The 72089-nt window shown below is 44.8% G+C and overlaps 1 protein-coding gene across 1 annotated transcript; it reads right to left on the bottom strand.

Moving 5' to 3' along the window:
• Positions 1–21834: 21834 nt before the first annotated feature.
• On the bottom strand, positions 21835–65439 carry Efnb2 (ephrin B2). The gene is made up of 5 exons (XM_047553481.1): positions 64896–65439; positions 43209–43492; positions 27655–27747; positions 26827–26940; positions 21835–25377 (listed from the first exon to the last, which is right to left on the bottom strand). Exons 1-5 carry the CDS (start codon positions 65015–65017, stop codon positions 24992–24994), a joined length of 999 nt encoding a protein of 332 aa, XP_047409437.1. The 5' UTR covers positions 65018–65439; the 3' UTR covers positions 21835–24991.
• Between the last annotated feature and the right edge of the window lie 6650 nt (positions 65440–72089).

The following is a 72089-nucleotide window of genomic DNA, read 5'->3' as shown; positions in this document are numbered from 1 at the left end:
AGAGACATCTCAGAATTCTTTAATCTCTCTATGTCACTGTTGTGTCCAATATTTTAATAAAATATAGGACAGAATTTTATAACTTAGCATTTCATTTGTTATCACTTAAGAAAGGAGCAAAACACCTGAGGTACTTCTTAAACACATGGGTCCCCAGTCTTGAGTCAATATCCCTCTAGGTATTAATTCTAGAAACTCCAAATATATGTGTTTTGATGTGTGGACAGGTCCCCTGAAGGTTGGTGTCTGTAGGTATAATATCTTCAATTGCATGCTTTTGAAAAAAAATTCTTTTCCTAACACTATGTCATTCTTATTTCTAATTTTTAGTTTTAAAATATCTTTCATTTATAAAATAACAGAAATAGCAAATACTGTTAGTAGTAACAGTAAAGGTGTTTTTAGTTACTTCCTTTAGTGCTGTACTTGGCAAAATAAAGAACTGGGACTCCTTTAAAAATAAAATAAATAGATAAATAAAAAGGATCAGGAGGTACATCTTGGAGTTATTTAAGAAAATAACCTAATTAGAACATGAGAAATTGGAAACGGGGAAAAATTACATAGACCATTTGTTCAGAATTATGAGTCTGGTACTGTAAGTGGGAGAAGATAAACTACAAAGAATATGCGAATGAATAGCTCAGCACTCTGGAAATTTAATCAGGTATCCATTAAGCAATAAATACTTGGGAAGCCTTCATAATTACTGGTTATGGTGCTGTAGGAAAGGGAGACTCAAAAAAACACACAACCCACGGCACCTGTCTTCCCAAACCTTAAAACACATGTGTGGAAACCGGATACAGGCGTGTGGAAAGCACTAGTGTTCCAGGTAGGAACCAAGAGAGGGCAGGTCAGCACAAGTGGACCGAGGGACATGGTCAGGGCCACTGGGGCTCCTATTGCCCTGCCCAAGATCCGCCCAGCAGTAAGTGGCAGAGAACAGACTGGGAACTTGAGTTCTTTCCACTCCAAATCATCCCTGTAATTGAGAAATTGCAAATGTGCGGCTCAGAGCCCATAGGTAGTCCACAGACGTGTTTTCTTGCTGCTGTTCTTTTTTTATGTTTTTGGTCTGCACCTTTTCGTAGATCGGAGGCAACACGTAGGAAGTTGGAACAGTCCCATGAAAAGTCTCGCTTCGGGCAGCTCTGAGCATCCCCTCCCCCGGGCACAGGGGGCTGGAGCTAACCGCGGTCCCAGTGGGTGGGGAAGACGCAGCTCCTCCGCCAGGTCCTATCCCGTGGGCGTGGCCGCTCCTGCCCCTCGTCCACCCCGGGTCCGGTCTGCACCAGGGCCGGTCCTCTGATGAGTCCTCAGGAGGACTCTAGAAGGTGTGAGCTGCTTTGGTTTGACTCCTTTAAAGAGCTGCGCCCCCATCACCGACTGCCAGACACAAACTGGTCCACATAACGCAGGCTCCGCGGACGGCCCGGCGTGGGTGACAGCCCCGCTACGCCCTCCCGCTCTCACCTGAGTTTACCTCTCCCGGGCCTGGCAGTCCGACGCGCCGGCCACCCTCTCTCAGCCAGCGGCCTCAGCTCCCCGGCCTCTGGCTCTGGTCGTTCTTCTCCAGCTCTTTGATAAACAACCGTCCCGTCCGCACCTGTCCTTGTCCTTGGCCCTGGGACCTGCCCTTGTGGAGACAGCCGCACAGCAAGGGCATCGCAGGCAAGACCTGACTCGCTCACCCTGACGCCCAAGTGCCTTTCCAGCAGTGGATTCCCGTTTAGTTACCGTATTTATTGGCTTCGTTTGCCTATTTCCAATGATGTTCTGAAACAAATCTTCAGAAGAAATGCAGTAATGATAAAGTGATTGAAACAAAAAGAATCAACTACCGTAGGAAACAGGAATGATTGTACAAAAAAAAAAAAAAAAAGTAAGTTGGGGCCCAGTCATTTCAACAGGGCTTCTGAGAGTTCTGCCCTTTAGCAACGATGGCAAAGAAATCCACAGGAAGAGGGTGGCCTTACCGCCAAGCTATATGACCTGGCTCTTAAATAAAAGAAGCACACTTCCATTTGGAGAGGAAAAAAAGAAAACTTCTAACACTAACAAAAAGATTGATGAGGAAAATTTGTTATTGCAATGAGCTATTTCTCTAAGTATTAAAGACAAGTGAACCAGACCTTCTCCCAATGGGGAATTTTGATGAAATAAGGAATGCACCCCTCTCAGCCTGAACGTGTTCCTGCTGTGAACCCGCCGGGTTGCAATGCTCCCTCGTGGGAATGAGCGCTGATCCTGACCCTTTCTGTTGTCTTTGACACCATCTAATTTCATGAATGCTACTGTAACTCCCTCACCTTAATTACCACTTAGCACCTGAAAATTGATACCTTGGAGGCCACTAAGGAGAGCTTTCCAAGGTCCCTCTACAGCAGCGACACTATTTTACTTGACAGGCCCGTTGTGTGAGACACACTCATCATTGCATGACTCCGGGCCATCAAATTGTTGGGAGCGCGGCTCATTCCCCTCTCTTCCCCTCTCAGCGTGTCCAGGCCTGGCAGCTCCTCCATGGTGCTTTGAAATTCCATTATCTGCAGTCCGCCTCTGACCTGCCCTTTGCTGGGCTGGCATCTCCCCTCGGTGGGGGAGGCTGCAGTCTAAACCCTGGCCTTTTAGGGGCCCCTGAAAGTTGCTCTTTCAGAAGCCAAAGAGGAGCTGAAGCTGACCGATCGTGCAGGGGAACTTCTTTGAACTTTCCCCTGGGTTATCTCACAGACAAACTCTCAGCCCCAGTGCACGGTCCAGCGGAGGAGGCAGGACAACCGAGTGCTCTCCTTGACCCTGGACGCTCTCGGAGTTGGATTGTTCGTGAAAATGCCAGGTTTTCAGTAGCCTCGGGCACATGCCAACCTGCTGGCACTGCCACAAATTTCAGGCCTCCCTTGCCAAAGCGAAGACGGGAGTGTGCAAGTCCCCGGTTTGCCAATCTGGGCCTCCAGCCTTGGCTGATAACATTGTCAGAAGCACCAACCGTTCCGAGGAGGCAGCGGAGGGCCGAGGGTGGCGGGGCGCCTTTCAATTACCACGTTGCTCTGCCCAGCTGGCCAGCCTGCCAGTTGGCCCGGGAGCCGCCATCAGCTGTCTCAGACCGGGGGACACAGCCACATATGTGAGAGAGAGACAGCAGTTAACACGGGCGAGGAACAGAACGAATCAAAGAAGCGGCTGGGAGACAGGTGCAGGGCGCAGAGCTGGGCCAGCGTCCCTGCAGCTCCTGCCTCGGGGGACAGGTGGAATGTGGAAGGAACGTCCCAGGAGAGGTGCAGACCTGACTTCCACAGAAGCTGGAGGCTCGTCCTGCTGTGTTGCAGTCACAGCCACGGCTGCCTGCACCTTCCCGGTTTGTGTCTGAAACCGTCGCCTTGACACCTTCACTGTTGGAGATGGACTTTTGACTAAAAGTCAAAAGTCGAATTATTTAAAAAGAGGTTATCATAACAGCGCTCACCTGCTTCTTCTAGATTTCCCTTTTCTTCATTGCCTGGAGACACCACCTGAGACTTCCCAGAAGCCCCACAGCCAAGCAGGAGGCCCCTTGCCACTTCCCATCAGCCTGTGGTGGAGAATGCAGGTCCTTAAGGTTTCATCAGAGGGCGGGATTCACAGGTGCCTGGGGAAACCTAATCCTGCACAGAGCTCTCCTTGCCAGCGCAGGATGTTGACTCCTTCCCTGGGGTGAGGCCCGGGCAGGCCAGCGGTCGGGGGCCGAGCAGACCAGAGCGCGGATTCTCCCTCTGCCCAGAAGTCCCTCGATGATGGATTCTGATCTTCACTGCAGAAGTGCACCGTCCCGGGGGAAAGTTGCAGACACGTCTTCCTCGGTGGCATGAATAGAGCTCTCAAAACCCTCCATCATCTCTCCTGACTGCTCCCCCAGGGACACATCATGCCAATGGCAGGGGGAGGCCCCAGGTGGTACCTGGATTTGCACCTGGGAGTAATAAGGAGCTGGTTCTAGCTAGGGGAGGAGTTGACCTGAGGGACTCTGATGTCGATCACAGTCGTGGCCTGACTGCTCAGCTCCTCGTTTTGCCAACAGACTGAAGAATTCAAAGTTGAAAGACAACAACTCTAAGAAGGATATCCTGTTTTAAGGCTTAAGTGAGCTATCAAGCTTACTTCCCTCAGTGAAGATGAGAGTCCCAGATTCTATGCACAAATACAGATTTCCTTTCGCTTTTGAAACTCTGAACTCATAGAAGATAAATTTCTGGTTGGATGTGGTGGTGCGCACCTATAATCCTAGCAGCTGGGGAGCCTGAGGCAGGAGGATCACAAGGTTGAGGCCAGACTCAGCAACTGACCCTAAGCAACTTAGTGAGACCCTGTTTCAAAATAAAAACTTTTTAAAAAGCAGGGGCAGGGGGCTGGGGATGTGGCTTCGTGGTTGAGTGCCCTTGGGTTCAATCCCTGATAACGACAACGACAACAAAAGTCTCCATTTGCTAAATGGGTTGATAGACTTTGTTTTTACTCCTACAAAGGGGAAAATGACAGGGTCACACCCAGTTCTTGGGAAAAACAGGGAGGAATGTTCTGGAAGAGAAAGGTAAGTTCTAATTTGGAAAGTGTGTTTTAAGTCCTACCTTCAGAGTTACCCCAATTCATGTCCAAATAGAGTCTTCTCCATCACCAGAATTAAAATAGGAACAATCACATGCCCCAGGCTGACCCCGAGTGGGCGCCGCCGATGTTTCTAGATGCTTCAGAGCCTGGAAAGGAAAGCTGTGACAGGCCAGGCCGGGCCTGTCAGCCTGTCCCCAGGGTTCATCCACACCACTTCTGGTGGGAGTCATGCCGAAGGAACTTGAGCGCTCTCTGCTCTGGGTTTGCTGGTGAGGAAGGAAAGAAGTGGCCGTCCTGAGGCTGGAAGCAGCCGTCTCCTGCTTCCCAGGAAAGCACTTTCACCGGAAAGTCAGTTTCTCAGGCTTCCAGGAGCCGAAATGCCGGAGCCCTTCTTCTCTGCTTGGCTCTCCTGCGCTGTGACCCAGCAAGACAGCACTCTCCCCGGACTCGTGTCCCCACGTTTCCTGGAGGTCCTCCCGCCCTCCCTGTTCCTTCTCTTGACGTGTCCGTCCCGCCATTCCTGTCCTCGTGTATGTCCCTGCGGAGACAGGGTCTCGTCCACTAGGGCGTAAGGCCACTGGAGAGTTGAGAAGCAGACCATCACCTCCTTACCCTGTGCCTTGGAGTGTGGCCTTGTGTGCTCCAAGGCTGCCGTCACAGAAGAGGAAGGTGAGGCTGGCGGAGGGGAGGACTTAGCTCTGGTCACGCAGGGAGGGGACGGTGTTCAAGCCATTCTTTCCGTTTCTGATTAGTTGTGCACGACAGTGGAATGCACTTTGACCTCTCATACATAATGGAGTTTGGCTTCTCATTCTTCCGGTTGTGCATGACGTGGGGTCACACCGTGGGGTCACACTGGTCACGTAGTCAAATGTGCACGTAGGGTGATAACACCTGACTCGCTCTACTATCCTTCCTACCCCGTATCCCCTTCCCTCCCTTCACCCTCCTCTGCCTAATCCAAAGTAACTGTATTCTTCCCTGGTCCCCCCTATTGTGAGTTAGCTCCGCACTGGAGAAAACATTTGGTCTTTGGGTTTTGGGGATCAGCTTATTTTGCTTAGCATGATATTCTCCAGCTCCACCCATTTACCTATGGATTCAAATTAAAAAGTTTCTTCTCAGCAAAGGAAACAATCAATAATTGGTAGAGAGAACCTACAGATTGGGAGAAAATCTTTCTCAGATAAAGCATTAGTCTCCAGGATATATAAAGAACTCAAAAAACTTAACACCAAAAAAACAAATAACCCAATCAATAAATGGGTTAAGGAACTGAAGAGATACTTCAGAGAAGAAGAAATACGTCAATCAACAGATGTATGAAAAAGTGTTCAATATCTCTAGCAATTGGAGAAATGCAAATCAAAACTACCCTAAGACTTCACCTCACTCCAGTCTGAATGGCAATTATCAAGCATACAAGAATAAAATTATGGCATTTGCAGGTAAATGGATGGAGTTGAAGAACATCATACTAAGTGAAATACACCAATCCCCAAAAATCAAAGAACAAATTATTTCTCTGATAAGTGGATAACGATACATAAGAGGGGAGAAGGGGGAAGGGAAGAATGGAGGAAGAATGGATTGGGTAGAGGTTAATGAGGGGTGGGGAGGGGACAGAGGAAGGAAAGATAATAGAATGAGTCAAACATTATCACCCTATGTACATTTATGATTACACAAATGTGTGACTCTACTTTGTGTACAACCAGAGAAATGATAGTTGTACCCCATTTGTGCACAATGAATCAAAAAATTTAAAAAAAGAATACAAGCAACAATAAATGTTGGCTAGGATGTGGGGAAAAAGGTACACACATACATACATTGCTGATGGGGTTGCAAATTGGTGTAACCATAATGGAAAGCAGTGTGGAGATTGTTCAGAAAACTTGGAATGGAACCACCATTTGACCCAGCTATCCCACTCCATGGTTTATACCCAAAGAACTTAAAAGCAGCATACTACAGTGACACAGCCACATCAATGTTTATAGAAGTTCAGTTCACATTATCTAAACTATGGAACTAACCTAGGTGTCCTTCAACAGATGAATGGATAAAGAAACTGTGGTGTATATACACCATGGAATATTACTCAGCCTTAAAGAAGAATGAAATCAAGCCATTCTTAATATTGCTACACAGTATCATTCCTCATCTATGTTTTCAATCTGAGCAATAAAATGTTTCACCCTAGAAAGTGCATTAGCAACATCCATGATTCTTTTTAGATATTGCCCTGTAAGTCCCATACTATTCCTTGAGATGTGTACCGATCTATCTCTTAAAGGACTTGTAATGTCAGCCACATCAATGTTCATAGCTGCTCAATTCACAATAGCCAGATTGTGGAACCAACATAGATGCCCTTCAATTGATGAATGGATAAAGAAACTGGTATATATATACAATGGAATATTACTCAGCCCTAAAGAATGATAAAATTATGGCATTTGCAGGCAAATGGATGAAATTGGAGAATATCATGCTAAGTGAGATAAGCCAATCTCAAAAAACGAAAGGATGAATGATCTCGCTGATAAGTGGATGATGACACATAATGGGGGATGGAAAGGGTTAGTGTTAGGGTTAGAGTTAGGGTTAGGGAAGGGAGCAAGAATGGAGAAAGAAGGACTGTATAGAGGGAAAAGAGGGGTGGGAGGGGTGGGGGGGAAGGGAAAAAAATAACAGAATGACTCAAACAACATTACCCTATGTAAATTTATGATTACACAAATGATACGCCTTTACTCCATGTACAGAGAAACAACACGTATCTCATTTGTTTACAATAAAAAAAAAAAAAGACTTGTAATGTGAGCTAAATAAACATGAGCTGGGGATGTGACTCAGTGGTGAACTACTTGTGTAGTATGCAAGAAGCCCTGGGTTCAATCCCCAGCACAGAAAAAGAGAGAGGAAAAAATATATATGTATATATGTATAACATGTCACTTAGTCACCAACAGCAAATGCAGATGTTTTGACAACACACTGCAGTCTGGGCACCACCTTAAAGAATCATTGTGTAGCTCAATGGTAGAGCACGTGCTTACCAAGAACCAAAAAAAAACCCAGCCACGGCACTCAGGACTACTAAAATAATGAAAACCTATCCACTCCTCTCTGAGTGAGCAAGCAGGCACACGGCTCTATCACAAAGACTTCAGTAGCAACGGCATCTCGAGATGCTTGGTTTCCTTTGATACCTACTTCAATCCAGTTGGTCTCATGGTGTCCCGTGTATCTTATGCTGTGGATTTTAAAACACTAATCTTGGAAGGGCCACAGGGGTCCTTGGTGCCCACGCTGGCTAGGAGCTCCTCTTGACTCCCAGCTGCATACCGAAGTCCTTCCTCCTCCACTAGGAAGCAATCCTCTTAAAAAGGAGCAACTGACTAATTCCTCAGAGTAGTTTTCCAGGAGATGAGATGCACCTTGGGGCCAGGAGGTGGGCCTCGCGGGACCTGGCTGAGGCTGCCTCTCTCCTGGAGGACAGCCCTCCCATGCTGAGTCAGCTGCGCCCCAGGCGGGCGTCAGGAGTCTAGGAGGGCAGGAACGCAGACTCCCTTCTACAAATCCCAGGCTCCATTTCTGCTTAGCTAGTGCTGACTGCTGGGTCCCGGCCTCTGTCTGACTCGCTCACTCCTGCCTCGACTTGGCCTCCCGGCCTCTCTCTGACCCCAGGCTCCTGCCGTCCTGCTTCTGGACCAGGCTGAGCTCTCCAGAAACAACCTTCCCAACCAGGCCCTCCGGTCTGCCCTTCCAGTGTCCTGGTGTGGCCGAAGGGGTGGGACACAAAGTCATCCCTACCAAGGAAAATGAGAGGTGGGCTCACGACGGAGCAGCTGGACACGAACATGCTTCTATCCAAAGGAAGTTGCTCCATCTCAGAGGTCGGTGAAAACCAAGGTACAGTTTTTGTTTTTGCTTTTGTTTTGTTTTTCCTGCCTGCGTTTATAGATCCCAGAAAAATAATCACAAAACCATCTGTGTGTCCCAGGTAACGAATCCTAGCAGCAGAGGAGGGTAAAGCCAAGTCCTATTAACTGGATCATCTCCTCAATGTAAAGTGGGCTCCGGGTTACGCAGGACTCGGTCTGTCTCCAGCAGATCACCTTCCTCTCAAGCCCACAGGAGCTCCCCAGGAGGGCCCTGCGTACCCTCCAAACCCCTCTTGACCAGAAGGCGGGAATCCCTAGTTCCTCCTCTGCCAAAGGAGCTAATGTCCATCACGTTCCCACCCAAGACACTCGCCAACGGCCACTGAGGCTGCAGCTGAGCACGGCACGGGGCGTTGCCAATACTCTGCGTTTGCAGATTGTACAGATGAAAAGTTATTTGGAAAGGTTGTCTCTGAAACGTGGTAAAGATTACTGAGGGGCTGCCATCTCAGCTTTTAATGGCTTCCTTGAAAGGGAAAGTGAGAGGAAGTAACTCTGTCCATCTGCACTTATGGTTTTAAAAATCAAATCTCACCAAAAAACTGCACATTTATCTATTCACTAAATCTGCATGTAAAGGCGACAATAATGTAGCCACGCAAGCTCACGGCCTCACTTCAGACAGTCCGGTGCTGTATTAACCCACCTAACACCACGACAGTCGCGAGGCGAGATGTTAAGAAAGGTAAGCAGGAGGCTGCAGGAACGCTTGCTCACTGCTGGGCCTTCGGTGGCGTCGGCCACGCCCAGTGTGCCCCTGATCTGGTCTGAGAATTGCAGCTCCTCATCCAGCGTTTCAAGGGGTGGGTTTTGGCCCCTAGGAAGTTGGGGACACTGTAAAGAAATGTAATGAGTCTGACTGCTTCTTATATAACTTGAAGAGAACAAAACAGCACATAAAATATCAGATTGCAGTTCGTGACGACGGTAAATGTCTCGCAGATTTTCTTCCAGTCGCACAGGGTGTGTGTGTGCTTCTGCCACTGGCTCACTCGCTCACAGTACAAGAAAAAAAAAATTCTGCAAACACTGTCCCCAGCCTGCGCTTGGTCCAGGGGCGACACTGGGCCTGTTTGGACTCCTGCTGTGTTAACTGGACCCTGCCTGCAAATTTGTACCTGGCCCTTATCCTTATCTGAGCAAAGATATCCTATCATGTCACCTCTGGAGCACAATGACAGCTCTCGGCCTGTCCTTTCAGTGAGAGCGATGAAAGCCTATTATCCTCATGGCAAGAGTTAAACACAGACCCCAAGAAATGGAGCCCCACCGGCGGCAGGATGTGCTTGGGACATGATGGTCAAGGAGCCTTGGCAACTAGGCGTCCTGCCTGGGAGGCGAGGGCACTTCTCCGGGACTGGCCACTCTCCCTCCCAGCTGCCCGGAGGAAGGCGGCTGGCTGCAGTCCCCTCGGGTTACCGTTAGAGCGACCTGCCCACGCTCTCCCAGAAGCACAAGCCTCTGGGTGCCTGAGGAAGCCATTACCTCCCCTGCGTGTTTCCATGCGCCTGGCTCCGTGGCAGACGTGGCCCTAGATGGCTTAGCAGCTGCTCCGGCCCAGGCCCTTTCCTTCTGTGCGTGCAGACAGTTCCAAATGCAGGTTAGTTAAAGCCTTATTTTGACTTTTAACTGGTCCATTAAAAGTTGTGCATATTTATGGATACGGCGCGATGTTCAGATACAGCGTACACTGTGTGACATTAGCCCTCAATGGCCAGGTGTGGGGCACACGCCTTTCACCCCAGTCACTCAGGGGGCTGAGGCAGGAAGATCAGGGGCTTCAGACCAGCCTCCGCCATTTTCGTCTCAAAAAAAAAAAAGATAAACATCAAACACACAGATTTTGAAACATAATTCAAACACGAAGGTAAAAACTAAAATTATTTAGTAATTTCTTCAAAGAAATATGTAACATGTGTCAAGGTTTGAACAGGAAGTGACCCCCAAAGGCTCATGTGTGAAGGCTTGGTCCCCAAGGTTTGGTCCAGACATGGGGCTCTTGGGACGCGATTGGATGGTGGGGGCTCTGACCCCGTCAGAGGATCAATCCGAGTTGAGGGTCTTCTGGGAGGAGATGGAACTGTAGGCGGGGACCTGGGGGAGGAGGTGGGCCACTGGGGGCCCCAGCCCCTTCCTTCCTGCCCACAGCCCCCGCCAGGCCCCTGCTTCCCGCCTGGCTCCCATGAGCTTCGGCTTTCCTCAACACACCAGGCCTCCGTGAGGTTCCTGCCTCGGGACCAGATAAACGTGGTCGGAAAGCTCTGAACCGTGAGCCACAACACAGCCTTCCTCCTTTCAGGGTTCACGTCAGGTGCCCATCACAGCCCCGAGAGGCTGAGTAACACAGGCCTGAGGACTTGCACGGTGGCGGTCAGCAAGACCCACGTTGAGAATGGAAGGCAGTGCGCCAGAGGACAGGACGGCGGGTCTCTTACCTTTTTTGTTTCAGCCTAAAGTTGCCGTCTGACCCTGATAGCTCTTCTGGAGGCAGGAACCTCGCAGGCTGTGCTGGACTCAGCAGGTGCAGCTGGTCTCCAACGCCAGCACTCGGGGCAAACAGCTCTACCGCTGTGCACTTTAGCTACCCATTTATCACGAAATTTGGAAGTATGACTCATTGGCAGAAAACGTCCAGGGAAATCGCCCGCTCTTGTCAGGCTGGGAGATGTGAAAGAGTCACGCTCAGCCGCGGCACCACCCACTGCCACGCTCTCTGAAAGCGCTGGGCTGCCACCCACACAGAATCCAGGCCGGGCAGCGTTTTTCCCTTTGCTCTACCACACACCCTCTCCGAGTCGTCGCTCTTGCCTTCACAACAAAAACGCCTTGCATCCATGGCCGGCATGTTGTGTGTGCCCTTAGGATGGGCCCCCAGTGACTCATCTTGACGTCCGTGGTCTTCTTTGACTGGACACACCTCGAGAGGAGACACGGCAACCATCCCCAGTTTACACGGAAAAAGTTTAGGACTGCCAGATTTAGGGGGTACGGCCAAGGTCGCACACAGTGCAAAAGCAAGAGCTGTTTTGTGACTGGAAATGAGGGTCCCGACCCTTGAGATCTGGAAGCAATACATAGTCCCAAGCTTCCCTCTGAACCTCTGTGCTACTCTCACTGCCGAAGTTGTAGGAGACCCAACAACGGAGTGCAGATACCGCCTGCCACACCGAGAGCTGACTGTTCCCTGTCTCACACCCTCATGGTTTTGTAGGACGATAGAGCTAATGTTTCACCGTTTGTGGACACCTCTCCTCCTCCGCTACCTGTGTTCAGGAAAGTCCTGTTATCTGACTGCAGCTAGCAAATGCAGAATACTAATACAGGTACAGCATTCTGTGATGACACATTCAGTGTGTACTTTTATATTGTGATAGATTCAGTGTGTACTTTTATATTATGATAGCTACTGCACTTTTAGTTTATTGCAGAAACCAGGAAAAAAACAAGATCTTACTTGAGTTCGAGTCAATTGCTCTTTGGTATGAAGTATGCGTTGGCGCTAATATGGGTAGAGCAGAGGGGTGCAAAGATTGTTCTTTCCTTACCCCTTTATTTAGAGATGTCATCCTGAGATGCTAGTAGAAAATGTAATGCTGTTAACATTAATGTTTGCAACTCCATGAGAAGAGACTCAGATATATAAAAAATAAATCAGCAACATGGTTATTTGTGATCAAGAGTAAGATCTTTCATCGAGTCAGGGCTTGAGTTCGGCTACTTGGAATATGGACACGCGGGTCAAAGATGATTACTGAGAGTCTATTATCGCCCAGAACCCTTTATGCATGTGGTTCCTACTAGTCTTCACAACAGCTCTTCGAGGTGGGTGTTAACAGGCCTCGGTTCCTTGGTGGAGAAACTGAGGTTCCAAGAGGTTAAACAGCTTTCTCAAGAACTTGCAGCTAGCGAGTGGCAGCACAGGGCGCCCACAGAGTCCACTTTCAGTGGAGGACTGCGAGCACCCTTCACAAAGGCTGTGCTAGGATCACACTGCGTTCTTTTTTTTAATAATTTTTTTAGTTGCCAATGGACCTTCTTTTTTTTAATTTATGTTCGGTGCTGAGGATGGAGCCCAGTGCCTCATGCAGGCTAGGCGAGCGCTCTGCCCCTGAGCCACGACCCCAGCCTGACCCTGCATTCTTGACAATAGCCCCTTCCCATATCCAGTACAGGACTGGGATGGAACGGAAGGTCACTGCTGCGGACATAGCTGCACACCACTGAATTCCAAACGCAGGGGGACACCGCTGGCTGGCCAAGACTGCTCTTCCTTGCAGCGGGATCTCCACCTAATGTGTTTTCCTAATGCTCTGCGGAGGCCTCCTGCCGCTCGATCCGCAGAGCACAGGCCCATGAGCTATTTCCCTGTGTGTGGAAATTGGCAAGAAAGAAAGGGAGAGAGCCTAAAAACAACAACAACAAAAATCCCGGCTCCATTGTCTCCCCTCTTGGTTGTCACCACTGGCTATTGACGGCATGTATTTGCTGACAATGAAAAGCCTCACCCAGTTTCTCGATTTTTATAAGAAAAAATTGAGACTGTTCGTGGTGTGAAAAAAGAGGATGAAGCAAACAAAGCAAATTGTGCTTATTTCCTGTTCTTGGGACGTGCAGGCGAAGCCGGTCTGTCATCCGGAGGGGGCATTCGGTCTGTGGATGCTACAGAGGCGCTTTCGTTGCCAAAAAATATTTCTGTATTGACTTTCTATGAGCTGATATTTTATTTGGAAAAACAAGAGAAACAGGGACACCGTCTTCAAAAGGCCCTAGTTAAATAAACCTTGTGTTTCCTGACCAGGCCTTCTGAGCTTTAGAAACTCTTCATCAGATAGGACACTTAAAATGCGGGCGAAAACCCGCATTAAAAACTGAGACACTAAACAGGGACTTCAGGGGGTGTGTGTGGTTCATGGCAAAGTAGACCTGGCAGCATGGTGGGATGCAGTGTCCAGCTAGGAGGGAGGCTGACCCCAAAGCTCAGACCCTAAAACAACCAACTGGAGGCTCAGAGAAAGGAGGTAGAGGAATTGAATCATCTTGCCGTTTTTCTAAGACCCAACCCTTGGCCAGCCTCCGTTTCAAGGGTCTGAGCTGCTGGCTTGGAGTTTATTTTCAGGCCACCTGTGCTGTGCGTGGACCAGTGAGCATGAGAGGGGCAGGGAAGAGGCCAGGCAGAGCGGGTGTTTGTCTCTAAGGGAGTCCTAGAGGGTTAGTCAGGTTTAACCACAGGCGTCGTAGGAGCTAAGGACTTTGAGATCTGAGTTTCAGTCCTATGCCTGAATTACCGTAAAAGAAGAAACGGCATTACAAGCAATGCGTTCTTATCCCCATTCTTCCATCATGTCTGGTAACTGGAATTATGTTAGAGAGCTTAGATTCTTAATTGAAGAGATCGTGAGCCCTCTCCGAAAAAGAAAACATTCCCATGAGAGGAAACACGACGTGCTACCAAGGGGTATTTACGTGCTGGCAGTTTTGTGTGACTGCTGGGGGAAAAGATGCTTGGGTCACACCAGTCCTACTGGGTCTGAGCCTCTGGCTTCAGGCACAGGGACCTCTCCTTTCAAATGGGGTATGGAAGTTTACAGAACTACTTTAGTAGACCTCCATAATCCTCGAAACAATGATTGATTCCTTAAAATTTTATTTTTCTTAGTAGGAATTTTTTTTTTTCCCCTAAAAAGAGTGTTCTTCTTAGGACACTAATGTTACCATAGTGCACTGTGATTGCTGCTTCCCGGCAGCTCTGTCGTTGGTGCTTTCTGCAGCTCCTGCCAAGCTTCCCGCATCCTCTTAGGCACATGGAGAGGTGTGGGCGAGCGTCAGCGAACGCGTGGTGAATGAATGAAGTGCACATCTCCTACTTTCCACAAGACCATCAGCTCGTCCTCCCACAGGCCCCTGGGCCCAGTCCATGTGCCTGGAGCCCACACAAAGAAGTCGTGGAGTGTGTGAAACCCCCAGAGTTTAGGGAAATTTAGTTTTGTTTTCATTAGCAAGATTACCAATGGCAACTGTGACGTGTGCTTAGGCATCTTCTCCATTAGAAGGAAAACATACAACTCTGCACTAGGATCTCGGACCCACAGCTCAGGATCACAGGCTCTGAACTCACCAGCAGATATCAATTCCTGTGTTAGCAGCAAACACACAGTGACTGAGCTGTCATGCATCCAGAGCTACAAAACAGAGGGCAAAACCGTGACAAGCTGGGGTCAAGACTTTTGATGTTTTTAAGTATGTGACTTATTTCTGATTCTGAGGACTGGCACCAAAGCAGTGTCTAGTGTCCCGGCTATTGTTGCTTCAACAGAGGTGGTACTTCAGTACAGCAGCAAAAGCAAAAGCTCCTCTAAGTGTTGATCCTATTCATGCTGTTTGCTGCTTGTAGGTTTCCAAGCACATCACAGAGGAAAAGAGATGTCAATGAATTGGAGAAGGGAAGCAATGAAGTAGAAGAGAAAGTGCATATTCAAACCTGAAAAGAAGAGGAAGGAAATTGGAAGGCAATCCAGCGCAGTCCATGAAAAGTTCTAAAAGGCATCCCCTGTCACACAGCAACCCTAGGAACTCACGAGGAGTCCCTCGGGAAAGCACCTGGAGATGTGCCGCGTGCACAGGGTGGGTAGGCCTGAGCTGTGGAATAGACCCCCACGACTTCAGGTGTGGCTCATTCATTTTATTTCTCATGCAAAGAGAAATGGGCAGGTGGCTCTGTTCCACTCAGTGACTCAGGGACCCAGGCTGACCAAGCCTCCACCACCCTTCAGCGGCACCATCTGGAACTTGTGACAGCCTCGTTCACCATGGCCACATTTGCTCTCCGAAGCTTCCCAAATCTTTCCAGTTAGAAGGCCTTGCTCTAATCTCACTGTCAGTGAGTGAAAAGTGGGGACTGCTACCTGGTGAGGGCACCTCCTCCACTACAAACCACAAGGTGTGTGAGATCTGGGGTGTGGGAGCTTGAAAACCAAATTTTGCCAGTAGGTGACGATGTGAAGAAACCATGGCATATTATGTGAGTTTATAAAAGTAGATCTCCAAATGTATCATTTACAAAGAAAAGGTGTAAAACAGTGTGCATAACAGGATCTCTGCAGCATCCATTGTTTTAAAGCTCCATGTGTTTTCAGCAAGTGTGTGCATACTATCCTTTTCTGAATGGGTAGATGAGGCAGCTGATGATGGCGACTTGGAGGGATGGAGGATGGGATGGGAAAGGAAACTTTTTTATTTTTTGCCAGATACATTACTATTTTTATCCAAAAAAAATTAAACTAAAAGGATATATTTAATAGGCTAGATAAATGCTCATCAGTGCTGTCAAGATTGACAGTGATCGTGCTGGTAGGAGAGCATGATTTCTTTCTCTTGGGTACTGAGATGTGAGAGGGACGCATCATGAACCCTGCAAAGGCTGAGAGGCATGAAATATGCATCCGTCCCCATACATACACAGACACCTGCTCACGTCCACAGAAACACAGAAAGCGTGCACACATGCACAGCCCCGCTGTGGAGGGGAGATGTTTTAGGGGTCACTGGTCTTTCAACGATTTCATTTATCTGAAAGTGCTCCAAGTAAAATGCTAAGAAAATAAAATGCAGCAACAGGAAAAGCAGCACAGAGCCCAGAACAGTGAGCTTCTCAGATCCCCAGGCCCTGCATCTTGGTGTTGATGGAGAGTTTAGAACCAGCCATGTTCTAATGGCAGAACTCAGACCTTGACCGCCGTAATCAAGAAACACCACAGCGACAGGTCTGTGGAGAAAGAGTCCAGCAGGAGCCCTGCTGGGCCCTGTCCTGACAGGGGGGCGACCTCACGAAGCACAGCAGACTCCTGACATGTCATCCCTGTCGCCATCCCTACCTGTTTGGCTGGCAGTACTGCTATAAAAATTCTGTTGCCGTATTTCAAAGGTCTTTCTGGAATCTGTTCTGAAAGTTGGCATGAATGAGGCTCTGACATAAAACACTGCACGTGGGGATGAAAAGCCACATGGCTTCCTCCGTCTCTCTCGTGTCCTTGAGGTGGTGACTGCTGGCCCTTCTCAGAGGCGAGGTGGGCGTGTCCAGCGGACTGCTGCCACCAGCAGTGTGGTCAGTGACCACAGCACACCAGGCTGGTGAGGCCCGCTGCTGTGCCGTGCACAGGCCTGTGGTGCCCCCACTGCATCAGCAGTTCCCTGCAGCCAAAGCCCTGTCTCCGCAGCGTGGCCGGGAGCTTCAGCCAGCGCGCCGTCAAGGTAGACTTCTTGTTGTTCAGCAAAGTGGCCCGCAGCTGCCCCTTTGGATGTGGCAAACAGTGCTTCTGCCACGTCCAACAGATGTTTTCAGACCCAAGTGTGCCTGCTACGCACTCCACCAGCTCCTGACCCAAGTGCTCCTGGAAAATGGTGTGGCCTTGTCTTTCCCTGACGCTCAGTCAGCCATGTGGAGGATAAGCCCAGGGAAAGTGACATGTGATTAACGTGGTCATTACTTTCATCTGAAATATTTAAGGAGCTGGTAGGAGAAGCTTATCTTTTCCTCCTTCCACGAGGAGGGCAGCTGGTGGCAGGGCCTGGGCTTCTGCGGGAGGAGCCCCATGTCTGCCAGGCTGGAACGCTGGTGCTGCGCGGAGCTGGGAGGTCACTTTGGCAAACGTCCCAGATGCTCAGACTTCATTTTTTCCCCTGCTGTTTTCGAGCTCAGTGCTAACTACTGTTAGCAGACATAAAGCTCTCTGCAGTTCTTTCCTCAGCACTAGCTACAAGAAAACTACCAATTATAGCCAAGAAACAGTCTTTCAAGTACACACACACATTGTAATGTGGGCTGGAAACCAATTGGAAACCTTTTGATTCGCCCTTTAAGGCCAGAGGCAGGCACGTAAGGCAAACTCCTAAGATGTTTTGAAGAACGGAGCAGTTATACTAAATTTAGCATCTCTCCAGCCAGTTGGCATATATGCAATGAAAGATTTAAAAGGAAAGAAATTCAACCATAAAAACAGAAGACATAGATGGATGAAAAGAAAGTTACTAATAGACAAAGACATTTTTTAAAGAGACGCTCAAGGAATACAACATGGAGTGTTATCAGCCTTGTCACTTCCTTTCACACAACATCTGAGATGCCCAATTGCTATCATGAAAGTTTGGAGTTGCTGACTGAACTGTGAATCCCCCATTAAGAGGAATCCTGTCCTTGCTGTAATTGCCAATATAGTGCCCACTGCCTGGCACACAATAAAGGCTAAAGGGATGCATGTCATATAACTGAACAAATTGGTATGTGTATGTGTGTGTGTTCACTGCACAGAAGCTTCTAGACTTTTCCATGAGCAAGAAGCTGATTGAGTGGGCTCACTTCTGTGTCTTGGGCCAGTCTAGTAAAAGGTCAGCAGAGGGAGGTTGACACAGTGCTGTTTCTGCCCCTCTGTCATTTCTCTCTACTAACCTGGGAGTGCTCTCCACTGGTAACCCAGAAATGATGCTTTAGATTTGTTGTATCTTATAAACTACACTCCAAAATTAGCTGCATGGAATTGAGTTAAACCTTAGGAAGTTCCAGAGAGCACCCACAAGGATCCACATTAAAAAGGTGAGCTGGGCATAGTGGCACACACCTGTCATTCCAGGAGGATCTCAAGTTCAAGGCCAGTCCAGGCAACTGAGCTAGATCCTGCTCAAAAGAAACAATAAAAACGGGAGATGCACCTCAGTGGCAAAGAGTTCTTGAGTTCCATCCCCAGTACCCTCAAAATAAATAAATAAGTTAATAAAAACAGACGATTCATGTAGACTGAGGAGTGTTGGTTGACTTGGGGTCACATAAGGAGCCAGTGTCTGCAGACAGGTGAGGCAAACGGTGGGTCTGTGCATCCCCTCAGAGTCCACTCAGACTTCCTGGAAGGAATCTCAGCTACACTGAGATTCATGCAAAAATTTTGGAGTGAGGCTCCTGGAAACCCCTCTCACACCTTTGCCAGCATCTTGAATCTATGCAGAATTCTTTGCTGATGAAGAATGAAGGGACCCGGATGCAGGAGGATCAAGCTGGGAATTCTTCCTTCCATGCTTTTCTCTTTCCCCACTTGATAAGTCCTACAGTCACACATTCATTTCTACATTTTTTTTCTTTAATGCTGCATCAATGGAATCTCCGCACAAAAAGGTTATACCTGAAGAATTCTGTAGAATTTAGTTGAAGATTCCAGTTGATTTTAAGACATATTCTTTGATGTATTTATCTCCCCGACAGTTCTTGGACTTAATGCATTCCTATGCCTTTAACAACACACACACACACACACACACACACACACACACACACACTCACACGCTACTCTTTATTAAGCATGAATAGCACTTAGTTAGAAAATAATGGCTCTCTTATCAACTCAAAGATGTTTATCAGTTAGAGAGTTTTCCATGGCACACTACAGAATCAGAGGTATAAATAATATAGGAGGCATAAGGACCCGTTCCAGATGTGAGTGAGACAAGAGTTACACACTAAGCACATTCCTCTCCAGGCTATAAGGAAGAGGAAGTAAAGTAGGTCAAGCTGGCTGGTGGACCAGGACCCATTGCCACTGGCCACTCTGCCTGACCCACAGGGGCCCTAACGAGGTTATGTGAGTACAAGAATGTGTTGGAAACGCTTTGCAGGAATCTGAGAATGGTTTTAAGTAAAGAAAAAAGATTCTCTCTGACAATTGGGGCTGAAGGGCAGGAAGTACCGACTTTGGCTTCCCATTTGGACTGCATCCTTGTTAGCTCTTTTTGGATTCTGATTCTGGGAAAGGTAGAAAGCAGCAGAACCTGAGCCCCAGATGAAGGAGGCAAATGGATGGTCAGGAGCAGCAGAGTACGTGGGGGGCCGACTGGGAGCCACCCTGGTGGTCCGCAGTCACCTGGACACACAGATGCTTATATCAGATACTTTCGAAGAGAGGAAATTGCTGGGGGCTTTGCCTCAAATCCTTAGAAAACTAAAGGCAAACTTCAGTATCTTTGATTCCATCCTCTCACTTTGCAGGTGGGATGACTGGTTCAGTCGAGGCCCAGAACAGAGACGGCTGTGCTGAGCGGCCTCAGCGTGACCCGGAAGTCAGCTCTCCTGTTTTTATTAAATATATCGATTTAACTGTGTAAAATGGATGGTAAAATGGATGGGTGTTTTTAATAGTACTTCTCTTATGCCTTATATTTACATACCTGGGGATTTCTTTTATGAGAGGGGTGGTTGCTTTCTTAAAATTGATTTCATGTAAAGAATTGTTAAAGAGATTCCATCAATCAATTTATCAAAGTATAAAAATCTTATGCTTAATGTATCTTTACCACTGGAGCACAGGTTAATCACTAAAAAATTGATTCATTTACCTAGCTTGCTACATTTAATTACAAATATAGTATTTTAATACCCACCCCCAATGAATGCTTGTCCAGCTAGAACAGAATAGTAAGAAATGTTCTTTTTTATTACAACACTAAAAATTTGCCTTTGAGTCTACAGTGTACATATCACAAACATAATTCCAAATCCACTAGAAACAAACCAAAGCAGCAAACCATCCAGCTGAATGTCTTTGGTAGTACAGTAGCAACTGTGTCCCTGAAATTATGCTCCAAGACCTATTTGCTATCCAGTAGGAAAATTGTCCTTTTTTTTTTTTACTTTTTCTTCTCTTTTTTTTTTACATAAATAAATTAGAAAAGTAACTTTTGCTACTCTGGATTTTAAGGTTTTTTTTATGTGTCAGCTCTTCTCTGGGCTGGGTCCAGAGACTGACAGCAAGCAAGAGAGCAATTACTGAGTGAGGGTTAGTCTGCTGACAATTTTCCTCCTTTTCATTGAGAGCCTTCACTGGCGCGTGATTGGCAACTCGGTGAGCTGCATTGCTGGCCTGTGGTGATGTTCCCACAGAGGCTGCACCTTTCAGAGAACGAAGAGCAGCTGGCCACACCACCCCTGCAAGAAGCTTCAGGAGGCGCTGTTCCTTCTCCCAGCTGAAAAGGTAATACCCAGACAGCTCTTTTCTCTCTTCGCTGAGGTCAGCTGATGGTATATGCCTCAAACGCAAGGCAGGAGCATGACATGATGATCTGAAACTTACTGGGTTTGTAATGCAGGCCACAGAGTGGGAGAGGTGCAGTCCTTCCCTGTTTTTCTTTTCTTCTCCTCAGATTAAACATTAGGCATCACGGTACATAGCACTGAGCATCCAGCTTAGTGACTTGGCTGTAAATCATGCCCCTAACTTGGATCTGCCATGATAGACCAGTAGGTGTAGCGAAATAAATGCTGCCAGATGAAACGACCATTCTAGTGTCAACCAAGGCAGTGGGCCTCCAGGAATTTATTTATTTTTAAAGGAGAGCATTTACTCAAATAACATTTCTTTAATACAAGTACTGTGCTAGGCTGATGCTGCATAGAGCCTGGTTCTCAAAGTAGCCTTCATGGGTGTCTCCTACGGAAATACCTTCTACATACAGCACGGCTGCTTCTACTTCCCAGGCTGGGATCTTGGGCAAGGTCATTGGGCTGGCTTTCTGACTTCAGGGTCTTTGTGATCCTTCCTACCTGAAATACCTCACTCCTTCTGGGAACGATTAACTGAGACAATGTGCAGAGATTTTAACTCAGGTCCCAGGCAGGGAGGCTGTCCCTGGGGGAGGACTCTCTGCTCAAAGCTCCTCAGGGAGTTGATGATGTAAGACCACAAGAGGCCTGGAAAGTACTACCAGCCCTCAAGGTGCGGTTGCCTTCCTAGAGAGGAGATCACTGGAAATGTGGTCAGACTCACTGTGGGCCTCTGGTTTGTCATGATCCATGAGCACAAAATGCGTTTTCATCAATGTCACACTTTACAAAGGACACTTGACTTTTTTTCTTTCCCCTGGGATTACTCTGTGAAGAAAATGAAGCCATCCATCATGAACTGCTTTGCTTAAATGGGAACAAAATAAATCTGCAAGAGAGTGGAAAGTAGGAGTACGTTCCTTTCTTTCCCCATGGCTACCTGTGCAGATGCCCGTTCCCATAGTGCAGTGCAGGTGTAGCAAGAGACATGTCCTGTTCAGGACAATCAGGACGTCATAAGTCTTTATTCAAATCATGCATGAGTCTCGATTTGAGGAGAGAGAGCCCAAAGATATTCACGGGCACAGGGTCTAGATAATTGTAATTTTGGAGTAACAGAGTTGAAGGAGGCAAATCAAAATAAGCAACAAAAAGAAAGAAAAAAATGAAAAGAAAAAAATAAGGAAGAAAAGGAAAATACTTGGAAGGCACTTTTTTCCATAGGAAAAAAATATTTTATTTTTTTAAGAACAAATTCAGTTTGAAACAGACGTGGAATGTGACTTCACGGGTCTCATTTTTTGGGGGTAACTGCAATGTGGAACTAAAGCAGATTTAAAACCTATGACAGGCTATTAAAATAAAACAAAGAAGAAAAAATATTTATAACTCAAGCATAATACTGTGTTACTTACAAATTGGACAACGAAATTTTAAATAAATATTCATGGTACATAATTACGGCACAAATATGCAGCAATTTGGCAACCTTTTATACCATTGTTTTCCTCATTACAGCACAAAGGGGGAATGACACTGCTGTTAAACAAGCTGTAGCTAAATACATTGCAAAATTCAGATTTTATACAAAACATCTTGCTTAGACTTTATAAAAAACCAACATTGCTCTATGTACACAATCTGGGTAAGAAAAACCATTTCTGTCTTGTTTTCACATGTATTTTTATTAAAAAGGTGAATAAGGCTACTGTAACACCCCGAATCCATAGACAGTAAAATCTGAACCTATTTACAGCATCTTCACTTAAACATGATGGTGCAAATTCCGAAGTCAGGCGACTAGGGATGATAATACAAGCAAGGCATTTACAGTAACTTTCCAAAGCTGAACCAACTCCAAATAAGGGGACAGTTGGTAGATTGTCATCTTCTGCACCAGACACAAAACAGACTCGCAGAACACTTTTCAATTGGTTGCAGGTAACTCTTCAGCAACTCATCTGATTTTTCACAGTTTAGCACATAACCAAAACGTAGCCAACTGATGATACATACATTTGATTTCATTAAAATCAGACTGTTTCCCATTTTTCCCCTCCTCGACCCTCTCCCCCATCCTACAAGTCACTTCTGATGGCTTACAAGAAAATCTTGTATGAATGCACAGAAAGGAGAGGTTGGGGTGATGGAAAGAATTACATATGTACTGTGACTGGTCACCATGGCAACCCTCCACAGAAATATGATATAGATATATATAATATATATTGGAGATATATATTATACATATATGTACACATGTATACCACACACCCACTCATACACACACGCACGCACTTTGGACCAACATCATTTTCAGGTTCAGGAAAAAGGGAATAATAATTTCTGTGACAACTCATTTTTGCAGGTACTCACTGGAGGTTTGAGAACCTTCAAATGCTGTCGCTACATTTTTTTTCCCTCCCAATTCAGAAAGCAAAGTGTTACCATAGTAACAGGACTCTGCTAAAGATGTCTATTTTGCATAGCACATAAAAAGTAGGTTTCCTGTTTACTCTTCTTGTTTCTGGAAGGGCGGGGCGGGGGGAAGGAGAGGAGGAGGGAGCCCCAGGCAGACTTTCAACCGAAACTCCCTCAGTGTGACTGCTGGATTCTAGAGAACACTTCAGCCCATAAGGCAAGGGAAAACCCAACACAGAAAATAAATGCCGGAACGTCTTGTCATTGTTAAATAGATGACGCAGTCACATCGATTTCCTGGTGTTTGGGGCTTGTATTTCCTAGTCTACGGTTCCGAGCGAGATGCCTTCAGAGGACTCTGGTATTTTTGTATTTGCTCTCATTATTGTTATTTTTGGAGTGGTGTTGTTTTTCCCAGAAGTCGCTGTCCAATTGTTAAATTTTATTTCTTAAAGCACTGAGCGTCGGGATCACTTAATTGCCACGAGTGAATTTCACATCTTCTGGCGTGTACTGTGTGCAATCTTAAAATATATATTAGTAAAAATCTTTCATTTTATATCCCTTGTGTTCTATACACCTATTATAAATACGTCCTATCTTCCTTCTCCCCCTGACATCATAATTCACTTCCGTCTTAAGGACTCTAAGAGGTTTGCCTTGTGTGCTTCACTTTGACACCGGGCACCGGGCGCTGGGCTCGGCAGTACCTCCCTGCGGCCTCGCAGCCCGGACAGCACCGCCATAAACCAAAGTGTCGTAAGGCTCACTTGGGGCGGGGGTGGGGACGGGGGCATTTAGGGGGGCTGGGGAATCTGACCTACCTTTTACATATGAGAATTCTTCAATAACGTCAATGGTGATGGAATTACAGCCTGTTCGACCTTTGGCTTTTCAACTTTTAGGTCAGATTTGGCTCTCTGCTATTCTCCTAAATGCTTTCCCTGTGTTTAATAAAATGTGATAAGTATAGCAGCTGAGTCTGCTTAAAACATCACCCAAAGCAGACCGACTCCTACAGCTCCAGCGCTGTACGTTATTGCCAGTACCACGACAGTCCTGCCCGAGCGCAAGGCCGGCGGCCGCTGCCACAGTGCCCCGCTCTGCTCCGTGAAGGAAGAGGGCCCCGGTTTCCCTGCACATTGCTGTTTGGTGACAGTGATGGCCTCCCACGACCGCCAGCCCCTGCGTGAGTGGTGTCTACTTGCTCGTCAGTCTCAGCAAAGCCGCAGCGCGCCGACCTAACCGCTCTGCTCTCCGTCCCCACTTTCCGCTTGAGGGCAGCAGCATGGACCTGCAGTTGCAGCAGCCCTTTCCCCGTGGCCCTTCCACCAACTCCCAGTCCTCCCGGCCGGCAGCCTGGCGCCTGGGGGATCGCCCACGTGACCCCAGCTGAGGTTGCAAAGGGCCGGAGTGGGGCTCCAGTCGCGAGTGTCCCGTTAGTGATGCAGAATGTGGAGGTGAGGGGCTCAGGTGAGGTGCTGCAGAGCCCCGGACGACAGGAGTGAGACAGTGAGGACTACACGCTAGGGACCGCTGAAAACCTTACTTAGCCGAGGTCCCAGGGACAAGTCCAGTGTGCACCGCGGGGCGACCCGCCGGGCGGGACTCGGGCCGCAGCGCCCTCTCGTCCGCACCTCGTGCCCTCCCTGGGCTTCGGCAGAGGCCTGAGTGACTGCCGCACATGGCTTCGAGGACGCGGGGCGCGCAGCAGTGCGAACGACACGCTCGGGCGTCTCCGCCACAGTCTTCCAGCGCGCAGGGAGGGTTTGTGGTCACCAAGGCCGAAATGCTACAGACTAGAAAGCTGTCCAGCTCAGGGCTCTTCCCGGAGGCGTGATCCCGCTCCCGCGGCTGGGCTCAGTCAGTGGCCGGTGCTGACCGGGCGGCGACAAGGCGGCGGCCGCCCTCAGCGGGAGGGGCGCTGAGGTCCCTCTGGGGCGAAGGAAGCCGGAGCTCAGACCTTGTAGTAAATGTTGGCGGGGCTCTGCGGGGGCATCTCCTGGAATATGTACACGGGTGCCCGTAATCCCCCGCTCACCTTCTCGTAGTGCGGGCAGAAGACGCTGTCCGCAGTCCTTAGCGGGATGATAATGTCACTGGGCTCCGAGCCGTTGTTGTTGCTGCGCTTGGGCGTGGCCAGCGTGCTCAGCGACAGCGTGTTGGTGTGCTGCGGCGAGTGCTTGCGGTGCCTCCTGCGGTACTTGAGCAGGAGGACCACGAGCGTGATGATGATGACGATGAAGATGATGCATCCTGAAGCAATCCCTGCGAATAAGGCCACTTCGGAACCGAGGATATTGTTCCCCGAATGTCCGGCGCTGTTGCCGTCTGTGCTGGAACCTAGGGACACCGAGCGAGGAGAGAAGGACAGACACAGTTATGCTTTCGCCAGGGCTGATCAGCTGGCTGCCTCTGGGAACCATTAAAAATACGAAAAAGCAAGCAAGACCGGTGACTTAAAGGGCAGCAGGACTTCCACGAGCCAGTTACCTCGTTTAGCAGCTAAATGCTAACGGCAGACGTCAGCAATCAGTCGCAAAGGAGACGGATCCCCAGGTCGGACTTCCAAGCCATCCCCCGCCACACGGCTTCCTTTTCATGTGCCCTCATCCCTCAAGAGCGCGAACTGGCGTGACAGCTAGCCCTTGATCTCTCTGCCTCTTTAACCCGACCGCGGCCTGGGGCAACCGCAGGGAGGAAGAAAGAGCGGCCGCCACTGCGGGCAGTGTTTAGCCCTTCCTGTGGCCGGCTCGTCCCTTCCCTTCAGAAACCCGTTTCATGTGGATCTTCAAACAGCTTTCTTCCGTGGCACAGCCCTGCCTACGGCAGAACAGCGCCAGAGCCTGAGCCGAGTGACGGGGCCCGGGAAAAGGTTCAACTCGAAACTCGTTTGTATTATTTGATTTACACTTAAAATATATTTGGAAGGCAGCAGACACTCTCGCACTGAACAGACTGCCAACCCAAATGTTAAGCACTAAAAAATTGCCTGGCATCATTATATTATCCATTTATCAGTTTGTCACAAGAATTTGACACATCTTGTCATTGAAAAATCAGAAATAACAACTTCCCTCCTTGACTCTTGGAAAGAGACAGAATATTGCTGCAGATACTAAATTTGCACAACTACCAACCAAGCACACAGATCTCTAATACAAAACGCTGACGTCTGCTCACCAGCTATGGATGAAACCTTCGTTAGCATAGTAACCAATACACAGTTCCAAAACTATTAAGAAAATCAAGTTCAAGGGTAGACAATTTTATCTGGTATTCCGAACCTTAGTCAGGAATCCATTTAATATTTTATTTTAGTTAGAAGATGTGAAAAAATTAACAATGACCACTGGAAAAGCAAGGCATTATGCAGCATTAAAAATGTTACCATCTAAAATTCAGAGGAGGATCAGTGAGACTCTGTGGATTAGATATAATTAGATGGAGGATTAGAACATTAATTACATATACATTAACATCAGCTGTAAGCTGGTGTTGACAATGAGCTTGATAAAGTGTCAGCCAATGAAAACTGTGATTTGAAGGAGTAGTACTAATAACTGACACTTACATCTGATGAATTCTACTCTTCTGAACGTAAGACTTTCATGGCAATGAATTATTTTGTTTTATTGAGTTTAACAACAACACACTGAGAGCAAAGATTACTGACGCCTGTAACTACTAGTTAATCCAACTGGCACAGAAGCACTTTGACTCTCTTCTATCCCTTAGAATACTAAGATCGTGGCACACACAAATCCACAAACACAGACCACGCTGCTGTACCTGGGTTTGGTTTTACAAAGGGGCTTGTTGTCGAACTTCTTCCATTTGTACCAGCTTCCAGTTCTGGACGTCTTGTTGGATCATTATTCCTGGTTGATCCAGCAGAACTTGCATCTACATGAAAAACAAATGATTAATTACAGCACCAACATCTGATAGCATCTAGCTTTAAGAGATGCACATACATCTCAAGAGGCATGAATAGCAATGAACATAAGATTCTTTATGCAAAGCACTGTGAAATACAAGAATATAATTTTCCTTTTAAAACACAACGGTTATACTAGTTATTTCAGAGGTTTAAGATTGTGAGGCCATCTGTGGAAACTATAGGGATTCTTGCATTTGGCAGGCAAAGCACTGCAGATGACATTTCAATTTAACTGAGCAAGTTGATTGACTACTATACCAATTTCTAATTAGAAGAATAATTCTTTCTTTCTGCACAATAGGTTATCTCTATGTGAAAAGGCACAACGAACACAAATCTTCAGTAGTCAACATTCGGAAACGAGCAAAACTGCAGAAACATAGTTTACATTCTGGAGATTTTGATTTTGAATCAAAGAGGTGTCTTGCTTTTTAAAGAGAATAAACGTATATGGCAATAGACATTCTGCCTGGCTGACCTTAACTTTTAGAGAGATCTCTAATAAGAGAAGCTTATTACATTGGCTTGAGGGAATGTGCCAGTGGTTGGAGGTGCAGAGAAGCGTCTGCTTTGCAAACTAAGCAGAAGAGGGATGAAGGCGAGTGTCAACGCTGGCGCCACGCTAGCGGGGCCTAACCAGGTCACAGTGGCTTCGGGAAGTAGCAGGTGGTCTTTACCTTGTCCAACTTTCATGAGGATCTTCATGGCTCTTGTCTGGCACACCCCTCCCTCCTGGTTATCCAGGCCCTCCAAAGACCCATTTGATGTAGCTGATTAAAAATAAAATGGACAAAACAAAAAAATAAAGAAAAATCAGGAAATCAATAAGCCAAGTTTACATGAACATGAAATGTCTGAAAACAATTTGAAAAATAAGAATTTACTCTTAGTCACAAGTTTTCTAAAAGTATGGGATGCTGAAAGCCGAAAAGAAAAAGAAAAAGAAACAAAGGAAAATGGACGTTGGCAACACGGCTGCAGGTGAACTACCTGGCTCCTCCTCCTTCCTGCACACGTGGCTGACAGTGTTGGCTTATGGGGAGAGGGGTAGCATCTTCCATTCTTTGGGGCCAAACTCCAAAGAGCAAAAGAGTTAATGCAGTAATTTTGAAACATGGTAATCATCACAGGACACCTGCTTCCTCCACTACAGATTTCCTGCTTCTAGAACAATTAGCTTGATGCTCCGTTTGTCAAACATCCAAGTTCTATAAACACTAGAGGGGGAGCTTTCCCACACCCTTTTTCTTCTTTCTCCAGCCTTAAAGGTACTTTACAAGAACGCCAGAATTCAAATCTTCAAAGTCTGTTTTCTCCCCCCATTTTGGTAGAAATCAGAAAGAACGCATGTTATTATGGCCAAGATCACCTCAGTCAACCTCCCTGACAAGCTCCCTCTCTCTCTGGGTCCTGTGGCAGCCCTGGATATAAGGTGAGGACTTCCACAGGACAACCACCTGCCTCAAGTTCACCAACGGGATTCCCTTCACCCATCAGCACTAGGGCAGAAGGAGGGACAGAGCCCTTCTGCCATTTTCATGGGTTTTTTCCCTTTTCTTTTTTCCTAAGCAGACGATGCTCTATTTAAACACATCACTGTCTGTCTCTTTCGGTCGGGGAGTTCTCTGAACAGCTTTGTAACTAAAGCTGCAGAGTTGGGCTGCCAGCACTCTAATGAGAAGCAGGCTTTCAATTACAGCTCAAGTTCCAGTCGGGCCGAGGTGGAGAGTGCTGGACACTGCACACCCCTAAAGTTCAGGGGCCAAGGAACAGAAGTGTTTCATATACACTTCTGCAACTTAAATCATCTTCCACTTTGATTGTCAAAGTCTGGTCTACTAACCCTGCACTCTGAAAGGGACTGAAAAAGGGACAGGTGTTCTGATAAAAAATAACCCCCCAGACAGTCTTTTAATCAGGTTGTTTTGTTTACCAAATCGTAGGTCAGCAAACAAGTTCATTTACAGAGGAAACATGCACTCCATGCATAATTAGACAACTGAAAAAATAAGGCACTTATTTATTTCTCTTCGTGTTCTTGAATTACTAACTTCTACTATCACTGTTTTCCTTAAAAACAAAGGCAGCCTCTTCTGCATGTAAATATCTCTGCTTATCGGAGAGCCCGCTCTAACTTAAGTCTCACAGTTGCATCTCATTCTTCTGCTATTGCTGACACCAAGTTTTTTCCTGGGAAAATAGGCAATAGTTGCCATAATAATGGTAGGGAGGGTAAGAAGTAGACAAAATCCCTTTTTAGATCATGGAGAGAATGTTTAGCAGATAAGTAAAAATAAACACCTAAAATTTGTATGCCTCTGTGAGTCTGAACCCCCCTCCCCAGTTTACATACTTTTTTCCCAGCTTCTCCTTCTCCAAGTAAGTGGCTAAATTTCAGAGTATCTACTCCTCCCACGGTCTGCCTCAGTGTGAATTCCTAGGAGCAGACACTAGTTCTGGATGGTTTTGGATAAGCAGTATAATCTTTGATTAATTGTTTAGTTTTCTCATTTTATTTTTAGAAAATTAAGCTATGTCTTCACATAGAAATAGTGGAAAACTGATCTATTTGGCTGATGTTTTTGCATGTTCAGTGGACTTAATTCAAGTTGAATCACAATGTTTTTTGAATTCACATACATGTAAATACATCTCCCTGCAAAAGTTCACAAACTTCAAAGTTAAATGTTTTTTTTTTTTTTTTTTTTGGCTAAAAGTATCAGCACTAGGCTTGTAAGTGCCAAAATGATGTCTAAGAAGTAGAGCGCAGGAAAAAGTAAAGAGAAACAGAGATTTGCTTATTTTAATCTTGAGGGGAAAAAAGGAAAGATTCAGATTGAAAAGGGGAAAAAAAGTTCAATGGACACAGAAAGGAGGAAGGCAGGTACTGTGGAGCGGGCTACTGCCAAATGTAATTAATACTGCTTCTGCCGAGGGGAAGCCACCAAAGACCCTGCTTTGCCAGCTGGAGAGCAGGAGAGGTGTGTATTGTTTGAGTGACTTTTTTCCTTTTAATTTGTAGGTCAGTGCCTCTGTGCTAAGCTCCCAGGTTTACCCAAAACGATGTCCAAACAATCCCCCAGCCATAAACAACTCTAAAGGCATTTAAATTAAATTGAGACCTATAATTTGACATCTAAGGACTATTAGGTTATTAGGAAGAAAACTATGTTATATAAGAATTAAGTTGGTTTGCACTCTTAAGAATTGAAACTTTTTCCTCCTTAGTTAACAGGGGAAAAAAAGCAAGCGAGGAAAAAGACAGAATGCCAAAAGAAACAAGAGGTGGTGGAGCCTCTGCACAGCTACCGCTCTAGCGGGGGACTGGGACGGCAGTGGGGGACAGGCAGGGGAAGGCATTGAAAACCTGCATCACTAATGTCACAATAGTACCTGGGATGCCTGGATGCTTAAAAAATGGGCTGAACTTAAAATTACTGCTTCATGTTCCACCATAAAAGATTTTGACCATAAGTTAGGGATAATCTACGTTGTTACAGAAAATCCTATTTTGGAATTTACTACTAACTGGTACTCAGAAGGTAATCCTTAAAATGAAGCCAATTTGGAATGACTTCACTTTTACATTTGATATAAGAACAATTTTCCACAGTGAAAACTAACTTCCCTCTGCCCTACAGAGTCCTCCTCATCAGAGGACACAGCTCTGATTCTCGAGGTTTCCGTTTCTACCTGAACATTGTACATGGCCAAAGTGTCCTATCCTGAGAGTACCTCTTTCCTGGCAGTGAACTCTGAAATACAGCCATAAGATTAATTTTCTGATTTCTCCTCCAACAGCCAGGCCCCTAGAAGCTTTAAAAGCCTTAGTGGCCGATTTTGAACAATCATTAAAAATTGATAATGCTTTGGAATAAGGATCTACTTCCATTTGGGAGACAACTTTGCAGTTATTTTTATTGTTCATTTGAATGTCCTCAGAATTTTCAACATAAGACAAAAGTAAAAATAAATCATTATCTCGTTACACTCAGTTTTTCCTTATTTCTCTCCATCAGTATTATCTAATGTAGCCACACTCATATTATTACTAAATGGATAAAATTACACTTAATCATTGAGAGACAGAAAAAAATAACATCTTTATACCGAAACTTTCAGTGCCCAAGCATTTTCCCCCCTTGGCCTAGAGGAAAAAAAACAGACTTTATAAAATTAAAAATTACAAGAAGTTTCTCCATCCAGTTGGAAAATAGGCTTAATAAAGATACATGGGCATTTTACAGCCTGCTTTTAAGAGCTTTTGCTCCAGGGGTCTAATTGCATGTAGTGAGTATACAGAAATCATTATATGGTTCCCCCCAGGGTCTGACTTCCGGTAGGCAGAGATCACTGCTCAGCACAGAGAAGCACCCCAGTTCACATGGCCTGAGAGTTGTGTGGCACATCTGAGAGCAGAGGGCAGCAACTGCACCTGCTTATCTGTAGTTCTCATCACTGGGCAGAGTGGCAAGGGTTATCTGAGTTTAAAAAGAGAGAGAGAGAGAGAGGAGAGAGAGAGAGAGAGAGAATATCATCCAGTGGCAAAGGACTCTGAGGACCAGAATATTAGACCACCCCCAATGAAAAGAAGAATATTACATTTTCACCTGTTTGTCATTGGATTGTTACATCTCTGCTCACCAGGAGGCTTAGCAGCAGCTGTGGGTAGGTCTTGCCAGACCATGCCAATCAGATGGAGAGTCACACTGATGCATTTGGGTCCCTATGTGGCTCTCATTCACCAGGAGATTAGAAATGAGGGCAACCAAAAACTCCTAGGGATAGTATCATCTCTATGAAGAATGCTTTTTTAGATTCTTAAGGGAAGAATGAAGCATCAAGATAGGTTAAGACTGTAGAAGGTATGTCAAACTATTTTAAGATGTAGTTATTGGTAGGGGTTCACAAAAGGGCTGAGGATTGATGGACATTTGAAAGCAAATACTTATATCAACTTCAGAGAAGTTCACCAAAGAGAAATAGATAATAAGCATACAGAGTCAGGAAAACCACAGAGTAGTAAGAATAAAAAAAACTTTATAAAAAGCTTGTCCTTAAAGCTGAACTGGACATAATTCATGCATTTGATCATGAAACAAATAGCATTTTATGAAAATTCTCTGTCAATATCATTCTCTGTACTATTTGTTCCCATCATGCCATCTCATGCCCTTCAAATAAGGGTTTCTTAGGCCAGAATTCCCACACACAGTTCTCCAAAAGCTCAACACAGACTTCTGAAGAACCAGAATCCTGTTATCTGGCAAACTGAGAGACAAAAAAAAAAAAAAAAAAAAAAAAGAAGCATAACCTAGTAAAAACCACAGGAAGCAAAGCCATGTCTTTAAAATAGGCAGGCCACACAAACTACATTACTGTTTTCTTCTACCATGGCTATCAAGAAAAAACAAAAAGAAACAAAAAAGAAAGAGAGAAAGTAAAAAGAAGGAGGTACATGCACTGAAATACCAGGAAGCTGACAGAATGTAACTATTTAGTGCCAACACACAGCCCAGGAAGTCAAGATCTATTTACTTATCTTGGCATCGATTCAAATCAAAATATGTGATGCAAACCCTGAATCTGTCCTACAGAAACAGGGATTCCATTTCTAGAACACAATTCATGTGATGTCATACCTTGAATAGCACAGTTGTCCTTTAAGATAGTAACACAGAAGGGGAAAACATCCTAAACACGGAAATAATGTGCCAAAATGAATGACTGCTTTTAAAAGTTAATTAACAAAGTATCTGAAACAAGTATCTATATAATATACATAAAATCACTTCTGAATTCTTTTTTTTTTTTTTTTAAGTGTGGTTTTAGAGTGAAAGAAATGAAGAATACATCATTCTGACTTTCCAAGGGCAGTCAAAACATTATTGTTAGTGTTTGACTTCATATCAAAAAAAGTTCATATAGCATGTCATTCAACAAAGCCAAATCTGACTTTTCTTAGAGCTAAAGTATATGGTATATTTCTTCAGTGGCTTTATTTGAAGAAAGAAAAGCATAAAGGAAAGTACTTTCAATATGAAACATATTCACCAAATCTTTAAAAAAAAATAAAATAAATAAAAACCCCTCTCCTGGATGAGATAATTCACTGAATGGATGAACCCTTACTTTGCAACTGGGAAACTGTTCACAGCTAAAACACTGTATAAACTATCAGTGATGTAGGAGGTATGAATTTCTCACCCAAGTGAACATTGTTCTAGTTTGATAAGAAGAATCACTTGATTTAGACCACATTGCTATGGTTGTGTTTGGAAATTTTAAAGCAGCAAATCATGCATAGAGAAGTAATAACTGGCTCAGCTTTCAGTGACTTCTATACAACACAATTAATTAGTTTCTCTTAAGCAGAATGATTTGGAAAAAGTGAATTCTAAAATGGAATCACAATTTAGAACTTCCCCTGTTTTCTAGCATTAGAGAATGACTGACGATACCATGAAACATGCACTAGTTCTTGAATAAAATAGTTTAATTTTATTTCCTCGATTTCAAATGTTCATTGTGAACAAGGATAGGATGGTTCAAAGACAACTCAGAAACAGAGGTTTTAAAAAAGGTCACAGCCTTGAAAAATGCTTACTTACTAAGCTGCTTTTGTTTGTATGTGTACTTGAAGGAGCTTAATGACCTCGACTACCCACCACTTTCACTTGGGAAGAGACAGGACCCGAGGACACATGTGGAAGGAGCGTGCAGAGGCTAACAGAGCAGACAAGGCCTGGACACTCGAGCAGGCCCGTGAACTGGGAGGACAGTCACAATACCTAGCTAAAAGTTTCACACCTAAAATATAACATATTTGACCACAACTTACTCATAAAACCTTTCAACCATCAAAACTACACAAAAAGGTGGGCTGGGGAGATAGCTCAGTTGGTAAAGTGCTTGCCTTACAAGCACAGGGCCCTGGATTCGATCCCCAGCACCGCAAAAAAAAAAAAAAAACTACACAAAAAGTAAACAAATGACAATCATCCCAGATGCCAAGAGCCATAGTTGTCTTTGACGGCAGGTGGAGAAAGTAACTAGCTACCTGCACTACATGAAGCCTTGGAGGCAGGTGCGCTGGGTGCACAGGGCGCAGTGGTGGGAAAAGAAGTCCCCGCTGAAGTGCTCAGGCACAGAGGGTCAGATTTGGGTGCCGTTTTGGATATGGGGATTTGGGACTTTGCAACATTTGCACAGACTTGTCATGTCAGCACCCAACATTTCAGAATCCAGAGCAGTTTAAAATTAGATTTCACATCAGGGAGGTTCAACCTGCACCTCCAGGTTCAACTAGTACCTTGTAGTTTATTGCCAGCACCGTTTCGGTGCTGGCAATAAACTATGTCCACCTCCAACACACACTTTTTTTCTTTTTTTATCTGAGCAGTGCTTACACACACATCGTTTATGAAGCGGTTCACTTTATTTCCCCTTCAAAACATTGCTTGCAACAACTTGGTGACTTGGTTTTTGATGAATTCTGCTGAGGGAAACATTGCTCTCCAGGTCTAACATTTTATTGCTGAAGTTATGATGATTTATGCAGGTAGAATTTCTCATTACGTAAAAAAAAAAATCAACATGATTTCATAAAAATAGACTTTTCATCTCATACCCTTCAAGGCATTTTCCTATTGCCACAGTGATTCAGACAGAGTTAATATACTGAGGACATTTTAGTCAACAGTAAAATAATAATTACCTTTACACAGAAGAGTCAACCTCTACATGGGCAAAAACCTACTAAGAAAGGAATTGTGTTTTAAAAATAGGTGTCCAGATGATCGTTTCAATAGTAATGACTCAACTCATATTTTTTTTAAAGAAATGAATGATGTAATAGTTCTGAAGATAAAACATAATTCCCTATTGTCTCTATTAGCTTAAGCATCAAGATTTTTAAAAACCAAACTTCCTGGTCAAGAGAGCATGATAATATCTAATGAAAATATTCTGAACCATGAAGCAGCATGTGTTTGAGTGAATTATACCCAGCACATAATCCATTGCCCACTCCCTAGGTTTTAACGATTTTAATCATTAAAATACCTTTGCAGAGATATGGAAATATTCAGCTAAGAAAGGGTCAGAGTAAAAAGTTCATGGGCAGGGGGAGGGCACACATCCCACAAACCTCTAACTCATTCTCCTGTCACTAATCGCATGCAATGATATTAATGACCCAGTAATTGCAAGCCGAGCGGCACCCAAGTGGAAAACATCCCTCTGAGGCCGGGTTCATCTCTAGGTGGTAGGACTTCACCAGTAACTGAATTAATGCCTGATGACAGTTTAGAATATAACACTGCACATGAGAAAATGTGTCACTCTCATGGCATAAGACTTTAGATGGACATGATGTTATTTGCTTTGACCATGTAGAGACCAGCAGTAACCCCAATAAAGTGCCCCTGTCTAAATTTGCCCTGCGTATGAACCTTATTCCATTCGGGGGGTGTGTTCTATACTCTAAGAATCCAGGGCAATTTTCCACATGTTTGCTTCAATAAAAGAATACCTTCATCTTCTGGTTTAACACCAGGAACAACAAAGCTGGGCTACTTCACTAATGCAAAAAGCCACTTTTGAAGCAGAAGTGTCTTTTGGTAACACACAGACTGGCTCCTCTATAATAGGATCAATTTCACTCCTGCCTGAGTTTGGGCCAATCCATCTATCTGTCCATCTGTCTCACCATCCATCCGTCCATCCTTCCATTCATTCAGTAAACTGTAGCATTTGACCTTGACTAAGGAAATTTGAAATCTCTGCTATCTCTATTTTTATATTGGGCAGATTTTTATTTTTAATAAACTTACTATTTAGCAACTTTTGACTAAGGGGCTTGAAGTACTTCTAATGTAATAAAAGTACAAAATAGATAGCATAATCTTATTGAAGAAATGGAATTAATAGACCTAAAAGGAAAAAGAAAATTCAGGATATCTAACAAATTGCTATCATAACCACGTTTCCTAATGGTTCTTACTTCTTTCTTACTAACCTGTAGGTTTTAATTTTTTGTTTTTTTGTATGTTTATCTGTTGTTGAGACAGAGCCTTGGTATAGTGTTCAGGATGACCTTGAACCCTGGGCTCACGTGAGCCTCCTGCTTCCGTTTCCCTTGTAGCTGACTATTAGCCATGAGCCACTCACCCAGCTTACTTACCCTGTAGGATGTGCGTGTTCGACTTTGGGGACACAGGATTAAAGTTAGTCATAAGTGGCACAGTGTATGTCAGGGCACCAGTGCCAACATGTCTGATGCCAGCGAAGTCCATCACTGACTTTGCATGAGCTTCTTTACTGTTGCTATGTATGCAATATGAATATATGTGCACTCTTTACTGTCATTATGTATATGCTACCAATATCAGGACCCTGTCTTTAGTGCTGCCATGTACGCAGTGTGTGTGTGCCCTTTACTTTCTGTGAATGTGTGTAGGTGTGTTTGTGCACTGTTTATCACTGCTGTGGATGTAATGCCGTGTGCACACACACTCTCTGTGCTATCCGTATGTGCCACATATGTTTGTATGCTGTCTTGATATGGCCCTGTGCCTAGCCAGGAGCACCTTACACGCTAACAACACTGGACTAAGGATCCGACAGCCCAGGACTGCGTTTCGCCCCTGACGTTCCATGCCGTGTGAACCGTACTAAGCGACCGCACTATCGAATTTTGGCTTTCTCACAGCAGTAAAAACTGCTTCATCTCCTGTGCTTAGACTTGAAAGTGAGACAGGAGAGTGTGAAGGCCACAACACGTCCCTGAGTGATCAACACCCAGACTGAAGTTAGAATTTTAGGATCAAATGTGTGACTCATAGCAACTATATAAATCAGTTTTCTCAAAGTAATCTTTGCTAACGTCTGTCTATGCCTGTTGGCTATTTTTTCAAGTTTTATTTTGCTTTAAATTTTATCTTCATGATGAATATTTTAAGTATGTTAAGAAAAAACCTTGTCCTCTTTTATGTTTGCACTATGTCTCCAGGATTGTTCAATTATTTATAAATCTAAGTGAACCTTTGAAAAGCTATAAATACAGGGCTAGAGATATTAAGATGAGTTTTTATGAAATAATAAGGGCAGTTTTATTCTGAGCAATTCCTAAATAACTCTTTCTTTCTAAGATTGCCCTTCATTTTTCATCTGCTCTGAAATCTATTTTGTATCCATGGCTTTTAGTCTCCCTCCCTTCCTCAACAATTCCTTGGTACTTCGGGAAGCACAGTCATCTCTTCACTGGTTCCTTGGGGATGAGGAATGGTGCTGGGGTGAGATAAGCTGTCATCATTGCCTGGGTGACGCCACAGAAGGTGAACCAAGTCTCCAGGCACAACAGCCTTACCCTCTTCCAACCCCTGAGCCATCTGGGAGATGTCCCCATGGTCAGGACCCCATCAGACTCTGGAGCTAGCAGATTCTCAGCGGCTCTCCAGGGAAGCAGAAGTCGAGATGCTATTCCATCAGAGTCAGCCTTCATTCTGAATTCTGCAAGGAGCCTTCCTGATTGACTCTCGGGGAGGCTGCCCTCGAGCCAGAAGAGGAGCTCACGTTGTTAGCAAACGGCAGAGGCCATGCTTCTCTGTTATCAGACTGGTGGATGGTGTTCTTTCCCAGCTGGCTTCATGAGCAGGCGACTTGACATGCTTGGTTCACTGAAAGAAGACTTGTCCTACACTGGGGCGCTGCTGAATATATCAATAAAGATACAGTTTTCTTCTGTGTTTGTAGGGAACTGAGAAGATTACTGAGAGTAGGGTGAAATGGAAAGTGGGGACCATGATTATAAGTATCTGCAGACTCCTCCCCTGTCTGTCTCTTCTGGGTCTGACAAAGGACCTGTTAACAAGCTTGGGCAATTCCAGGAACAAAACCATACATGAATGCATGCTTCCTGGTAAAGGAGCCCAAGGACAAAATAACTTTAATAATACCCAAAGAAGACAAAGAGAGAAGATCTTATAATTAAGTCACACAGTATTCCAGAAATTCATAAAGTCTCTTCAGCTTCACTTTATGGATGAACTTCAGCTCAGTGAGGCCTTCTGTGCCATCTTGCTCGGGTGCTCCAGCTAGAAGGGAAGCTGGCTTGCCTTCAGTCTGGGGCCTCATGCTTTCTCCCTGCTCCAAGGTTATTTCTTACTTGCACTTTTTTTGTGCCAAGCTTGGAAGCAAGCTCCTGACATCTTACCTGACAAGACCACATTACCCTGTGAGCAGGTGCTGCCATTATCCCATTTTACAGATGGAGAGATCAAGGCAGAATGACACACTAAACTACTGGAAGAAGGTTACTCAAGAGGCCAGGGCTGCCAGACCCCAGACCTTTAGATCCAAGGCTAATCTGTGTAAATGGTATGTGAATTCATCTCCTAAGCACCCTAATCTACAGTTTCTGAGAAGATTCTGATGATTACATTACAATAAAGAACTGTTGTAGGGAAGAACAAAATGTGTTTAGATGCTTATGCTTAGCAATTATGTGCAAGGTAGCAAACATGAATCTTCACCACTAAGTCAAGATGTAAGGGACAGAGATTATACTCTGTATCACTTAGCTTGATATATGTAATGATGGAAGTGTGGCTTTTGCCACATTATATATAAATGATTCCCCAAATAAAGTACATAATCACTTGATAAAAGTCATGCATTCTTATACAATCCAAAAGATATCTAAATATCAAAGCACATTCATGTGCTTAATCAAATGTGTTCTTTACAAGTGTTGTTTTATTATGTTTGTGTAAGTATTTTACTTGATTTTGTGATTTTGCTCAGAAGCAGAATACATGTCTAAAAAACATCGCAAAGGTGTCTGTGGAGCCTACCAATTTCGCATGCTCTTACAAAAAATAAAATAAAATATAGAAAAAAAATAACACAGACAACCAAACCCATGAGGGTTCTAAGAAATTGTAGTTCCTCCAGACTCACTCAGTATTTATCAAGGAAAGCTGGAAAGTGCGGGTGGACTCCCAGAAGGACCACTGTGAACCCACAGGCTGAGCACGTGTACACAGAAGAGAACAACTATTAATCAAATAATCTTTAGGAATGATGACCTACAGGCTATGCCACAAGACCACGTCCTGGCTACAGGTTCATTGTAAAATAATGCAAAAGCCATATTAAACTACACTGGGAGGGGCTCTATGAATATAATTTTATCAACATCTCTGTTATGGTCACTGTTCACTTAAAAAGCACTAACACAATGGCATCCATTTTCATCCATCTCTGATGCACATAGTTCCAGGAGTATGACAAAAATCTCTGTGGGTATCTTGCAAGGTTTCATGCTAAGGCTGGATAAGCAACCCACAGCACCTACATCAGGACCATGTTGCAAAGACCTGCACACCCAATGTGCTGATCCACGTGGCTCAGGATCGTCACTTAAGAAAGGACTGTAAACCATGCACAAAAAAAGGCTTCAAAGAACACTCTGCAGGATGAAGTCCGGGGACACAGGAACTTTCCCCATATTAATTTTATTTTATTTTATTTTTTTGCAGTGCTGAGGATCAAACCCAGGGCTTTGTGCTTGCAAGGCAAGAACTCTATCAGCTGAGCTATGTCCCCAGCCCTGAACTTTCACAATATTAATTGGAACGTTTACTTATGTCCAACACAGAGCTTCCCTTGAAAATGGGAATCAACAGGAACATATAGTTATTTCATAAACATTTAAACAATTTTCGAGACATGATAAGAACAACTACAGGTTATATAAAATGCTATATTTTTAAGGCAACAAAGATCTGAATGAAGTGAAGAACAGGGGCTTTTCAGATCCACTGGTCATAACATCCCCATCTTTGCATCATTTAATTATTAGATTTTATTATCCAAATTAAGCCCAAGGCTAATTACTGAAATAGGTCACTTGAAAAAGTCAATTCTAAACATGAAGAAAATCTATATATATCATTTTGCCACATGTCAAAGCAAATAATCATCTATAAGAAGAACTAATGAGGATGCATGTCATTTTGTCATGTCACTTCTTAAGGGAATTTAGTGGATATTCAGTAGTTTAAAAATAGTTCTAATTAAACATTAGTATTTACATTTAAAACTCAAAGTGTGATGACTATTTTAGATTGGGTAATCCTACAAATCAAATGAAGAGTCTTTAAAGAATTCAGAGCAGATCCTGTCCATTTCAGCTAAGAAGAGCCACCTTAACAGGTGATCCTGTATTTGATTTGTATGTCCAGCCATAAAATGGCTTGGACCCAGAGGAGACTGCTATCATTTGTCTGAACAATAACACCAATAATAAATGTATTTTCTAGAGAAGGAAATTAAAGTTCATAGAAATAAAGTGACTTTCTCACTAAATGCAGGTAGCAGGACTAAGATGTAGGACTCTAGGTTCCTGGTCTAATTATTCCAAAGCTCTGTTCTCCCGTGGAACTACCAGATCCCAGGCAGTCCATGAGGATGTCCCCACGGGGTCCATCCCACCCTCAGTGGTGAAGGTGACACCAACCAAACAGTATTATGTTTCCTAGCAATTCAAATTCCAATTTTACTGTCTCAAAGAAAACTAATACTTTAAGGTGTTTAAAATACACTCGTAAATCTTAGTATTTTCCATCATGCTATTGGCACTATTTCATGAGTGTACCATTATAAAAATCACTACTTTCAAACACTTACTTTCCTTTTTATTCTGAAGAGAGACAGAAGAGTCTGATCGTGACCCTGTGTATGTGTGCACACATATGCGGGCATTTGTTTGATATGGAAATTAGTAACTTTTGAAAAATTCCTTAATTATTTTGGTGCCTTGGGAGTCTTGAAAAAACAATTCAAAGTCAACATTATTTTTTAAAGATTATTTTAACATTTGTTCTTTTAATTTCTCATTTCCTTTCAAGAGAGATTTGTGTATCGATGAGTTTTGCTATAGGGTGGATGAGAAATTGGCTTCTGTTTTTTTCCTGGTATCTAAAATGCCCTCCTCTGCCTGTGATGTAATAGAAGCCTTTTAACTCTGTTCAAGGTGTCACTGGACTTCCAGGCCAACTTCTGAGCATGGGCACTTACCAGCCCTGGGACAGTCTCTCAATAGCCAACATTCAGAAAACCCCTCCTTTTGCAAACTTGAAACCCTCCACTCTGTTTGATTCTTTTCGCTCAGCCCAGCCCATGCTTTGCCACTGCAAATCACAATTCTAAGCAGAGTTTTGGAGGCCAGAGTAGCTCAGCTACCTGCAATGAACCTGCTAATGTGGCATAATGAGTTTCCAAAAAAAGGAAAATAGGAGATGCCATTATTGTGTAGATTATTATAATTATAAATTAAACTATGCTTCTAAATACAAATCTCTCATGCATTGATAAAAGGTAGTTATTAAATGCACTACATTAAGCAAAGAGATGTTGGTAAACCATTTATTTATTTGCATTTCTTGCATAATATTTCAGACTAAAGGTTAAGCCTTTAGTGTTTACTGAAATCCCACTTGCACTCAGTGGGATGTTAGAATTTACAAAGCCAGCTTTATGAAGTCATAAACTAAGTAAGAGGGAGAACTGGTTGGGGTCTGTTGGCTCTCCTCCATGGGTGAGTCGACACAAGCCTCAGGCGCAGGGACAGGCCTTCACCACCACCGAACATCAATCCAGCGCAGCCACTGACCAGACGCTCCCACTCCCCCTCCACCCGACAGGGGCACAAACCTCTTCCTGAGTGTGCTGGAGGTCATTTTCCCTATCAGTGTTATGCTAGACCTTAGGATTCACTGAAAAAGTTTTTACATGGTCTTTCAAAACACACACACACACACACACACACACACACACACACACTGTTCAGCTTCTGAAAGCTTAGTTTCCATGTATTTTACCTAGTAACTATGGTATATTGTCAAAGATTTCCCTATTATTTTGTACACTTTACCACCCCATCTGCTTTGTTTCATCCTGGAATGCTTTTATTTTCATTTTATGATAATTATTCCATTAAATACATAATTTACCACTTTCTCCTTTTCTTTGTTACTTATTCTTGGAAAGCTGCTCTCTGTGTATCAAGCTGGCTTCAAAAACAGGTTTTTAGTCTCTAGCATTTCGTAGCAACAGACAAGATAATTAGGCATCTATGACCACCTTTTTTTAATTACTAATGTAGTAAAACATACATATTATGAAGCACTGGATAAATAGTCAGTGAATTATTGGTTCTGTGCTCTAAAGAGCAGCTTGTAGATGGAGAAAGCCAGACCTTTAATCTGATCACCAAGCAGTAGGGGAGCCCAGCCAGCAGACGCAGTTCCCTAATGAGCTAAAAAGTCTATGGAAACAAATGGAGAACTCCACTCAGTTAAGAGTAGAATTTTAAACTAAAGATTCAGGGGAAAATATTTCATTGCTTGAATCATGCAAACAGCTGTCTTAGCCCTCCCAGACTGCACTCTGACAAAATCCAGGGCCCTGGGAGCACCCTGGGCTTAACGCTAGCTCAGGGTGCACACAGTAGGCACACGCTCAGGGTGGCCCTGTGGCTCTGGAACTCACAATCTCATGAGTTTGCTTCAGACATGATCCAAGCACTCTGTACCATCTATTCCTGAAACAATGTGTCAAGTTGTTGTTACATTTATGGGGAAGGGAAGGAATTCAGTGAGAAAACTTCATGCTTGGAAATCTGGTTTCAAGAAGCTAATGTAAATGGTGCTTAATCTGCCACCTCCGTCCTACCAACCTAGGAGACCATCTTCTCCAGGCTGATAACTGCGTGTGGGACGGGTATCATCATGCCACCGTGTTCACTGCTGAATCCCTGACACTGAAGCACAGTCACCAGAACAGAACAAACACGGAAAGGATGGATGGATGGACGGATGGATGGATGGAGAGAACAGGCATCGCACAGATTTACCCATAAAAACCTCACCAGGGTCCTTAAGAATGGTTCTGTCAGTAGAGATGCTGGGTGTATTCATTTAATCCGTTTATTTCAATACTGTAGGAATTCCAAGATGTTTTTTCCCCCTTGGGTATTTATATTTAATTAATACTGTTACTACGGGGTCCCAGATTCAATTAAAATTTCCTTGAAAAAGTGGACAATTCTTCAGCAAAGATTCTCACCCAACTATTCACCACCATAATTTTAAGGAAATAAAAATCGATACAAACCTATTTAGCTTATCCTAATTTCTGTAAAATAAGGAAATACAATTATACTTACATATGATGTAGTAATCTTTGTTCTTCTGAAATTCTAGACCCCAGAGGTTAGGGCTGAATTCTTGAAACTTGATAGTAAACTTCACGTCTTGGTCTGGTCTGGCACAGTTGAGCAGAGGGGTATTTTCCTTCTTAATAGTGCATCTGTCTGCTTGGTCTTTATCAACCATATAAACTTTATAATATTCATACTGGCCAACAGTTTTAGAGTCCACTTTGGGGCAAATAATATCCAATTTGTCTCCTATCTGTGGGTATAGTACCAGTCCTTGTCCAGGTAGAAATCTAAAATATAAAAGAAAAGCCACTGAGTTGACAAACCTTAAACAGTTGTTAATGATGTGTTAACATAAAGCCAGACGCTGCCCATAATCCTCAACTGCAACTTCTCGGATCACACTTTTACTCACTGAAAGTCTCTTTGTTCCTCAGATCATCACGGGGCACATGTATTTAGACTTTTTGTTTTGTTTTGTTTGCAGGGCTGGGGATGGAACCAGGGCCTCATACACACTAGGCAAGTGCTCTATCACAGAGCTACATCCTAGCAGGACAAATGTATTTAGGAACTAAGCTTAAAAAACAAAAAATGAAACAAAAAAACGGACTCCTGAGCCACCAGGTCTGCTGACATTTCGTGGCCACCGCCTCCCTCAGAATATTTCAGTACTCCTTTGTGTAGCTTTACAATAACTTTTCCTCCAGGGTGAGTCAGACCTTCCCACCTGTTTGTTATTTTTTAACCATTGGCAATTTGGGTTTATTGGGCATGCCACAGAGATCTCATCCATTCCAGGGAACAGTAGGCGCACTAAGACTTGTTGTCCTGTTAGTTTCCATTGCTGTGGATGTTAATTAACAGACAAGTTTCATCAGGAATGTTTCAAATTACTTATCATAATTAGTCAGTCACTGATCAAACAATGGGTTTTTATTACACTGAACAAAGAAATGTCTTACACACCCATAAAAGATAACCAGAAATAATTAGGAGTACTATTGATTCAGCTGCAAAATGAAGCGTCCTCCACTAGCAAGGACAACAACTGCAGTCCTTGCTCCACACAGCTTCCTGCCCTCTGAGATGGATTTGCTCCAGTTAATTCTTAGATGCAAATCTTCAGAGCTAAGACCACGGGCACAATATCCTGTGGATGCACACAACTAAGTTTCCCTCCTCCCTTCCTCGGGAGCCATGCTGCTGAAAGATCTTTCCTAATGGGGAGTTTCTCTGAGAAACTGAAACAAGAGCTTCCTAATGAACATCCTTGTACAAGTACTAACACTAACAGCACACTCAGAAATCCCAGGCGCTCATAAGCAGCTAGGCCTTTGGGCTCATTAAGATATTAGAACCTGAGAACAAAGCATTGCCTCTGAATCCTTCCAATGCAAGCTTTATTAACCAGAGAAGCCCACCAGCCACGCTGAGGAGTGGGCCAGGATGCATCCACAGAGATTAAGCGGGGAGGACGGGCACCCCAAATTTCAAATCCACACTGAAGTAACAGTTTATGATCTATGCTAATGAAAACATGCATTTTCTGAAAGAGTGCATCAGGGTGGCTATGAAGCAGCATCAAACAACAAATGATATTTAAAAAAACAATACTTCTATGGTAGGAAAAGTACAGGTTGCACATGGTGGCTTGTCACTCTCTGGGGAATGTACAACCTCAAAGAGAGGGCTGTCCCCCTCCCCTCTTAATTGGTACCTTAGCAAAAACATATAACATTCATTGTTCATTAAAAAAAAAAAAGTGGTGAACAGGAAACACCTAAGACAAAATCTTCCATCTTCCTGCAAAGCAGAACTCAAAATGAGCATATCTGATAACAATGACAAACTCAAACACACCATGTGTGCACCGCTGAGGAATTCTCTGGAACTTTGGGCCAGTGGCGCTCAATCTCTCAGAGAGGCCTCTCGTGGCCTTCTTGGCCATTGCACAGTTCTCTGGAGAGACACTTCCAACTCCAAACCCAGGGCCTGGGTGTCCCCGGTGCTTACGACCCTGTGGTGCCAACGCTCTCCCATTCCCCTGGTCGTTCATGGCCTTTGTGGATAAAACCCAGCCCCATTTCCTGTGAAGGGCTGCATCCGAGTGTTTGTGGAAGAGACTTCTGAATTTCTTTACCTGCCCTCCCCGCAAGACACACAGGGATAGGGACTCGTCCTGTGGCTGAACAACAGGGCTGAGACCTGGCAGCAGGTACAGGGAAGTACCGTGGGGTGAAACTGCTCACCTCCTGACACTTTGTCTGTGTGCTTTCTGCTCGACCTTCTCAGGGACATCTTCACTGCTGACGAAAGTCGGGGCCCACATCCTGCCTGGGGTTTCCCACCCTGTTGGAGCTGTCCTGCTGGAGACCTGTCTCAGTGGGCACAGGGACGCCCGAGTGTTAGCTAGTGTCAGCACAAGCATTCCTAAGTCACAAGGGGAAGTGAGGCCTGCCCCGCCGCTCGGCCAGTCAGCTCTTCAGGTCAATTCCTAACCTCTGACACCTTCTAAAGGCTTCCCAGGCTCAGAGGGCAGGGCTCCTTCCCAGGACCGGAGGCAGCCCTGTTCTCCCAGCCGGGCGCTGCTCAGCTCTCGGAGCTCCTCACAAGCCCTACCTTCACTCAAGCTTGCTGCCCGACCTCGGCTCCTTCCTGAGGATGTGCTCCTGTTTATCTAATGACTGCTGGGTCCACGGGACTCTCCTGCCACTCACCAGGGCCCAGGGGTGCTCTTGTTGGAGTTGGAGGGAGGTCAGCAGCACCCCGCACACGGGCTGGTGCAGCTGCCAGGTCTCAGCATTTTAGGTCATATTTTTCAGAAGGCACAAATCACATAAATATTTTATTGAGTCTTTTAACTCATTCTGCAAACAAGCCACGCTTCCTTGACACAAACTTTTAGTCCAGTATGTGCAGTCCAGCTTTGTCAAGGGCTGTGTCCTGGCCAGTGACGAGGAAGCTCCTGGTGACCCATGGAATGGCTAATTATCATCAAAGATGCACCTCGAGTTCAAATAAGCATGCCTGACATGCTTATAGCAAATCCTGCTAAAACCCACTGTCCCTAAAGATCCTAAAAAGAAAAGAAAAGAAAAAGAAAAAGTAAATTCACCTTTTGAATATACTGTGGCAAAAAGTGGGGCAAAAACTTAATCCTATGCCCTTAAAAAGTCATTTGAAGGGTTCATTTTCTTAAAGAGCCTCTTTATCTAAGTCCATACAAAAGACCCAGGAACTGGGCAGCACAGGCTGCTGCTCCTAGTGCCCCTGTGAGGGGCGGGGCCTGGTCACTTCACTGATGGGCCATGCGTTCTCAACAGTGAGGAGGGCATAGGGCCCTCCTGTGCTGCCCATATGGCACCTTGGCATTGACTGCTGTGGTCAGCGCAGGCCATCCCTGCTGCAGGGAGGGACACAGCAATCCACTCTGTGCCAGGCGCGCTCACAAAGAAGTCGGACCATCAGGGGCTCACGAGGCAGCTCCCTGAGGGCAGGCCTCTGGTTCAATACTAAAACACCCCGGAGCAGAGCATGGGAGGCTGCTGGATACAGAGGCACTGGTTAAAGATAGGTGCAAGTGCAGGTGTTGGAAGCCAGCACACACACATTCAAGTCAAGTCAAGTGGCACAACTCCTGTACTCCCAGTAGCTTGGGAGGCTGAGGCAGGAAGATCACATGAGTTCAAAGCCAGCTCCGCAAAAGCGAGGCCCTAAGTAATTCAGTGAGACCCTGTCTCTAAATAAAATATAAAATAGGGCTGGGGATGTGACTCAGAGGTTAATTGCCTCTGGGTTCAATCTCCAGTACCAAAAAAACCCAAACAAATAAACAACAACAAAAATCAGGTGCCACAGGCTGCTCACAGATCACAGCCTGATAGGAATTCTGAAGACAGAACCTCTTAGAGTTGGGGCAGGGGTGCACCAGGACCTGATGGGGCTTCCATGCCATGTCACCCAGGGCCTGGCTTCTGACCCTTTCTCTCTGGAAGGATTTGTACGAATCTGCAGCCTTTTCTAAAATTCCTCCCCACTTAAAATACAAGGAATTAGCCACTTCCAAAGCCAGTCATCACAACACGGCAGCTGTCGGGTCCTTCCTGGTGGTAAGGCAGGGACACCACACCCCCAACACAGAGCAGGGGGCAACGCTGGTGGCTGATGAAACAGGACGGGACAGCCCCTTACCCTGCACGGTAGAGTTCTCAGTGCATCGCGCTGAAGTCCAAATCTGGTTTTGTGAGACACTTGTTTTTCTAAATCGAGCTTTTCAGGGGAAGCCATGAACTAAGGAAAATCAAGAGAAAACCAAGATGCTCACAGGCCTGCAGCTCCCCCCAGAGAGCTCCAGGGGACCTGGGGGCATGCACAGCACACACCGCTGTGACAGCCCTCTCTGCACGCTCATCTGAGGCCCTGGCTCACACAGGCGGCCACCTGGTATCCTGTCTTGCCCCAGGAGGCCAAGAACCAAAAGGTGAAGAAGAATAGGCCGACCACATGGAATTTGTATTTTACATGTAATGTTACAGACCGATTCCAGACAATTTAAGTAAATAGCGGATTGGACATTTAAACCAAATGGGTGTTTCTTAATAACAATACCATTTTTAAAAATGGAACACAGTGAGTCCTTTATGTTATAATTAAGTCAATAAATGGAGTTCTGTTTTTAAAGCTAAGGGTTTTATACTTGGATTCTGTTACTTATCATGTGTTGACTTTGAAAGTGTTAAAAAATTATTATGGTGATGACAACTGGCTACTTTTAAATCACTGCATGACTATTCCATGGCAGATGTTAAATGCAGATTTCTTTTGGTGAGTTGAGATAAGCTTCCTCTTGAACCCAAGCCAGCTCAGTGAAAGCCCCATAGTTACAGTTCACACCATAAGGGGATGTAGCTCTGGTTAAACTTTGCCCAAAAGCAGTGGTCACAGAGAGGTGCCATTTAATAAAGTCTGCTGGTTTTTAATCCAAAACCAAGACATCAGCAGTGATTTGTCCTAGGCGGGAGAGAGGATGGAGCCAGGTGGGTCCCTCTCTGAGTCTGCACTTGAGGTCAGCATGGGCACCTGTGCTGTACATCCTTCTCCCTGTCCTGGGAACCTCAGCTCAGCTTCTGGGACATCCTGCATTCTCCCCAGGGAGTCTCCCAGGGAGCATGTAGGGAGCACCAAGCACAAATAGGCAACTCCTATGGTCTTCCATGAATCATTTTCAAGCAAGACAATAGATGTTATGACTTTGAATCAGATATACAGACAATAGAATGTGGAAAAAATGGAATCTCTAAAGTAGGGTTTCCAAAGCAAACATGCCTAAAGTAAAATGGCTTGGTTTTAGAATTTATTTCTACCTTTGGATTATCTATTGAATTTAATTCAAGTTTTTAAAAGTTATTCGCCAAACTAGACTCTAATACTCCCACACGGAATACTTTGGATGATAAATCTAATAATCTAAATTAGACATTAATATTTAGTAATCTAAATTAGATCTCTAATAATTATTAGACATTTCAACTTCGGAGTACTAATTGTAAAAACTTTTACTGCCATTATGTGACATGATATTCTTCAATGTTACAGATGAGAACATAGCAGAATTAATGAGGCACAGAGCAGAGTGTTTAACCCAGTTGAACCCAGGCTGTTTTAACACTGGGCACAGGTACTGAAAGCGCTATAAATGAGCTACCTGGGTTCAGAGGTAGCCACCTGTGAGTCTGGGGGACAGGGTAGACTAAGTCTTGCATTGTGGAGTCAAATCAGGGTCCCTCTGTTGACCACCATGACCCTCCCGGGTCTGAAGGGACCCGGGGTCAGATGGAGGCAGCAGTCGCCAGTTCTCTTTCTGAACCCATTTCAGTGCAACAAGAGGCTCCACGGGAAGCCAGTAGGTAGATGAGACACCTAAGGACAGCTGTGCAGGGGCCCTAGGTCACACCCCTTTCCTTCTCCCGCCTGAGGACACGCTGCTCTCACGGCTCCCCTTCACCTTGCCTGCTCCCACACTTCCATCGACCATACGGCGCACGCCTTGGTAGAGACAGCCCGTGACTTAGTGTTTCTCCAGGCTGGCCCGATCACCCAGGTTAACCAGGACGGAAACCACATCACAAGGGGCCACCAGGGCTGATGTAGTTCAGCAAGGACTCATGAAGGTGAGATGGGAGATGCCTGGTGGTCTTCGTTGGGAAATGGGGGTTAGGGGATGTGAATAACTGAAGAACGAGCCAGAGTCACCACGCAGACCAGGGTGAGTTCATGTTGGTACTCAACATGACTCTCAGGCCGATACGGAATGAAGAGATCCAAATGAAAAGACAGACAGGAACGACCAGTTTCTGCATCCAAACAAAGAACTGGGTCAGGAGAGGCACTCTGTGCAGACACAGCAGTGCCCCTCGCAAGTGCTGGGTGAGGGCTTCTGTTCACAAGGGTCAGCTCAGGTCCAGAGCCACAGCTCATACCACGCACACAAAATCCATGGAATAAAATACTTCATCGTTATGCAAAAATAGGGCAGGTGTCAAGCACCTGAGAGACAAGGCCAGGCTACTCATGCACCAGGACAATGCGAATCCTGCCATACCTTCCTCTGCAGGTGGAAATGCATACGTGGGGAGGTAGGAGGAAACCCCACAGGAAGGTTCTCTACCTGCAAATCACCAAAGACTCATACGTGAGTATACATTCTGTACTGTGGAGAATTAATTGTTTTTTCATTTCAAAATTACACCATTAGAGTGTAGTCAAGCACCTTGTAATGACATTTCAGTCAACGATGGGACCAAATACATGACAGTGGTTCCATCAGATTTCTGTCATCTAGTGACACTGCAGCATCTTGAGTGTGTGTAAATACACACCACGATGCTCAGGTGACAGATCTACCTAGGATTCCGTGCAGAACATGTCCCTGTGCTGAGGCAATGCATGGCTGCATGTGCTCACCCTAAGTTGCTGGATTATCTCAGTGGAAAGCAGACACATATGTAAATGTGTGGCACGCCATCCAGATTATTTTGCTGACTACACAAGAGACCAATATATACAGATGGTCACACACAGGGCCTCTACCTGGGTTGCTGTGGATGTGGGATAGAGAGCTAGAGAGATTGTTAGGTTTCTGTGGTTTTCAAAGTTCTCTGCCATAAACACTCAAAGTTTTTGTGAGCAGATTGGTACATTGCTTTTTAAGGTACAACTTCAAAAACCAAAGAGTACCATGTTCTTGGACTAGCTTTCATAACTGATTTTTAAAAGACATTTCTAAAATATTGAAGTCCTGGAGACATTTTAATTTTTTGATGCAATTCCTTAGAAAGAAAATAAATGAAGTCATCATAGTCTAAACTGTGGCCTATGTAATTAATCAGTTCCCAAGTCCACAAAAGCTGGAATAACAAACTGTGTATTCCAACAAATGAAGAATAAGGGATAGAAGCAATTTATGCTTAATCACTGAATGCCACAAATCTGGAAGTTGGCTGCTATTTCAAGGAACCCGAATCCTTCCTAACTTTACAAATAGGCTCACCCTAGCAGGTAGTATATCCGAAACTATATACTAGCTTTATTCCCAAGCCAATGTTGTGCATTAAGTATGCTATTGAATTTACCACGTTTGGAAAAATGTACTTTTTCCTTAAAATACTATCATTTTTGCTTTAAATAAGTGTCAAAGGCTATTGGGAAAGAGAAAAGCCAGTGTGTGAATTGGTTACTCTGGAATCTGAATGAGGACACACCCGCAATCTAGCTGGGGCTGGTGGGCCTTCCTGTCAGCCCTACACGGAGGCACCACGCTCAAGAGATGCTCAGCCCCTGATGCTAACTGTGCCCAGCACTTTTGGCCCTCAGCATCTGGAGGAGCTAGAATAGCTTAACCCAAAAGACCTGGGTTCCTTTCCAGAGTGTTCTGTGCATGGGGAACGCCCATACTCCCAAGGAAAGGCTTTGCCTCCTGAGCACATGAATTTGACTGCCCATCTTAAACAGGTGGGCTCTTTGGTCTTGCATTCCTTCCATTTCATACTAGAGTACTGCCACAGCTTATTAAGATTTTCTAGAAATGCCCCAAACAGAGTTCTGTTACAAAATGAACAAGTGACAGTTGGACCCCAGGAAGACACAGGTAGCATCTTCCCTAGGAAATACTGGGGAAACTCTTCCCCTTTTTTTGGAAAGCACTTTACTGCCCCCTTTTGCACTTTAACATCAGAACAGGTTTCTTCAGACTTCTCCAGAAACCAGAGCAGCAGTGGGGAGTAGCTACTGGGTGTCAGGTTCACAAGAACCCAGTGACCAGACACTGCTCAGAGTAACGAGTGAGGGCCTTGAAATTTCAGGCGAGCACACCACTGTCTTGCCAGTGGCTCTGTCCAAGAAGTAAGGCAGTCATGGAGGATCTAGTTAGCATTTTCTGCTTTAATCCAAGTATGTATACGTGCTGGAACAACTGCCTGTTTTCACAGGTGCCCCTTCTTTCACAGTTTTCTAAAACAAATATCATCTGCAACATGAACCTGATGTAGTCAAGGACAAGGAAAGGGGGCCCAGAGCAGCCTGTACAATTGGGGACATTAAAGTGTTATAAAGGCAAGAGCAGAAGCCGGGTGTACATTTCAGACTTTCACACCAACCACAAGCAAAACCTTTTCAAGGAAAGAAAGATGAGAAGCAGGGACATTCAAATGCCTGGGGAGCCCGCAGGCACAGAACCAGTGCAACCATTCTCCCAGGTGAGGAGCACCCGGCCTCCTCATCCACTGCACACTGGGGAGAAGGCAATTAAACTGGAGTCCAAAGGCAGGTTTTAGTTATCAGAATCTAATTTGCAGGGACAGAGCTGGAGGGTCCACTTCTTGGCCCAGTGACCTCAACTTGCACTCGACAGGGTCCGCATGTGCTGAGGTGGGTACTTTTATTTAAACTTATCCATTTTCCTCCGTCGGTCCACAGTTACCAACAACTTCAAATAATATTAAATTTCACAGCCCACAGTGCTGCACAATTGAATGAAAACTGACTCCTTTAGATGTTAATCTTGTTTTTTATTTGTGACATAATGCTCAAAACACTGGTGGCTAAAGTAAATTTTATTTTAAAATGCTCGAAGATAATATTCTCATAGTTTAAACAGTTTTCCAGGAAAATAACACAAGTATTTATTTCATTCTTATCCTTGCTATGATTTTCACTGTCATAAAAACCTCCAGTTCACAGAGGGGGACACCTATTGCAAGCGACTGCATTCATCACCTGCAAGTCAGATTTCAAGTGTGTGATGTGTAGATGTCTCTTCACAAGTTCAGAGACTAGACAAACCCCTGCCCTGAAATTAAAAATAAAATCAACAATCGATCTCAAATCAAAAACAGGTTTTATTTGTGTTCTTAACTTAAAAACCACCTAACCCCAATTTTAAAAAAGGAAAATCACACGTGAGCTCTGTAGCTAGAGCAGGCAAACTGGGGGTTTCGGAGTAAAGCCAGACGCTGGGAGGTGGAGTGGGACAGTGGGAGTGGAGTGACCTCTGAAGCAACCCTGTCCTGCTGGCTCCTCCACCATGTGGCTGCCTGATTGAAACTAGGATTTCATAACTCAAGAGACACCGCAGGCTCTTCCCCAGCCCTAATTTGTTTGCACCTGTATGGTCTTGTTCCCAGCCAGGCTTTTAGCAAGAGGCCATAAAGGAAGGTGGAACTTGTGTTATTTATAGGTGAGGCCCCAGAGAGGAAAATGGCTCTCATCGAGAAAGAAATCCAAAGGGCATTTCCAGCTGGTTCTCTGTTGTTTTAGATACAAGTGTTCAGGTCCATCTGCTCATATACTTGAGTGGGAAAAATCAGAGGTGAAAGCCACACGTGGATCAGACGGGGAGTGGCACGATCCCGGGTGAGGGGGAGCGGTATCACAGGCAGCCGGGGCTGCGGCACTTTTTCTCCCCGTCCTGTCCCAATGTCCCTACCTCCTGGAATTTTTTTTTTTTTTTCTCTTTAATTTCAGAAAATTTTGCCTATTTAGAAAAAATTCACCCATGCCTTACTAAGATGAGACCTCTCTTTTTGGGGAGACCTGTTCCTGCTGCCCCCCGCTGGCCAGAGCCCCTCACCTGACAGACTGGGTGCTCAGTAATACCTGTGCAATTAAAGAATGAATCAGGTAAAAGAGGAGGTCCAGAGCTCCCAAGTCTCTCGTGGTGAGAAGGGACTCTCCTGCAAACACAATCAGCCCAGCAGTTTGTACGGCTGTGTGTGACTGCTTTACAAGCGACTGAGAGGCCACCTCCCAGACACTTCCTCCTTCCTGGACTCCAGGAGGGATCAGGTACAGACAGCGGTCACCTTTCTGCATCTCTCATGCTTTGTCACAGCCTGTGGAGCAGGGGAAAAGAAAGCAAAGAGAAAGTGGGTGCAAACTATTCCCGTCAGGAATGAGTGAAGCTGGATTGGGCCACTGGCTACAAGGTCACCAGAACTATGTATGCATCTTAGGAAAATGAAGGGTGAGCCTTTGCAGCCACTGTAACTCTGGGCACTACAGTTTATTTTCCTGCTCAGTCACCACAAACAGCCTGGAATTACTTTGATCAAAATAAAATGCACTTCAGAGTTTAATACTGTAAGTTATTTAAAGAGGCTGCTACTGAACTAAACAGAAGCGAACTGAACAAGAAGGAAAGAGGACCCAGCAGGCCCCAGGTTCTAAAGGAAGTGATGCTGTGGTCGCTAGAGACCTCTAGTCGCTGCGGGTCTTGCAGGCAGGCAGATGAGGAGGGGGCAAAAGTGCAAACCCAGAGGCACCACTCTGAAGTCAAGAGAACCCCAGGCCCACCGGTATTCACCGCCTGGCTTCCTTAAACAAACTGCTCCAAACTTGCAGAACATCAAAAGCCAGATGGGTTGCACTGAATGAATCCACAGGCAAGAAGCCAGATTCCCAGTTTGCTGTAGAAATAGGCCTCGACTTGATTCGAGTCTTCTCAGCTCTGACAAGCTGGAAGCTGGCACTGATCCCAAAATCCAAAATAAAATGGCATTTAATTGTGACTAGACTCTAAAAAAGATGTCATACTATCTCCTTAGCTTGACACACACACTCAGCATCTAACAAAATGCAACTCTCCTCAAAAATCTGACCTCTTTTTCTCCCAGCTAGAATTGATCAATTATTTAAATTTTTAAAAGGAAAATGTTCATAGTCAAAGGAATAATACTAAATAAATGCACTGATACTATATTCTGTAAAAACTGCCTAGTCATCCTTTAAATGGGCTAAGATTATTCTGCTTCCAGTAGTGATTCAAAGGACCCATTCAGAGTTACATATCCAGCATAAGAAGGGGACTGTAAGTCAACATGGACAATGAAAAGTCACATCCAATAATTCCTCTTTGCCCACCTGTACATATACTGCTTTGAGCAAAAGCACATTTAGTTCGTCGATAACTAATCACTCCCTTCAACAGCATAACAAGGTGAGGCAGATAATTAAGAGGGATCCCGGCACCAGAGGGCCTGGGTTCAAAGCCACTGCTCAGCTACGCATGAGTTTGGGTGAGTCAGTTAACCACCGTGGCCTCGGCTTCCGCGTGAGCGTACGTGGGATAAGAATACTTCCCGCAGGTGGCTGCTCTGAAGACCGAACAAATGTGTGTCCAGCAGTGGGAACAGAACTGGCACACTGAGGGCTTTGCACAGCTGCTGTTACGGACAGCAACGTCATCAGGGAAGACAGTTTCTAAATGAGAAATATCGTGTAATATCAATGCAAAAAAGGCTACCCAGGCCTTCATGGACTTACTCACCAACCCCATCTCCTACTGCACTCTTTCCTAGAGGATACAAAATAGATTGGAACAAAGACCTCTTTGTGAGTGCATAGCTGAACAGCTGACCAAGTGTCCAGGGTCACAAACGTTCTGCAAAAGCAGAGAGGTAGGGAAGCAGGAGCGTCCCACTTGGTAGGAAAGAGGAAATAAAGGGAGTAGGACACCTTAAAGTAGAAGAGCAATATAAACAAAGTCCCACATAACATCAAACAGATTAAAAGGTGAAAGTGCTTTGTTACAGTCTTTATTCAAAAGTAGTTCCAGTTTTTCTTTGGTGTGAGAAAGGCAAAGTGAACTACAGACAGGCACACAGATTTTCAATTACTATTTTATTAATAATAGCTGACATTTACTCTTCGTTCATTGTTCCAAGCACAGAGCTAGGCTCTTTAAACACATTTCATCTTGACCACAATCTTATTACTCTTTATTCAGTGCTATTATATTATTGCTCCAATTTGGGGGATGGGGCAACTGAGCAACACGGGGGATCCTGCTGCCAAGTTATACAGCGAATGGGCGGCTCAGCTGGCACTGGCTCACACAGGTGAATTCCCAAGCAGATGCCCTTCACCAGGCTAATACACTCCACTGTCCTTGCTCACCTGAAGTGCCTCACCTGTCCAGTATCACCTTGTTCTGAAAGGCAGTGCTCACGGATAATCCTCATGTTACAGAGGTAGCTGAAATCAGTGGAACCATTCGTTCTAACTGTGGGGTTTGCCTTCTGTGCTATGGTAAGACCTATATTTACAGGTAGACACTTTACACACACTGCCTTTCACTGAAGCAGTGTTACTCTGGTTTTCTTACCATCCTCCATTTCAGCAAGCTACTGTGACTTTGGTTGGAGTTGCCCTGTCTTTCAAGACTCAAGTTTCTCCTCCCCTGGGCTGCTGCCTTGGCCCCTACTCCAGGGTGACCACCTTCCCTTCTTCCTGTGCACTCCCTGAATGGAGTGTGCCTGCATCCACCTGGGTTTCTCTCAGGTGAATAAATCAGTGAACTATCCTCCATCAATGGTCTAGATCCCTCAGGCCTCATAAAGCAAGAATGGGGACAGGGAGCAGCAAGTCAGGGAACACAGATTCCCTCAGAGATTCTGAAACAGCCTCTCAGAGTAGGGTGACCCAACGTTGAATCTCTTTCCCTAACAGACTGACCCAGGGCAATGGATTTCCAAGTCCTCTAGCAATAGCAGCAGAGCATCCCTGGGAGCTGGCTGGAAGTGTAAACTTCCCAGTCCCACCCTGGACCTCAGGAATCAGGACTTCTGGGGGGCACCACCTGTGCAGGTGATTCTGGGGCCCTGAAGCTCAGGATCCATGGGTCCGGAAGGCGGATCTCTAGTAGCAGCTCGACAAGGTGAGCAGCCGTACACCCAAATCCAGGCCATGTCTGTCCAGCCCAGGAGTTCTTCCTGGATGCCAATGCTGGCTGAGTAGAGGACTGTCGAAATGAAGCATGTCTGCCCCTGACTTTTCACCCAGGAAGGGTGGAAGAAAGCCTGGATTAGGAATGGGGACCTGCAGATATTGTTCTTTTTACACCTGAGGTGCTTAACTACAAAGTGCCATGGGAATACAGAGGAAAGATTTAAAGAGATCACGTTTGATGGATATCATGAAGGAAGGGAGAGATCATGTCTAGGAGAAGCCTTGAATTTCGCTGGCTAGTCCTTTACAACGATGATCTGTTTTCCGACCGGGGAGATTCAAAACCTGAGTTTGTTTTAGTCTAAAATGTACCCAGAATATAGTTCTGGTAGCGAAGTAAAAGGTGCCGTTTTCCCTCGTCTTCTGGAGTCAGACGCACTTGGAACTGGACAAGAGGGCCTGCCCAGCTGCATCCACTCATCAGGCAATTCTGATCCCGGCTGATGTTTTCAGGACATGGTGAACCAGCTAAGTGGCAAACATGGGCAAAGACTGAATTTAAAAATTTGTATGCACAAGTACGCTGTGGCTCAGCTTCCTCAGCTACAAGGAGCGGCTGGAAGAGGTCATCTGAGAGGCACTGGCTTTCAAAGTCAGAAATCCTATGGTATGCTCATCCGGAGCGCCCTGCAGGGAACAGCAAGCCAGTGGACAGACAGGAGCAAGGTGGCGAGCAAGCTGAGGCCTCAGATCCACCGAAGATCCTCACTGCCCTCCAGATACAATAAACTGACCCTAGGGCCTCAAAAATTTAAGTAGTTTGCATACTTCTTCTGGGGGGATACTGGAGTGGTCTGCATGAAAAGCACAGATGAATACCTTAGTGGCCACAGGGACTTCACTAGTCAGTACTGGAAGAGCCATCCAAATAGTATAATTAAAATTTGTAAGCAACTGAATTTAAAAGGAAAAATAAACTAGATTGTTTAATGGTTCTATATAGAATCTATTTATAGTCCCAAAGAAAAAGATGCTGTCCAGCTGCGGCAGAACACCAGTGGCTCGTTTCAGAATTCTGCTTGTGTCCCCGTGGAAGGGCTTGAACACTTGTGCACGCGCCTCAAAGAAGGGAAAGGGCAAAGCGTGGACGCTTCGTTGCTGCCAGTTCGCTGTTCGTATTTTGTTTAGAGAATTACTCAAGGCAGAAACAACTTGACTTCTGTTTTTTTTTTTTTTTTTTTTTTTTTGTGGTGCTGGGGATTGAACCCAGGGCCTTGTGCATGCAAGGCAAGCGCTCTACCAACTGAGCTATATCCCCAGCCCTTGACTTCTGTTTTTAACAGAGATTTTTCCCAGTATTTCTTAAAATTATCGTTAGAAATCAGCAAGTACGCACTCAGCAGCCACAGAACGCTCTGGTCTAGCATTACATATTTGAATTTATACATGGAAAGGAAAATATCTGAATGGTTTAGAGCCACTGCTGACTCTGCTGGAGCCACAGATCCGGGCTCCCCTGGCAGTGGGTCTGCAGGGAAACACGCACACCTGTTCTCCCACTTTCTCCCGTGGGCTGGACCCAACATCCTCAGGCATCATACTTGAGAAATATGTTCACAAGGCACCGGGCAGAGCTGACTGTGGACAGCAGTTAGTAAACAAACGGCAGCGCTTTCCTGCATCATTTCTTTAATCACTTTAACCCTCTGCGCAATAGAAAGCTGGAGGCCAGGGCAATTCAGCCTCTTCTTTTGTCATTTGCCTGCCATAAATATGCACCAGTCTGCATCTGAAAAGCTGAAGGCAGCCGCAAGCTTGCTGGACATTTATCATGCTCTGTTCCCTGCTAACAAGCAAATACTTTAGTTGAATGGGCCATTAGCAATCATTGTCAAATGGAGAATGCAAGGTGCTAGGATGTGACCAGCTTGTAAATTAGGGGGTGTTCTTTCTCTTTGATGAATCTAGACAAGTGAGATGGATCTTTTGATATAGATTACTGAATTAAGTTAGAAAGGAAGGTAAAGTAGGTACTGGGTATAGGAGATCTGTGCACCATCATGCAGAAATGTTTTTAGTCTATGAACGCTACTTAGTGATAACTACGGTAATTCTCATAGTGATGAGAAAACCAGGCGACAAATGCAATGTATCTATAACCCCACACGAAAAGTCAAGTCAGCAGTCTGAGAATTAGGAACAAAGTTAACTAGATAGGTCTAAAGTCGAACATTTAGGATTTAGAGACAGTCTTCATCAGACACCCACAGAAGCAGAAGTCTAGAAGGTCTCACGCTGCTGTAAACAAACAGCCCTTTGTAAAAACATACCCAAGATCCACTCCAAGACAGACCCTGGGGGTGGCAGCCTGTGGCACTTCCAGGGTCTTAGAGTTCCTGAAGAGATGCTGACACTTTTCTGTAATGCCAAATGGGAGGCGATAAGGCAAATATTTCCTTTCTGGCTCAACCCATTTGCAGATGTCACTCTGCCTGGCAACCCGACCATGGAACCCATGGTTTGTCTTATTTAATGACTGAAGTGGCAAGTGTGGCGGCAAAGACCAAAAGTCCAGCCACTTGCCAGGCTGCTCAGGACAGAGGGCAAAGAGAGTCAAGAGCACGGAGATTTTTGTTTTTAACTTAAAAGCTGGGCAACACTGTCATTTTCGATAATCCTGTGATTTACACCAAGGAGCATATCCATCCAGCTCAAAGGTTACAATAGCCATTCTCTAGATAGAACTCACAGTTTCCTCGCTTTAAAAAATGCATCAGCTGTTTCTTTATCAGGGTGCAGAGACAAACTCACAGAAGTGCTTCTGGGAGGAAGAGGGGCATCGGGCCCTGTTTACATTTGCCTGTCTGAGAGATGCCGCAATCAAAAGGCCTCTGTTTTCTTTTCAGATAACCCCAGTTCTACCTATCCCCTCTGGTCTCTGTTGCTGCCCAGCAGGGCCCTGCCCGAAGTCCCAATAGATGAAGGGGACAACCAACCCCAAGTGCGGTTAATCCTTCAGAATGGCCGGGCTGCCAGGCCAGGAGTTAAGAAGGAAAAGCTTCCAGGCCCTAACGACCGCAGTGATCTGAAGTTTTAATCAGCCCCAATCTCAGTCTATGAAAAAGGCAATCAATGAAACCTACCTTGGCCATATTATCCTCCACCAATGAGCAAGAACTGAGCAGCTTTTCTTTGCGGCTCCAGCCACCCCAGACCACAAGCGGAGCTCTCAGACTTTGTAATCCCAGTTTCCAAGTCTGTGTGGCTCTCACATAATACCCGACAGCCCCGAGCAAGGCCCACGCTCCGCACCCTTTCAGAGACGCGTCATTTCTAACATCAAGCCCATCTATATGTTGCCATGGCTTCCCCTTTATCTGCCTTTACATCTCATGAACTGCATGGATTTACCACATTATTTTTATCTGAAAGACAGAAAATGGTGGTTTTATTGCCATACAATCAGATTACTGCTGCTAGTTTCTCTATGCCTTTTTACCATACTTCAATCAAAAGGGATCAGTTTCTTTATGCTCTGCCCTTGATTTACATTACATCTGTAAAGACCTAGTCTGGGTTGTAATCCCCTTATTAACTATGACCAGGGTTGATTTGCCTAAAAATAAAAGCAAATTGTGTCAGACCCTTTCACTTTGTTTTTGATTCGGAACTACAAAATGGATTACTAAAGAAATCTTCAGAGTTCACACGGCTGGGATAGTGCTGAATTTAAAATGAGAATTAAACAAGTTAAACAGGGGAGCCATGTCAACGGCTTCCATTTTCCATCATGGGAGAAGGGCTGAATTGCTTATGTCTTTGTATTCTTTGGCTTTATAGAGACAATGAAGCCACAGGAGTTTTTCCAAGCTGTTCGGAACATGTCCCATTTGCTATCCGTCCTTCTTTGCTGTTCTTATTTCTCCCCCAGCTCCATTCTCATTGCCCCCTCCAAGGGAAGGGGGGCAGCTCTTCCCTGAAAGAGCTAATTCCTGACTAGAAGCTTATAGTTCTATGGGTCCTGCATATTTTAATCAAAATATTTTAAACAGTTGAACACTCCTCTTTAAGGCTCTCCTCCACCACACAAAGGGTGAGCTCATAAGCAAATCTATGTAGATGTATAATAAGTGACCTGAAAAACAGGTTCTTTATGTCAGCAGCAAAGGAAGGCAGAGATTAGGCAAGACATGAGGGCCATTTTAATCATCTTTCATACAAGAGCACTTCTTTTTGTCTAATTTGCAATTAAATGTTTTAAGAGAAAAAATTTCTATAAAGTGTTAAAGAAAATCTCTCCTCAGAAATGTTTTAAGGGGGGTCTCCCACCTACATTTCCTTCCCCTGCCACTCCCATTCCTGTGACGCACTACTGCAGTCATGCTGTTTGTTCCCCATTAGGTAGACGCACCAAGGAACGGAGCTCCAGTTAGGTGTCATGGGAAGTTCTGGAAGCGACCTGAAATACTTCAGTGCAAGACAAGATGGCAAGGCTTCAGTTGCTGCACTGACAACGTCCCTCTGAAGGCTGATCCACCAGCAGGGGATTTAGCTCAGTAAATGCACAGACAGGAGGTTTGGGGGTAATTAATATAAATCTACAATTGCTCTTCAGCTGCTGACTCTACGGGAAAATCCAGCTTTCCAACATGCAGTTTTAGGTTGGGTTGTCTCTGGGAGATGGCTAATTCACCTGTCCTCATACTAATTTAGCTCAGGGGTCAGAGCGTTAAGGAATGTTGCCATCATTTGCATTTCTTTGCATCAGTAGGACAAGTGTCAACAGCTATGCTTTGTGAAAGATTTAGAACCAAGTGCTTAACAAATCATCTTAACCTCCAGCTTCTATTTCTGAGGCTGGAAGCTGTAATTGTTGAGGTTAAGAAGTGCAGTCCCGAGACACATGATTCCCAAATAAATTCTCATCTGAAAAGAAGGCTACCGACCATGTTGTAAGATATCGCTTGAGCTCTGTCTTTGTGCTCGCCTGGCTCGGTTGTCCTGTGGAACAAGGACAGTCCATTACCTACAGTTTATCATCCTGACAACACGTGAGGAATGTGGATGTGAAAGCACTCACAGTTCCACCCCTGGTGCTCTGTGCTTTTTTCTCTCTATATTAAAACCGACAAGATTAACCCACACGCAAACTGTGGAGCATAGTTCAAGGGGCTATTCAATCAGTGCTGAATGTGCATTTGTTTACCTACAAAAATAAGAATTTCAGACACAATGGAAGGCAGGCTGGCGTATATATGTTATTGAATGGGCTGTTTAAACAGCACAATCCATTGTAGTTTATTTTATCAATCTGGCAGCTCTGTATTTATTCAGAGCCTGGCTGGGGTGAGGCCCATGTATTATAGGTTATCTGGATATTATCCAGCCATTCTTTTGTATCAAGTCAATCAATATCAGGAATTCAGCATTATGTAGGGGAAAAATTAATGAGAAAAGCAAATGCTTTATTAACTAGTTTGTGATGCATAGGGAACAGCAACTCTAGACATGAGAAATTAATGCTCGACTGAAATTTTAAAAAGTGCAATTCATTCTAGAACACCGTACCAGTATAGATTTGCTCACCCTAAAGTGAAATTGATTTTTAAAAAGATCAACTATTTTATTTTAGCAAAAAGATCATGCTTGGAAAAAAAGTTCCACTGAAATATTAATTAGAAATGGAAGCTAGGTTTTGCTGTTCTCCCATTTAAAAAAAAAAAAGTTGAAATGATCTAGATGTTACCAGAACCTATTGATGCAATGTGAATAATCTAACAGGCAGCCACTAATGTTTCAGTACACAGAAGTTCTTTTGATTATTTCAGAAACTCTCAGGATGGAAGCACAGACCATGTTATTAAAGTAGTTATGGAGATGCTGAATTTGCAAAGGATTTTCTGAACCTGTATGCAAACAGCTGTTGTATGCTTCCTGGGTGTACCACCTGCTAAAAAACTGACCTCCAAATGAAACTCATCTAGTTGCTGATGGTTGCTTCATTACAAATGAACTGTTTCACAATTCACATACAGTGATGTGAAACTTGGATGCCTTTGATTACCTTCTGCCACATCATATTTACTAACTGAAACTTTCCCCTGGAAATAAAAATGCAACTTCCCCAAGTGAAGCAAGCCCCTGGCACCAGGGCAGGTTTACACACTCTCAAACTCAAGAATGGCTCTTTCATCTCGTCCCCCAGGAAGATATCTTTCTGATCTTTCGAGCTAGCATTCTAGATCTACTTTCCAAAAGTAGATCTTTTCCAGAGACAGCTCATCCAGTCCTCCAGGCAAGCCATTATCCAGGGATTTAGAAAGAAATCTCACTTCGGAGGACGGGGAGCGATCACACCCACACAGCAGCGGCGACGGCGGCGGCAGCAGCGTCTCAGGGATGTGGCCTCTCCAAAGGCAGGCCCCTCGCAGCTCTCCCAATCCGTGGCCACAGCTCAGAAAAAGAGACTTAACCCTCGGGTCGGGAGTGGGTATAAGTCACCCTCCTCCTGCAGCATATTAAGGAAATATTACTGTTTCAACCTTGGGTGGGAAGAATCGCTGTTCTCCCCGCGGTAGGCATGTCTAATTCTCCTCCCAGACACACACACACGCACACACACACACACACACACACGCACACTAATGGTTTATAGAACACAAAGATACCGAGAGCTGACCGCTGAAGGGGTTAAAGGGAATTTCTTTCAACTCGATTTAAACATATTAAATGCGGATAGAAAGAAAGAAAGAAAAAGAATCAGCCCCCAAAAAGAGCCGTGAGTGAAAGTGAAAAGTGGAGCGAAGCAGGAGGCCTGGGGGAGGGGCGCGGCCGACCCGCGAGCATTCGGCATGGAAGAGAGACCTCTGTAGGCGCAGAGCGAGCAGGGCCCGGCCGCGCCCGGACTCGGGGCCGCCACTGCGCGCAGGTCCCAGCCAGGCGCCTTCCGGCACCACCTGGAGCCTCACCACTCGGTCTCCTAGTAAAGATGCCACCGCCAGTACAGCAACTGCCATACCTTACACTTAAAAAATTAAAAACAAAACTATACGCGATTAGACTACATGAAGGGGGCTGCATTAAGTAACTTTTAAATATGAGCAGTGTTTGAAAGTGCCATTGAGCAGCATGCAAGAAATTTGTTTAAACCTATTTATAAATGTAACGTTTTGCCCTTTTCGTGGGAGCATTTGTGGCTAACATGTTGGCAATTCGAAATTCACCCTTTTAAAGAGAGAGGATACAATTATTTAATAAAGATGTAATTTCTAAATCAATTCCCTTTCTCTTCACTTCTAAGTGCATGCACCACTTGCTTAACTTCAATTAGGCCATCGATTGTGCTTCTGATTTCAAACATTTCCTCCAGAAACTAGTCAATGTCTCCATACTTTCTCCAAGTTTCCCAGGGCTAAAATTCCAAGATTCTGTAAAACACTTTTTGGCTTTGATTCGAAATATATCTCGAGAATGAGGTAATATGCAGCACCGAATGCACAGATGACTGCGGGAATAGCCATACATATAAAGGAATAGACTGCATTTAAAAATTCTGAATATACCCTGATAGCTCAAACTGAAAGTTACTCTCCACAGGCCTGGTTTTCTCCAGGCTGTGCCGTTTGATAAAAGCAAGTCTGATTCAAAGAATCCTATTTCTACCCAGGGCCTCTACAGGCAAAGGCTTCAGGAGCAGCGTCGACTAGGCAGGGCCCTAAGCTTTTGCAGAAGATGCAAAATTAAGCTAGCTAAGGGACCTCGCAGAGTTCGCGGCCATCGGTATATATAAACGAAGGGAGAGGATGACGTTCAGAGGGCCCTCCGGGAGAAATCTAAGGCCCCTCTCCCAGGCGGAAAAAAAGAGGGCTCGCTGCCTGAGTTCTCCTGCAGAGCAGAACTCCCCGCCGCATCCTCCCGCTGGTAGCGGGGTGCCGAAGCACGCGGGCTCCGGGACGCTGAGGACAGCTCAGAGACCCCGGCATCCCTCGCCAAGTCTGTGCTCCACTGCCCCGGATCCACAGGCCCCTTTGCCCGCCAGTCCGCGGCGCCCGGGCCCGCTCCGCCTGCGCTCCTCGCAAGCGTAGCATCTCCGCCCGTCTCCGGAGCCCGCCAGTCGCTGCGCGTTGGTCTGCCCTGTTTGTGGACACTTCCTTCGTCCTCGAAAAGAAGTGGGAGTCAGGTATCGCCATCCGACACCTTCCCGGACGTGCCACCTGAGCCGCCAGGGGCTTTTAGCACCCTGAAGCGCTTAGGTGAAGAAAAGAGGCGAATGCGCCTTTTGGAGACGGCGCTCGACTGGAAAGCACAGCTAGTCTCCACCTAGTGAAATGTGGCAGGGTGGGTGTGGGGAACAGGAGACCCGGGTTCCAGAGACAGGTTCCGAGGCACCGTGGGCCCAGCCCTCCTCCCGCCGGGACAGCGCAGCGGACCCCAGGACGGGAATCGAGGGAGATCGCGGACGCCACTTACTTGGAGTTCGAGGAATTCCAATAGATAGGCTCTAAAACTATCGATCTGGAAATCGCAGTTCTGCATAAAACCATCAAAACTCCCCAGCAGTACTTCCACACGGAGTCCCTCCTCACGGCCATGGCCAAGCCGCTCCCAGCTCCGCGCACTCCCGACGCGAAGAGACTGGACTCGGGGCGGGATCCCCAATCCTCCGAGTCAGACGAGGAGGGAGGACCACAAGCGCCCGGAGGCAGCTCCGGAGCACGCCGAGCAGCTCCAACAGTCGCCGAAGCCAGGTGCGCTTGCCCTCCAAGGCCCTCAGGGCGCAGGGTGGGATCGCACGCCCGGGGCGCGGCGGCGCGGCGGGCTCGGGGCTCCGGGGCGCCGCGCCGGACGCAGCTCCGACGGCCGGCTCCCGTGCGGCTCCAGGGTGTCAGGCCAGCCGCGGCGGGCGGGCAGGCGGGTGGAGGGAGGGAGGCAAGGAGGGCGCAGGGCCGGGACAAAGGCCCGAAGCGGAGAGACCAGCCGGTGCGGGCTGGCGGGCGCAGCGTCCCGAGCGGGGCCGCCTCTGACTATAGATCCAGGGGAACGGGCAGCAGCCCGAGCGCGCGGGCGCCGCGTCGGCGCGGTTCCATGTCCCGGAGCGCGGAGCGGAGAAGGGCGCCTCCCGGCGCGCAGAAACCTCCTCAGTCCTCTCAGCTCCCGGCCCGCGGAGCAAGTAGGAGTGGTCTCGGTCTCAGCCGCGGGCGCCGGACGCGCGCGGGCCTTTGTGTACGGGGAGGGCGCCGGGACCGACTCCGCGCACAGATCCTCGCTCCGGCCGGCGCCGCCGTCCCCGCCGAGGAGAGTCAGCGCGGCCCGCGCGCTGTCAGAGCACTATAAACACCGGGCCCCGCCCCGCAGCGCGCAGCCCATTGGCCCGCCATGTAGCAGCCGTGCGATGATTGGATAGTCCTCCCGTCTGTTTCCCACCCCCGCCCGACATTGGGCGCCGCGAGGCGGGGCGCCAGCTGACAGGTGAGCCCCGCCCCCAGCCCCGAGAGGAGCGCGGCGGGGCGGACCTCGGCGGTGGAGAAGTGGCCCGGTGTGTGCATAGGGCGCCCCCCGAGCGGCGGGCAGGCCTCCGAGGCATGGTGGACCGGTCGAAATGGGCACGGTCGAGGGGGTTGGGACCGTGACGGGTCACCTGTCCCCGCGCCCGGCTGCCCGCTGGCCTTTGTCGCCGCGCCCAGACGCTCGCCTTCACGGCCTGGCAAGTGTCCTAACTTCTACAGAGGGCGAAGCTTTCACTTAGGCGGGGCTGAAGGCGCTGGCTTTCCTTTTGGGTTTTACTTGAAACGTTTCCCTCCGTGCAGGGCTAACCCACCGCACACGGCGCGCATCCAGTTCACTGGCACCCTCGTTGCTTCTCAGTCGATTTTAGTACTAAACAATCAACTCGGGTCCGACTAAGTCAACAGGGGCAGAGAAATGCAAAACGATTCCGGGGGATTCGGCGCCGGAATTCGCAGAGGATAATTAGGGCGAGAAGTCTGCGCCTCCCACTCTCTCTCCCCTGCACTTTCCTCGCGGGCGTCTCCCTTCCGCTCCTCACTTCCCGGGAAAACAGCACCTCCTAGGCTCTGCCTGCAAATGTCACTACTACAGGACTTTCTCCTTAACTAGCCTCAGGGAGAGGCTCCTGCTGCCCAAGGTTGCCAGGAAGTCAGCAGGTGACGCGGACAGACTTCCGCGTGTGATGTAAAAGTCATCGCCGGTATCTCTTATTCAGATCTCTTATACTGAAACAGCCAAATGGAAAAGTGAAAGGAATGCTACGTTACTTTGATGATCGGTTAACTGCTAGCCCACAGATCGGCTTCGCCAAGCGCCACATCAATGACTTCCACGGATCCACAGCGCCCACTAGCGCCCAGTTTTACTTCCCCATCTCGAGAGCACACCTCGACCTACCCGCAACCAGTAGCTCATCAAGTCAGAAAGCCCAAAATAGAATCTTTTAAAATGACCAGCAGCAGGGAGACCAGTCCAAAAACAAGGCACAGATCAAATGTACAGTTCATAGTCTGAAAAAAATCAAGTAATAATTAAATACGTCGCATGCCTACATTGTTTTTAAATGCTCTTCCTGCCAGGATTTTTTCAGACAAGAAACCAGACAGTATTCACTTAAATTGTTTAACCATAATTTCCACTAAGCTCCGATTAAGAAAGAGAAGATATGTATGTTAGGACACCTTATTTAATTGCTTGCTAGTTTTAAAATTCACTCCATATAACAATCTCTGGGGACTTTCAGGGTGCACTTTTTTAAATGCATTTTAAAAAGTACATTTTTTAAATGTCTCAAAAATAGTACAATTTGAATTTACTGGCCCATTACCAGACTAAAAAGGCAGGAAAGGGCTGACACAATTATTCCAACTTCATGAAAGTAAAAAAGGACTTGTTTTTAATATGCTTTAAGAAATCATTTAAGGAATTCATTTAAATCTAGTGTAATTAGCTGAATGATCTTTTTAAAAAACTCAGTTACTTTTCTCATATAGCAAACTTACACTGTGGAATTTAAGCTGTGACCTCCTAGCTCCTGCATATCCTTTCCCCAAGTAAACTAGAGGAAATAAAGGAAATTTGCATTGTCTAAAAATAACCAAGTTTCCAAAAATACCATCTTGAGTAAATCAGCTATTCTCACATCCAATTTTACTTAGGAAAAAATGTAAAATATAATTATTGCTTCCTTTAAAAAAACCAGTGCATAGTAAACAACCCTATACAACGATTCGTACTGTAAAGTATGTGAACTTTAAAAAATCTTCTTTCAACTTTCAGTAAATACAGATTTTAGAGAACAAATGTAAAGCATCAGCAACTGCAAACAACTTTGAGATGTAAAAAGTCCACTATGATCACATAGTAACTTCAGTAACTAAAAACATAACCTGAAATCACTTCTATTGTACATATATTGTGCCAGGCAAAATTTCATCTTGCCATGTATGAAAGACCAAGGACAAATTCTAAAGTATGCTAAACCAGGAAATCAATCACGTCAGTTTAATCTCTTCACGTTTTGACCTCCTTTTACAATTAAATTATTGGTTGTTTTTGAAAATTCATAATTCTACTAGACTGTTCTTAACCCCATGTTAAAAAATGAGATTTCATTTTCACAGATAAGTCATTGTGTTTCCTGGAGTTACGAAGTTTCAAAAGTCAAACTAACAAAGACTTGGGAATTTCAAAGACATGCTCAATTTTAAGCTAATGTAAATTTGAATGTGTATAATGAAGCAGCAAATATAAAGGTTGGTAATTCTAGTTAATGCTCCTTACTAAAAAATCATGTTCCCACCCCTGGAATTTAACCTTTTTAGAACATGGTTTCTTACATATTCCTTGTACAATATCCCACCATTTCTGTGACACACTTCTGAACTCATAACTTTTATAAAAACAAAAGTTATATTGCAGAAAAATCACTGAATTTGAGATGTAAGGTGTGGTGGCTTGAGTGTGAATTTTCTATTTATGTAAACCTCTCCTGAAATTGTACCATTTCCTGGCATTTTATGTTGTTTATTTCATACAAATCCTGTAAGTTTTCAGAACTCTGGCAAATCAAATTTTGCCCAATTTTACTCTCAACAAGAGTAAAAATGAAATACATCCTTTCTTAAAAATCAACTTTGCCACACATCCCTATCCCATTTATCTGCTTCTGAAATTCATATTACTAGAGCATCTTAAAATTATAGCCTACTTCTTTGCATCTGGCAGGAAACAATGCATTAATCTTCATCAAGAAAATAATTTTTCCCTCTAGGAAGTTTAGCGAGGTCTCTCTTTGCTTCTCCTATAAAACACCCTCTTGCCGATGTGGTCATCTAGCACAAGCTATCTTTTACAGCATTTTTACCTGAAAAACAGTATACTTGGAAGAATACAGAAATGGCTCCAACTAGTTTGGGCACCAAGCATAAAACCTCATTTTCTTATTTACAAAATGAGAGGTTTGGAGGACCAGCCAAGTTCCACTCACCACTCATTGCATTAGGCAGTGTGGTGGAGACAAGGGAGGAGTAACAGCTAGCTATGCAGGGTTTCAATTGTATTGGTTACTTAAATGCTACTATTATATACAAGGGAAATTACTGAGGATAGTGATAAGGTGATAACATCTTCTATTTTGGGTCCAAAAACCCGATCCCCCTTTACAAAGCAGTTCGTTAAGCTTTAGAACCAACTGAAATTACATATTCCTTATTACACCTATTTATCAGTCCATAGTGAAACCTAGAAAATGAGGGAAAGAACCATTCAAATGTATAGGGATTGAGCTCATTTTATTTAAAACCTAATAACTCAAGTTCAGTAACCAAGTTTTTATAATCTTAGAAAATATACTATTACTATTTTTGGATACACAATTTTGGATGTGATAGTGAGATTGTTGGAACATTGCCGATATTACTTTTACTGGCTCCAAGAGTGAATGAATGAAAACACACACACACACACACACACACACACACACACACACTTTTTTCACCCTTAGCTGTGTTCCTACATCCTCTGATCAACCACCAGAGGTCAGGAAAAGAGCAAATGAATTATGACTCCCAATGAAATGCTTAATTTATAAATTCAACAATCACTTACATATGAAAGGACATATCACTGATTCGTGGTGCATGCTACTAGATGTAAAAGCAAACATTCTGAATTCCATTAGTTTATAGTATCATAGAAAAATTCCAAAGAAATACTTGGTAGGGTGGCAGGATGGTTGACACACACCCTATAGAGTTCTCTGGAATTACCCTCCCTTTCTGTTGTTCCCCAAATCATTTACTCTAATAATTGTAAATAGAGAATATATAAGGCCATGAATCTAATCCCATAAATAATGGAAACTAACTGCAAATTATACAGTGTAGTCTGTAAGAAATACAAATCTATATTACTGCACCACTGGATTCTCCATCATTATGGACAACTGAATTCTAAATGAGCCCTAAAAAAAAAAAAAAAAAAAGTGAAGGATTCAAGACCATTGTTCAAGGGCAGTTCAATCAATGGTCAATAGAAGATAAAGGCCTACTGCCTGGATCGTAACTGACTCTAAACTTCTAAACTGAGATCCTTCTACCTTCAGTAGTCCTTGGCCCTTTCAATAATCAGTTAACAGTTCTAGTATTTAGAGAGCTGACAAGGCTCTCTTGGAGGGGATGAGGAATTTCCAAAAATTAGATTGTCTGTCTCCAGCATTTCTCATGGCCAGAAATGCAAAAAGATAGATGGTAGTGGGTGTAAAGGAGCAGAAAATGGAGACCCCTGAAACACAAATTCAAGCTAACAGTTAATAGTATAGTTTAAGAAAATTTAGTTAAATGACAAACTGAGAATCCTTACTATAAAATGAGGTTATTAGAAATGATAAGCAAAATTAGCCAGGATTGTTTATTTTTTTTTTTTTCAGAAAGTTACAAAGAAATATAAAACCACTCAGAATTCTTAAAGCAAGGCTGTAATGTAGGAACTTGGTAATAAAAAATAATTAAAAAAAAAACAAACAAGCAAGCTATGGACATACTAACACAAATTAATGAGAAGACAGAATCATTCTAATCTGCTCCTAGAGAACCTGACTGAGGTCTTAAGTCAAACTACAATCCCCGTTCCCTATTTGAAGCATTAAAGAGTACTCACACCATGCTAATTTAAAGTTTTAGTTTATACAATTTATAATTCTGCAAACTCCACAATATAAATGGCAATAACTACATTTTTAAATACTGTAATAAAAATAAACAAAATCATTGGTTAATTCTGTAATGCATTAAGAATAACCTAAGAAAACAAATTGTGAATAAAGGCATATTTAATAAATTAGGGAACATCTGAACTAATGGATTGGGAGAAAAATTTAACTTTTATAGTATGTACACAAAGGCAGTGGAAACAAATGAAGAAAACAAATTACTACATTATTGCAGCACAGAAAAGATTGGGTGTGTGTTATTAACAATTACAACCTCTTTCCTGTAGCCTGGCAAAGAACAGAAATCAAGTTACCCAGCACAGGGACAATTTCATATCTCACATGAGTCTCCAACAGCAAGCAGATACTGCAATGTCATTATTGTGATTTCACACCACGTGGCAATAAGAAACTTAAAAAAGGATTAAAAGGCACGCATAAGCTTATTTCAAATATTTTAAGTTCAGGCTACTCTCTTCAGATACAATGTTTAAAACACTAGGATAGCAAAAACAATTTTTTAAATAAACATTTCCAAAAACTTGAATACACAACTTAGGAACAATGAATCTGCATCAAAAAAAGTTACAATAAAAAAAAGTTTAAGAATCATGAAATAATTACAGCTAACCTATATTTAGAGATAAGAAAGATTTGTAGGTAACCTATTTGTTAGGGAAATAAAGTGAATGTTTGATTTTAGAGTAACAGGTATCATGTTTACTAGAAGTTCTCACTACAGTTCATGCCTACTTAAAATTCTATCTTTAGAGATATTTAAGCTGATTTTATTATTCCTTACCACAATTAGACTCAATGAAGAGCTCAAAATGAAAGCAATAGCATTTTTCTTAGCATGCACACACTATAAAATAATCTACCATTCAGTCATCTCATTAACTTGTTTTCGAATTTTAAAGAATGATCAAGCTGTCTTGAAAATATTAGGGAACACTTTCTCTACTGTGACATGTTTATGCATCTCAAGTAGCATTTTTATATCCATATCCTTTTCTTGAATAAACATTTTAACACCAGTAGACTTAAACATACATAAGGATGAGGCAGATTCTAGTGTATAAAATGGAAGTCATCCATAAGATTTCACATGCAAAAACAAAGCCAAAAGCCAAAAAAGGAAAAAAACAAAAAACAAAAAACAACAAAAACCCCACCAAACACAAACCTTATAAAAAGTTTAAAGGTGTTCGTCTAAAAAATAAACATGCAAGGATGATTTGACTACCTTAGCCTTTTTTGAATGTTCAAAGCTAAGTCCTTTCTGATGGCCCCTTTTTGAAAATGATCTAAATATTCCATAAATTTTTAGATGCATTTTTTCTAGTCAGTAGTTAAGTACAATTTGTGGTGTAATACTTGTTTCCTAAAACAGAGGCACAGGTTTAAGGAGTTAAATCTCCTAGGTGTTGTTAAGTTTTCTTAAA

Source organism: Sciurus carolinensis, chromosome 5 (genome assembly GCF_902686445.1).
Source record: "Sciurus carolinensis chromosome 5, mSciCar1.2, whole genome shotgun sequence".
NCBI lineage: Eukaryota > Metazoa > Chordata > Mammalia > Rodentia > Sciuridae > Sciurus > Sciurus carolinensis.
The sequence above is the reverse complement of the archived record's forward strand: the minus strand, read 5'-3'. Positions and strand labels throughout refer to the sequence as shown.

Bases quoted from the DNA above. Each gene is read 5' to 3' on its own strand.
- Efnb2 (XM_047553481.1), bottom strand. From the start codon at position 65,017: ATGGCCGTGAGGAGGGACTCCGTGTGGAAGTACTGCTGGGGAGTTTTG. The intron at 43,493-64,895 runs GTAAGTGGCGTC...TTTATATTTTAG, and splicing joins TGGAATTCCTCGAACTCCAA to ATTTCTACCTGGACAAGGAC. The intron at 26,941-27,654 runs GTAAAGACCACC...TTTTTCATGTAG, and splicing joins CCTCATGAAAGTTGGACAAG to ATGCAAGTTCTGCTGGATCA.